We start from the raw sequence: 71221 nt of genomic DNA, 5'->3' as shown, positions 1-71221 counted from the left end.
AATTATTTTGATACAGATACATAATTAGATGAATAAATATCTCAGTTATATTTACCTATATGGCGCAAGCATGTTTACATGTTATTTCTATCTCAGCCTGTCCTCTAAATAGCAGAGAGGTGAGTAAGAAATCCACTTTAACGCATCATGTGACAGCAAAGTGACATTAACAAACAGAGCTGCTCTCTGATCTCATTACATGAACAGGAAGGCTAACAGGGGCTCATCCTGGAGAGTTCAGCTTTCTAGGGTCACATTAGCTAATGTCATGTCATGTTTTGGCAGACTTACAAAGTGTAATCTGCTCAATCAGTGGACTGGCAGACTACCTCCACCTCAGGGAAGTCAAGGTTTCCTCAGAACAAGCTAAGATAATACAATCCTGTAATAAGGGCAGCTCAAGGAGAAAGAACATTTCTAATACCGCGTGTGTTTATGCGGCCCACCCACTTGAGAAGCTGAATGAGCAGCCTGGCGTAGCACTGCATCATGTGGGGCTCCAGGTTGGGCAGGGTCACCAACTCGTACAGAAGCTTGATGAAGATAATGTGGTCCTCTTTAGTGAACCTTCGGCCATACAGTTTCAGAAAACTAAGAGAGACAGAGACAAAGAGGACTTATGATCAGTTATTTTTTATTGTATCTCACTCAAATTCTCAAGAAAGAACATACACCTTCCTGTGCCAATGTCTTCTCAGATCAATAAGACCACCTGACCCTTTCATTATAGGTGCAATATGTAAGAATGAAGTAAGATTGACATCCTGGGGTCAGATCTAGTTACTGCAGTCCATTTTCTTTAACAAAGAATCACTTTCTCACTGTCGTTCAGCGAGTTTTGTGGCTGTTGCCAATTATGGAAGATTTTAGATGACAACCTAAGACGAGTCACACACAGTAGGTTGATTAGTAGATAAATACATGATCATTTATGGTGTTAGCACTCTTGTGTGTTTTATGGTAGGGAGCACTTACTACATTTATTATGGTAATATTCTCCGGCATTAGTGGAAGTGTGGTTATCAGCTGTTAGCTTGCTGTTATAGTTCTGAACGACTCATTAAAGCAAGTAAAACACCACGAATGACTCATTAATCACTTTACATACATTTCACTGTAATATCGAGTTGTTGGTGATTGAAAAGATAGCTTGAGCTATTTTTAGAGCCAACTATTTGCTTCTTATTCACATCAGCATTGTAAACTCAATGTTAGCTCAATGTTAGCTTCTAGCCTGCTTCACCCCACTTTATTAGAGTAAAACAAAAAGATGCCGTGGCCTTTCAGGGGTACAGGAAATAACTTCTGGGTTGCTCCTGTTTACTGGCTTTAGTTTTTTAAACAACTCTGGAGCTCTTTGCCTGCCAGTGTCGAATTAAAGATGCCAGTGCTACAGTGTCATTTTGCCAGAGACAACAACCTCACAAATTCACTGATTGTAAGCAAAGACTACGTCCACCTTTAGTTTATTTTAACAGAGATATACTGACAACCCCCCAGCCGGCTGAGAATTACATCTGTTATTATGCAACCTTCCTTCCAACATGATTGACATATCAGACTTTTGTGATTGTTTCACAGTGGAATGCTCACATATTGCTCCTTTAAATACTCTTCCCAACCAGTATTTGAAAAGTCTTAAAGATTTAGTCCTTAGCAATGTCTGTTTACCTCTTTAATTACTAATTTCCATCTGCATTCTAATTCTGTTTTATTCCCCATTGGGCATTGTGTTAACACAGTTGGAATCTCCCATAAAGAGGCAGTTTATTGTTACATAACAGCACAAAGAATCATCAGTGACCCCATCCACAAGGAATTCCCATGATCCAACATTGCATCAACACTTACAAGAAAAGTTTCCTGGACCTGAACGCCACCCCAGGAAACAGCTCTCTAACGAGGACAGCTCTGCTGAGGTTGGCCTTGATGCCCTCCAGCAGACCCATGGCCTCCTGGTCCAAATGGTTGCAGTAAGGCAAAAGGCTGTTGTAAACAATCTCCTTCTGGGGGACGAACCAGGCCTCATCTCCATCCTCATTCATTTTCCCATCGTCGGTCATGTCACTTTCCTGTTGTGTTGTGGAAAGCTAAGAAGGGGAAACAGCGTGTCTAATGATTGCTGTGCCTTCTGGAAAGTGTGCTGCTGAAGTTAATCCTCTTTGTCCAGCGGCTGGATGGAACGTATGTCACGCTAATTGAGCTGGTCAAAACCCTGAGCGCAAAAGACTGGGCCTGTTCCGTTTTGTTCTGCAGTGTCAGAGCACCATGTCACCTCTCCTCTTACACACACATACGCATACAAGTACGCGCACATGCCCACACACACACACTCTCACACACAACCAACAATGGAGGTCGCAGGGTTGGTGCGCTCCACAGGGGGTCGTGGGAAATGAGTTGCCTGTAGGTTTTTGTTGGAAAGGGTGTGTTGCTGTTAAAGCTTTGATTTCAGAGTCACTGAGCCCAATAACAGGAGGGGGCTTTGATATAAGAAAACTTTCATCTTTGGCAATGGGCATGTAGGTTTCCTTTGAACATGGGGCCACTGAGAGACCAAGGGACCTTTTCCAGCATGCACTGATAGAGGAAATATTTGTATGTTGCCTAATGAGAAACACAAAATTCCCATTCAGACACATTGTAACTCATTTCTATATTTACTTTCAATACGTAACATCTTTTTATTTTATTTTCATGCTCTGCAATTTAGGAAAAGTCCTTTTCAGAGTATACGTGGCCCCTAAACCCAAAAGGAAAATCATGGATTTAAGGAGACATATTATGCTTAACTCAACTTTTTGCTAACTTATGTGCTATCATGTGGGTCTCTGCTGCCTCTACAGGTGCTCCAAATGTGAAAATAAAAACATGCGTTATCTGTCAGTGTTTGGTTTTAGGAATTATCTGTCTAAAACAAGCTGTTTTAAAAAGTCCTTGTTTGTGATGTCACAAATGCGGAAAACAGAATAGAACTACTTCTGTTCTGCAAGAGTGACTCTGCTCTGTTTTTGATGTGCTTCTAACTGTTCTGTTTATAATGCAAGAGCAAATCACTTAAGAAACCTAAACATTTGTGCAAAAAACATTTTTCCTAATCATGGAGGCCCAGACTTCCCTACCCCCAGCCACTTGGGTCAGCTCCTCCGGGGAAATCCCAAGGTGTTCCCTGGCCAGCCGTGAAACATTGTCCCTCCAGCGTGTCCTCTCAATGTGGAGGAGCATCAAATCTACTCCAAGCCCCTCCCGGATGACCAAGCATCTCACCCTATCTTTAAGGGAAAGCCCAGCCACCCTGCGGAGAAAACACCTTTCGGCCGCTTGTATCCACGATCTCGTTCTTTCACACAAATGGGGCTAAATGCATAATAAAAATCTAATATTCGGTTATGACCTTTTCCCTCCATGATTTTTCCACTATTATTTTCCTGTCTATAAATTCTCTATCAATGTAAACATAAATGTCTTATATTTAAAGTATACGTCCTGGTCATTTTCAGCCAAGACAATTGTCTCTTTTCCTGCAGACATTTTTTTCTTACTGTGTAATATTTAGTAAGTCGCATCATTTTAATAAGTTACGATTAAACTGTGTAAATGACTGCAATAAATCCCAGAATGCACCTCTGTGGACTACAAATCACAGATGTATTGTGCAAAGCTAATCTGCAGAATATTAGGAGGATCTGTTAAATGGATTAAAGCACCTCTCTTGTGCTGCTGACCCACTAACCCACTGTCATTAAGACAAACTGAGCCCCCTGCTTGCCTGTTGCTACCTCACCATAAATAAATGACACTACTTTGTTCTGAAACTTCCATGCAGCCTTCTTTATTCATGCTTTATTGCACACAATTCTACACAAATCCTTTTACTTTAAGCTCATGTAATTCTCTGACCACTACATGCTTAGAGGTGTGTGGCAATTGCAGGATAAATGTTGCTGCTCTTGGAGACAGCTTAAAGAACAATGGAAAAGCCCTTTGAGTTCTTTTGGCGTTTTTAGATAAATGAGCCAAATGCTAGTTTTTTCTTAAGCTGCCTGATTGCATCAGGTTCTTGGATTCTCCTCCCTGCCACAATCTCATGAGAGGTCCTCTTACGACGTTTGCAGAATAACGGAGGGGTGGCTGTCTAAATTCCTTGCTACAGCTAAGGGAGCTGAAGATGAAGGGGAATTCAAAGCAACCAATGGATCATTGCTTTTAACATTTTAGACTAATTTGGTAAAATAATGTTGTTTAAAAAAAAACAAAGAAAAAAGAAACATAAACTCAACTTTGTTGGCCACACTGAGATGGAAAATTAGGATTTGTTTCTATTCTTTGGTTTGGGACAGCAGTAGCTCAGGAGGTAAAAGGGGTTGTCCAGTATTTGGAAGGTTGTTGGTTGGATCCCTGCTCTGACCAGAGAGTGCTGCTGTTGTGTCTTTGGGCAAGACACTTAGCCCGCTTTACGTTGGACTGGCAACCTGCTGGAGATAGGCACCAGCCCCCTGCATGGATAAGTAGGTATGGATGATGGGTGGGTGGATATAAAAACACCTACATAACCTCAATGGACTTTTTTAGAAATTACCCAGCCTGCATCTCTGTAAGTCCATATAACAGAAGAACATTACCAGATAAAAAATATTTTGAATGAAAAATTTGCTGAAAATATAGTTGTGTTAATGAAGCCCTCAGCCCATTACTTCATAGAAAATAACTTTTCTATTGTGATAAAAAAAACTTTACCTTCAGCACAGTTGATTAACTTGCTTTATTTTAAACCCCTATTCTCACTATCAAATGTGTAAGACAAAGTTGGAGGCTTTGAGTCCGAACCCAGAACAGTCTGTGCCTTCCCCGCTGCACATCAATCCAAAAATGTCATGCTAGAATTTTCCAAGTAATCTTGCCCACGTCTTTACCTTTTATGTCCCCTCAGATCTTATTATTTTGGGATTTTTTTCCTCCCGGAGCAGCAACAGCACCTGCTCTCAGAGTTTCATCTGTTGAACCATCTCCAAAAGAAACATGTTATCTGTTCCTCCCCCTGCTGAAATGTTTCTCGCTACCTGGAAGGAGACAATTTGTTGGATATTGCTTTGTGAGTGTGGGTTCGAGCGCATGCGTGTGCATGCGTGTGCATGCGCACACATGCGTGTGTGCACACAGCTGTGAGATTCATTATTCCACAAGTTGAGTCTACAAATGGAAAATATGATTCAGGACAGTGACTCAGCAGGGAAAAGGACCAAACGCGGAGCATGAGACAAATCCCGGCAAAGGGAGATGTTTCTAAAATCCATCAGTTAGCTCTTGTTTCTCCAACAATCCAAGCACACACACACACACACACACACACACACACACACACACACACACACACACACACACACACACACACACACACACACACACAGCTCAAATATAATTTTTCAAGTTTGCAAAAGATTTCTGTTAATGCCAGTGTTCTTGCTCTGGAAATATGGGAAAACGTCATGCCGCCAACTCTCTCTCTCTGTGTGTGTGTGTGTGTGTGTGTGTGTGTGTGTGTGTGTGTGTGTATGTGTGTGTGTGTGTGTGTGTGTGTGTGTGTGTGTGTGTGTGTGTGTGTGTGTGTGTGCTCAACACACTGACGCAGCTTCCTCCATCCAGCTGGGTTTCTCTGAGATTTCTTGGAGATAAGCAAGTCAGTTCACTGCCAGACAGACGAGTAAAATATGGACCCTGCTCGCGCCTCACACACACACACACACACACACACACACACACACACACACACACACACACACACACACACACAAACAAATGCATAACCCCAGAAGTTTTACAGAAGCTTCTACTGAGCAGCCTGCATGTTCTTCACTCACTTTTCAGCTGCTTGGATGCTTCTGAGAGAAATCACTAAAGAAGTTCTTCATTGGGACCCTGACAAGGAAATAAGGAGACAAGGGAGTGAGGATAAAGGAAAAAGGAGACATTCCATCAGAGCCCCTGCGGAGCTGAAGCACAGAGGAGTCTACCAGCTGTGATTTTTAATATCAGAGAAAGGCAGAACTGCGAGGAAGACGCAGGTATGCAAGGTTAATTCCCTCTTCACCTTCATCTTTCTACTTTATCTGGTCGGCAGCAGACACGCATGCTGTCTGCGGTGATGTATGCTCTCTGTATTTAACGGCGACTGCATATGTGATGCGTTTGTGAACAGGGATGTGGCCTCTCAGAGATTTGCCCTGGCTTTTAATTCCCCTGTGTGCAGCAGCTGTGTGTGCAGGTACCACACACGTGCACTTGCTCACAAAGACTCACACCTGCATTCAGACACTAATTCAGCTTCTCCACCTGTTTCCTTATTGTTTCTTTAGAGATTTAGAGATAAATCACAGTAAAACATGGCCTTTCTGCAGGTGCAAGTGGCACAAACGTCCACAATGTCTCTTCTGAAATGTGTCATCATCCATGTGAAGAGCTGGTGGATTTAATCACTGAGATCCACGGTCTGCGCATCGTTACAAATAACCTGCTTGAAGATCTGGAGAGAGTGGTAAGACTTCCAAATGTTCAAAGTGTTGTAGGAAGTATTAGAACAAATGGTGTTATTTACCGGAGAGAAGCCCTTTGCTGTGAAAATGTGTTTTCCATTCATTACATAAATGCCATTAAAATGGATATTGATGTTAAGTAGAATAATTTTTTTTTTAGAATGTAAGTCAAAGCTTGTTTACAAAAAGCTTTTATTTACACTATCTAAAGTCAGATGTGTGATTTTTGACCCCTTTAGCGCAATAATGTTTAGGCCAGGTCGAGTTTTGCGTCATGTGAGGTTCAGTTAAGAAGTTTGTAAAAGTAGTTTCTGCTTTCTAAGTAAACGAATACATTCGTGCTAAAAGCTGTTAGTTGTAGGTAACAGGTTTTTTTTTGAGAAAAAATTTAACAAGTCTGCCATGATTAATGCAAAATGATGTAGCAACCTGCCAAATATGATCAGATAAAAAAAATATGTTAATGTATAAAAAATGTGACAGTGCTAATAAAACTCAAAACAAAAAAATGTAGAGGTGTATTATTATTATTATTATTATTATTATTGCTGTTATTATTATTATTATTATTAACATGATTATTATTATTATTAACATGATTATTATTATTATTATTATTATTATTATAAGTTGCTCTAGTATTTTGAACCAAAAATTATAAAAATTTATTAGTTGGCATGTCTTCTGTCCTTTGAACCTACACGTGGTGAGTGCCAGTTATTTATTTTTCTGTTACTATGTAATTACACTGTTAAATTTAACCTAAAAACATTTGAATTAATAATTGTAGGATAGAAAAATATATTTTCTCACTATTAATTTAGTACCAGCACTCAAAAGGCCTAAAGATTTTCATCAACCAATTAAAGGTTTAAATTATATATAATTAGTTGGATTTTTTTAAATTAATGATCTCCATGGTTTAATGGTCTCAGCTGGCGTAACGAGTTTCTCATCCTAAAAAACTTAACTCTCTTTAAAGTTCTTAGTTTTTGATTCAGTGAAATGCTGTCAAGAATAAAAACGAGAGGCTCAAGAGTTTGGTGCAGTTCTCTGTTTCTTTTTTAAATGATTAGCTCTAAGCTGTCAAATTCTTTCCAAGAGCAGCATTGAACCTAACAGCTGTGTGTGACACTTTTAATACTTTTTTGTGAAATTTTTTGCAAAAACATCAGTAGAAAGAAACTTTTCTTCCAGCCCTATGGAAGAAATAATAGCATTTTTCTTCCAGCCAGAGACATTGTGGTTTGTGGTCAAACTTATGGGAGTTTGGAAAAAAAGCTAAATATCATCAGGATTAAAATGTCCTCTAATCACAGTAAAATGGTTCTTGTCTCTAGTTCATGACAGATGTTTTGTTGATGAAAATCAGATGTTGATAAATATCTTCTAATGTCTTAATGCATTTCATGTATACACTAGGGGTTGTATCAACTAGTCGACTAGTCAACTTCACTGCTCTGTAGTGACTTTTATGCCTTTCATCGACTAGTCGCTGTCACGTGATAATGACCGACAAGACGCAGTCCTCGGAAAAGACAGTAGGTGACGAGCCGCTGCGCGTTGGGAGCCGACGCGCTGTTCCAGAGCGTGATATATAAACGCCCACCGTAAAACGGACATTTGACCGAATTGTGACCTTTACCCTCTTACAATTTAACCTTCCCCTCACCCCCATCCCAACCTTAACCAGTGTGCACATGCAAAGCTCTGATCGTTGACTCGCTCCAGACATCTGCGTCCTGAGCACGGCCACAGTAACATTATCAAATTAGGAGTCGCCACCTCAAAAACAAATTTAACACGCGATCGTTCATGTTGGCTCATTTCCTTTTATGTTTTCTGTCTTTTATTTGTGCCTGATGCGTTTCGCTGCTGTGGAGCAGAGCGCATCACCTATTTTGTCCTCCGGTGACGCACCTCACTGGTGCGGCCGGCGAGCACTCCGCTGTTTTTGCAGTGGTTGATCTTTTAGAACTGCAGTTCAAAGGTAACTCATAAGGTGAATATATATGAAGCCAGGTAGCAGTTTTTCTTTAGGATTGAGAGGAGATGCAGGAAGATAATAAACAGGCAGGACAGAAAAATAGTCAAATAAAAACAAGTTTGTTTTTGTACCTGCTGGTTGCAACAAACAGACACCACTGAAGGTAATCAGAAGTGAGGAACAGAAAATGAAATAATCATTTTAATGTTTAGAGCAGCAGGAACTCTGAGAGGCTGCAGGTGCATCAGTGAGTTTGCGGCCGCTGCGCACGGGGAGGGGGGAGAGGGCTGAAGCAGAAACTATCGTTGTTAAAAGAGATGTGTCTAACTTAGAAAATGTAGCTGCAATTTTAATTGTCAAAAACTCCAGCGAACCAACCCCCCCACCCCCACCACCACCACCACCACCACCACCACCACCACCCAACACCCTGTGCGCTTCAGGTGTGTGACGTCATCCACAACTAGTCGAAGTCGACTCCATATTCATTACTTGACGGTCGACTTAAAAAAAATGAAGTCATGCAACCCCTAGTACACACACACACACACACACACATATATCTTTTTGTGTGTTGTCAGTCAAAGGAAAATGAGGAGATGCGGATCACTTTATCTGAGCTGGGCAGCAGCAACAGCGATGAAGGAGATGAGGATAACCATGGAGACAACAATGATCTTGACAGAGACAAAGACGGGGAGGTCTGGTGTGCTCAGGATGGACGAGTGTACGAGCAGGGGGAGGTCTGGGAGGTCGACAGCTGCACCTCCTGCTCCTGCCAGGTCAGCGCTGAATACATCTCTCGTCACAACAACCCAAGATATTAATACAGGCCTCTGACTGAGTGAGGGATGTGTCATAAGTATAGCTACCAGAAGGACTTATCCTTTTTGACATAAACGAAAGTGTCTTTTTTTATTCCGGAGCAGCCTGTCCCTTATGTGAAAAGTTAATTTACCCCTAAACCTAATTATCAGTTGTCACAGGCTTGTGCTGTGCATGGTGCAATCAAGTATTTTGATAACTAGCATACCATTGTTGTGGAGGAATTTTGCCCCATGAACTGTTTTTATTCATGTCATGTTGCATACTTTTCCAGCATCAATGGCCTCTTAAAGGTCAGACATTCTTCAACAGGAGTTTGTGATAAAGAGCAAAATCCCTGGTTCCATCCATTACAACAACAGTAAATCAATCCCAAGCCATCACACTGTCACTACCATGCTTGACTGTAGGTGTGATGTTGATTTTCTGAACTGCGGTGTACATAATGTATCGGGACGCGTATGTTTTATTTTTATGTTGTCGATACACCTAATGGCTTACAAGCGGTGTTTGGGTTTGTATTTGAATTTCATTGTGTTTATGTTGTTTTTCTTTCTTTTAGATACTTTATCCTATTTGATTATGTCACAAAAGTGACTCCTGCATGTTCAGGTCTAATAGGAATTAGGACTGAGTGTGGCCGGTGAACCTGAACTCAGCTTGCCAGATAATGTGATTAATCACAGTTCATCCATGATGTAGTGGTCAGTTACTATTTCACACAGGTCCAGGCTGACTTGAAAAGCTTGTTCCCCTTCATGAATGAAATCATGATTAGAAAACTGCATTGTGTATGTACTCAGATGATTTTTGTCTGATTTTGAACCTTGTGTGCTGATCTGAAACAGTTAAGAGACCGAAAAAAAACCCATAATGAATATGTGTAATCTGGGAGGGGTAAATTGTAAGATTTATATTAATTTTGTTTATACATTTTCCAAATTCTCCTTCTAAAGGTTTTACATTATAAAAAAATATATATGCATTAGTTTGCTTTCCTATTTTATACCTTCTTCATGTATTTGTAGAAATAATACCAATCTTCCTAATGAAACAGAGAGCAAACATCAAAACAGTCAAAACATCCCTTTTGATTGTGTCCATAGACATTTCACACGCTTCCAATGCGGTTTACCGGTAGTTTAATTCCAGAGCCACTGTTATATTTTCTTCTTGCTTGATCCCTGAGCCTGTTTCTCTTTAGAAAACATCATTAGTTTAGTCAAGAATGCGTTGAGGGAGTAGCCAGACGTTCTTCTGACAGGATATCATTCCTCTGGCATGGATCTAAACATCTGGAGCAAATAATACGACATTTTCTCACAATCTAAGTTTATCACAACGGTTTGTCCAGGACGGGAAGGTGGTGTGTCAGCAGGTGCTGTGTCCCCCAGTGTCCTGCCTCAATCCGTCATTTGTTGATGGAAAATGCTGCCTTGTTTGTCTCGGTGAGCGTGATGTCAAATGTCCATCTGAAAACTAAAATGTCAACGTAGATCAACATGTTTTACAATTGCATGTTTTATTTCTGTGAAGACAATGAAGATGGTTGGTCCCCCTGGTCTGAATGGACCCACTGCTCGGTCACCTGTGGACGAGGGGGTCAGCAACGGGGTCGGTCCTGCAATGGTATCATGCCCTCCTGCTCTGGACCTTCACTTCAGACTCGCAGCTGCATACTAATGAAGTGTGACCGTAAAAGTAAGACCTCAGTCTGCACATCTGTTCTGTCAAGTGTTTTTGTTAAATGTTCTTCTTGAAACTGGAAGAATTTCCATCAACCCATCTCAGTTTTGAAATGCTTTTTAACATCCAGCGCGTGTTGATGGGAACTGGGGCCTTTGGTCTCCTTGGTCTGCATGCACCACCACATGTGGAGAAGGCAACACCACACGGGTCCGTCTGTGCAACAGTCCCTCCCCTCACAAGGGAGGCAGAGGGTGCAAGGGTAGCGGCAGGGAGACACAGTCATGCAACAACACAGTGTGCCCCGGTGAGCGCTGATGCACATTTTACATGGAGCTGAACCACATGTCAGTGTTGTGTTTTTGGGTTTAGTTTCAGGAGGGTGGACAGCCTGGAGCGAGTGGTCGCAGTGCTCCACGTCATGTGGTGGAGGCCTTGTGAGCCGCCACCGCGACTGTTCGAACCCCGCCCCTCAGAATGGTGGGAAGTCTTGTGCTGGAGATGCAGTGGACTACGATGCGTGTAACAAACAACCATGTCCTATTGGTAAACCAAACCTCTAGCTGTATGTTCATCCTAATTTCAAAAGCAAATATTCTTCTATAAGCAGTGTAATCCGAAAATCCACAAATAAATCCTCCTTATTTTTTTTTTTTTGCATTTGGGAAAACATTATTTTCAAACAATGCTGGATTAAATTAAATCCTTCAGAGTTTATTTAGCCTTTATTTAGTAATGAGGCTTAAGACTTAATGGGAAAACAATTAAAACTCAGAAAAACATACATTCTTGTAACCCCTGGTGTTGCGTCTAAGTGTTAATGATTCACCCAGTGTGTTTTCTGTTTCAGATCACTGCTTGCTTTCAAATCCATGTTTTCCCGGGGTAGGATGCACATCAAAAAGTGATGGATCTTGGGAATGTGGACAATGTCCGTTGGGTTTTAGAGGAAACGGTACAAACTGTGAAGATGAGAATGAGGTAGTAAAATCTACATGAAAGTTACTTTTGCTTCAACCTAAACAGGAATAAAAGTAGACAGGGAGGCTTCGTAGCATTTGCTTAGGCCCCTTGCAGCCAAAAAACTAAAGAAAACCAAAAAGCCTTTCCAGATCTTGGCAGCGTTTTATGCTTTGCTCTTCTGAGGTCTGGAATCTACAGATGCTTAGATCAGGGGATGCTGACAGCCATGGGAAAACCTTTTCCTTGCTCTTTCTGTGATGATATACTGTGGTTTTTGAGGTGTGTCATTTTCCTCTTGTAGAAGCCATCCTTGTTTAACCTTCAGCATGTCAAATGTCTGTGCAAGTGAAATGTTCCCTGAAGACCTAGCTCCTGGCTGCAACACAAACCCAAAGCATGACTGATCTGCCTCGCTGCAGCTCTACTCTTCATTAAATCCTGCTCTCTTTTAACCGGAGACACAACAACTCACTCAAAGTTCCATTCCAGACTGTTTACTACATTTGTTTCCAGCATGTTGGTGTAGGTGTATTTGCACTAAAATTCTGCTAAAAAATTCCCAAAAGTCAATAAATCTATTAACAAAGCTCGACCTTAACTGAACTCATGCTTGTTTCTACTACTTACTGCTATTTTCTGATTATTTCCTAAAGAACCAACCACATGATAAAAGTTTTTCATTGTTTTTCTGCCTCCTCCTGCTGTGTGGACATCAATTAGTTTGAATTATAGAAGGCTTTTCTTGTGGAAGTTTGAGGAGTATTTATAGAGCTTTAAAATTTGCATCATCTGACTTTTATAGCAGTGATTATAAACAGCACCAGCAGGTTAATTAAAGTCTGAGGCTCTGGTGAATGTCGACAGAGAGATGAAGTCTCTTGCGGCAACAAAATGTGTCCGAGATTTGATCACATTCATGCTATTTTTAAAGTTTTTATTGGTCTATTGTAAATTTTGTTTGAATCTCATAGCCAGCCATGTTAAAGACTCCTCTGGGGGGAAAAGGACGATTCTCATTTACAAAAACTTCTGTTAACTCCATCTCAGTGTGAAGTGGATGGAGTGTGTTTTACAACCTGTGTGAACACAGATCCTGGGTTCTACTGTCTCCCCTGTCCTCCTCGCTACAAAGGCACCCAGCCATTTGGCATTGGACTGAAGGAAGCCTCCAAAACTAGGCAGGCATGTGTTTTACTCTCAAAGTAAACACATTTTACAAGAATTTAAGTAAAACGCACAAAATGATGAAAAAATGTTTGATTTTTTCTGGGGTCTGTTGTTGTATTGTTTTAGGTGTGTGAGCCATACAATCCTTGCAAAGACAACACACACACCTGCCACCAGTTTGCTGACTGTATATACCTGGGCCTGGCGTCTGAGGCTCTGTTTAAGTGTGTGTGTGCTGTTGGGTTTGCTGGTGATGGGGTTCTATGTGGTGAGGACCCAGATCTGGATGGATGGCCTAATGAAAAGTTACCATGCAGGCAGAATGCCACCTATCACTGTGAAAAGGTAAAAAAATCTGAATGTGCAGACTTATAACTGTTAAATTAACCCTTTACTAGCCAAAGTTGCTATATTGCATTTAACGAGCCACAGCTGCAAATATAATCCCTCATGAAGTTATTACTTTACACCAGAAGATGGTGGAGATGTGTAACTTCAATCTGAGCAACACTTTTGGGTGTTTCTATTGAAATGTTCAGAGTTTTTAGTGGTTGAAAACTTCTCCCCGTCGGAGACTCCCGACACAGCAGAGGAGGAGAGGAGACGAGCAGAGTACACAGAGGGTGAATATTATTGTATATTAGAGAGGAGAAAGTTACAATGCTGACAAAGCTCTATGGTTATGTCTGACTCTGATTCTGAAAAGCAATATTCAGCCTCTGATGAAGATATTCACTCGTCCAGTGAGAATAAAGTGATGCTGCAGCTGCACAGCAGCAACAGTCTGTGTGCCACACGAGAGTAAACTCGCTTCACACACGATCCAAAGCTTATTTCACTGTGTTCAGGACATGGTGGGTGTTTTTGGTGCATCCCTATAAGAAAAGATACCGTCATATGATGAATCATGAATGTTCTGATCAGATGACATTAAGTGAAGCTGTGCTCTGATTGGCTGCAGGATAATTGCCCCATGGTGCCAAACTCCGGACAGGAAGACTTGGACAAAGACGGACAGGGGGATGCTTGCGATCCTGATGACGACAACGACAACATTAGTGATGAAAGGGTGAGACTGACTGTGGTGTTTTCGGATTTTTATAGATTGTACATTTAATTTTAACTCACCTTCTTTATTTTCTTAATGTTAGTTTTCTTCTCAGCCATTTTTAAATTAGAACGTTTTCAAGCTGTTCGTTTTTTGCCTGTTCTGTATAAATTGTGTCACTTCTTTGATGACCTCTTGAACTGTTCCTCTACTGTGAAGATGTTTGATGTTTCTTAACTGATAAATAACGTTATAGTTTTACTTGATTTACTCCACTCTACTACCTGCTTCTCTATCATCATCACACAGAACACATGAGGATGATTTAAATTAGATGGGAAATATTGCCTTTTCTGAATGAGTGCGTCTGGTTGTTCTTGTTTTGAGCAGGACAACTGCCCACTGATGTACAACCCTCGTCAGTTTGACTCTGACAGGGACGGGGTGGGAGATAGTTGTGACAACTGCCCGTTTGAAAGCAATCCACACCAAACAGACACTGATGACAACGGAGAAGGAGACGCCTGCAGCATTGACATCGATGGGGATGGTAGGAGCCTCAAACGTACAGTTCTTAAAGCAAATTTTAACATGTATTTAACAATATTTTGCCTATTTTAAAAATAGGAACCAGGAAAGAGATTTTAGTCTAAAGTTGAGTTTAAGGTTACATTTTCCCTTTGTAGGGCTGTGAGTAAATAATGAGGGTATGCTTCTAGGTTTAAAATTAATATCAGAGCTTATCAAGTTAACTGCCAATTGGAATGCCAACAGCATAATTTAAAATAAAGGAAATGACCAGAAGAGCTGAGACTTTTAGAAGTCAAATTATACAAAAAGCATTTAAAGCTGATCAAATATTTTTAAAGAGCTACACTTCATTTCTGATTATACACAATTTTATTTGAAGTTATATCATTTAGAAAATTAAAAAGAAGCAATACTGATATTGGTCCATTTACTGCAATTAATCAGGAATGTGAACGCAGAACAAAATAAACTAAAAGAAACGTGATAGGACCTCATAAGGCAGTCTGAGGTGAAGAAATAGCTCAGCATATGACCCGATGATTACAAAGTGTCAGCTCTCTCCAGAAAAGTTTTGAAAATCAGTCCACAAGGTCTTTCTTGTATCTGCAGGACAATGCCAAAACCTAGCTGATCTTGGTTTCTAACGTGTTTTTGTCGTATAAAGGAGTCCAGATCTTTCACGCACTGAAAGAGTGAATCATGAAAAGAAGAAAGCAAAACAGCCTTGAATTGTTGAGCAACTGGAATCACGTCAGCAAGGCTGAGCTGAGATTTGGTTTTCCTGTTATAGGTCTTCTCACTGAACAAAAGGAAACATAATGATGACAAACATGTTTTTATCTAACGTTTCACATCTTTGAGTCTCAATTTTTAATTACAATTTTATTCACAGTGGACAACTTTGTTCTAAATAAAGAGATAATGTAAAAACGATTGCCTCACTAATCCTAAAGTCCTGAAAGGACAGGTTTACTAGATGCAGTTCCTTTTGAAAAATAATCATTTAGAGCAACAGTTCTGATGAAAAATAGGTTTAGATGAGATAACTGGTTGGAAAAGATGCAGCAGTGTTTTCACAACAGCAGCTGCAGCTGTTGACTATGATAGAAAAACTCCAGACAGCAATCTGGTTTAATTTGTAGATTTAGAAAATTGCTACAGAGGCTATTTACTGAGTCTGTCTTGAATTATATTGATTGGCATGTTTTATGCGACGCAGAAAAAGTAATATATCCACCAGGAATGTGCTTATCCCTCATTCTTTTAGAGATTCTGAATGAGAACGACAATTGTCCTCATGTGTATAACACCGACCAAAGGGACACTGACCTGGACGGAGTTGGAGACCAGTGTGACAACTGTCCTCTTCTTCACAACCCACAGCAGGTCCCTGAAAATTTCACAATATTCAGAGAAAACATGAAAGTCGTAGCTAAACTAACGGATCAAATTCGGTGTCTGTTTGCAGCTCGACACTGACAGTGACCTGGTGGGGGACATGTGTGACAACAACGAGGACATAGATGAGGATGGACACCAAAATTCCCTGGACAACTGTCCCTACATTGCCAATAGCAACCAGGCTGATCACGACAAGGATGGAAAGGGAGATGTTTGTGACCATGATGATGACAATGATGGTATCCCTGACAACCGGGACAACTGCAGACTGGTCCCTAACAAAGACCAGCAGGACTCAGACGGTCAGTTTTGTTTGCAAAGATCCAGTTTATGGCTTACTGTACATCTTAGACTTGAAGATTATTGAAGCTATCACAGAGGTCAACAATTCTGCCTTCTGTTGTGAGGGAAAAAATCCATTGGATCATGTTACATGAGCTCTCTTCATTCCATCAACTCCCAGGTGATGGCAGTGGAGATGCATGCGTTGATGACTTTGACAACGACAGCATCCCGGATGCGCTGGATCCTTGTCCTCTAAACCAGGACATTGGGTCTACAGACTTCAAGAAATTCCAAGGTGTTTTGTTGGATCCTAAAGGCACCACACAGTCGGACCCGCTCTGGGTGATCCGCAGTCAGGGGACGGAGCTGCTGCAGACAGCCAACTCAGACCCTGGGATAGCTTTAGGTAAAATTTTAACAAGCAAACACACACACACACACACACACACACACACACACACACACACACACACACACACACACACACGCACACACACACGCACACACACACACACACGCACACACACACACACACACGCACACACACACACACTGTATGTACTGAATGAAATGTAATTTTCACTTAAAGCAGCATATCTTCATTCAAACAGGTTATGACAAGTTCAGCTCTGTAGATTTCAGCGTGACATTTTACGTCAACACCAACCGAGATGATGATTATGCGGGTATTGTGTTTGCTTATCAGTCCAGTCGACGCTTCTACGTTGTCATGTGGAAACAGGTGAGGCTTATAGAAAGACTTTAACCATGAAAAGCCTTTTATGATAACAGCATTCCAAAAAAATGTCTTGGCCATGAAATCTTGAGTTAAAAGCTGATATCTACAATATATCCAGATATCCTTAAAGGTAGGGATGTCTGATATTTTCCGTCTAATATTAACATCTGTCAAAATTTGCTTTAAAATGTAATATAGGAAAATATCTGTATAGGGCTTGGGATCATGTGCTGCATTCTGGGATGTGGCAGCCATGTTGATGGCCTCAGGAGTGTAAACAAACAGTGTAAACAAAAAGTATATCTTTGAGAAGAAGCAGATTTGTGAGAAAGAAAGTAATAAACAACATGTTAAAATCCCAAAAAATATACATACACATATACTGAATATACATGGATACAATAAGGAGGGAAGCCAGGGACCGGTTTACGGAAAAAAATCAGCATTAAAATGGTTTGGATCCATGTGAAAGACCCATGAGTGGAGTACCGATGACAGCTTTTGCCACCTCAGTTCTGGATAACTGAGATTTTTGGCTATCTTCTTGGTGGTATGAGTGAATGTGAACATCCGCATGAGAGGTATTTCGTTTGCTGTTTTTTCTAGTCAAACAATCAAAATTGTCATCCCACAGAAGAGGTGTAGCAGGAGAAGGTGTGTTTAACTGTGTTTCAGTGCGCCCGCATTAGCCTTTAACCTACTTGTATGTGTGTGTTTCCTGCCTATGTGTTGGTATGCATGTCGCGGAGGGAAGGAAAGAAACTATAACAAAGGTATACCATCTGTAACTGACTAGAATGAAAATACAGAGAATACACTCTCATCAAGATCGGGACACTGGAAGGGAATGTTTGTCATCTTAAAGCTGTAATCCAAGCGAGCTGACAAGACTCTGTTATGTTTAGATACTTGGTCACCATGGTTATGCCTCCAAGCAATTTGGTACAACTTGTTAAGTAAAAATTTGCCCTGTGGGGAACTTAAGTTCTGCTTACAGCATGTAGCTATGTTTAGCTAGCTAGCAAACGACTAAAACAAACATGGGCCCCAACCCCAGGCCTGGCTCCAGGGTGGGACCCCGGTAGTGGTGTGCATCTCCACCTGCCTCACGATTCGATCCAATTCCGATTCCGATTATCTGCCTAACGATTCGATTTGAGTCTGAAATGCATCACGATTCTTCACACAAAAATTTTCATTACTTAATAAAAGCAGTAGAATAGTTTTCAATTTCTTTTTGATTTCGAAATCCCTGAAAAACAGAACATTCATCTATTCACTATAGTGAGCAATATTGTTTAAAGTGTGCTGCCTATAATTACTTAAACAATATAAGAAATAATGTTTTCGGTAGAGCAGCTTTAAGATAGAATATTACTGAACTTAAAAATAGTAAACAAATACTGTGTTAAGTGATTCTTTCACATCCAGGATCCCAAAACAGAAATTAGCCCAGACATCTGATTTAAATGTAACGGGTACATCTTTGATTACTGGTAATGTTGGCCCTGTATCCCTGTCCAATTGCTTCTAGGACAACGCAGTGCACATGTCATTGCAACTCTGCCCCCAGAAGTAATTGTAAAACCTCAAATTTTTATTGTCCTGCATAGACATAGATCAGGGGTCGGCAACCTGTTCCCATCAAAGAGCCATTATTACCCATTTCCCACAGTAAAGAAAACACCGCAGCAGCCGCAGCATTGTGGGCGGGGCCTAGCCTCAGACAGCAGCCGGTACCGGTCGCTCGTGTACGTCAAAGTTGTCTTTCATAAGAAGATAATCAATAAAACGATTTATATAAAGTGGATCCAGAAGTTGTAGCCCGTCTCTGCCTACAATATTTTGATATTTTTCACCCTGTTGGTGGTTTTACTGAGCAAGTGCCACTTTTGTCATACGTTTCTTTTAAAACATGTTTAGACTGTTCAGAATACAAATCCAGGCTCTGTCACATTTGATTGTTGTAATTAAACTTTGTAGGTGGGGAAGGTCAGAAAAGGATCCGATCATTTTGTTTTTCCCTCATTTACAGTGACGGAGACAACGGTGCAGTGCGCCTGGCTCTGGTGTTAGTCAAGTTTAATGTTATCTATTTTCACAAGAAAACAAAACAGTTAAAAGCAGGGCTTGTGTTGTGTTGACCGGATAGTTCCCGTTTTTGACTATTTATTTTGATGGAGAAAGAAAAGACCCCGACGCATGCAGACGAACTGACACTTTATTCGTTTCGCACATCGCAGATGTAGCTAAATCACTTGATTCCAGTGGTGGGCGGTGCGTTCCACCCCTGGGCCTTCAGTGATTTCCTATTCAGTCCAATCTAATTTAATACACCTTAAAATACCATCAATAGGACATCACAGCTGGAGAAACCTCACACACACACACACACACACACACACACACACACACACACACACACACACACACACCAGTGGCTGGTCAAGACACATAATTTCCAGAGTCTTTAAAATCAAACTCGCATTCCCAGTTGAGAGTAGGAAGCTGACCACGGATACTGTCAAATCTCAGAAATGAAAGACGGGTTTAAGAGATGAGACAATAAAATAAATAAGTAAAGCAAACACATTATTTGCATTTGTTTTGGAGAAAATTGTACCGCGAAACAATTGAACATGTTGGCGCAGCTGCACACACCACGTTATACACAATATAAATTGCATAGAAACAGAACACAGAATAATTTCATTTTGCCATTTTATTTTGTTACCATTTATTGATTATTAACAAAATAAAATGACAAAACATTAAAAAAATACTAATAAAATGTTTCTACTCACCAACATAAATGTCCAGCATGGATCTCCTCCTCTCCTACTCATTAGAAAATAAAATCCATCCTTCTTTCTTTCCTCAGGAAAACCTCAGTGGCTCTGTACAGTTTATCCGTGCACTTCAGGTCCATGAGTGGATCCTTTTCTACGGACATGGAGGCTGAAAGACGTGTCTGTCCGGTCGTGTTTCTGGCGTACGTTTTAACGCGCTTTAATGCTACCAAATCCATCTGATGCGAGCAACAGGCATTCCCAGCAGAATAACCTGCAGCGGTTCTCTGAAGCTGTTAGCCGTGGGTACCGTTCATAGTTGCTTGCCTGAAAATGACGAACAAATCCATTCCCCTGCTGGGACAAGCCATCTAGCGTTGGAGTCAGACGACCTGTTCTCACAAGATCCATTTTTTCTTGAAAGGTCCGTCTTGAAAATGGTGTGACAAGTTAATCTGCAACCAAGTCTGTCTCTTCTCCTCTTTCAGTCATCATGTGTTCAAAAATACACCGATAGCTGCCTATAGATACAGATCTCTGTGTTTAGTTTTGATATTTTGCTTCATGCCGCTAGAAAAGTTCTAACTACTGCTCATCCAATCACAGGATGCGTTCATGTCAACTTTTGCGTGAGGCCAGCTAGCTGGCCCGGGCCAAGCTGACTCGTGAGCTGATTGGCTATCGCAACTAGATCGTCTCTGTTCACTTACAGCGGACAGTGGGCTTCTCGATTGATTCTGAAGGCCTAGAGCAGACTTAATCTGCCTGAAAACACAAGCTAGCTTAAATCTGATTGGATAACACCCAGCCTTGGTATTTTAACACTGGAAGCAGCACAGCCAAGTGGGTATAATAGGATATAAAGAAAATAGACCAGTAAACATTTTTTTTATTTAAAAATAATTACCAAAGGAAAAAAAATACATTTATGCTTTTGAGTATGTTTAGGCCAGCAGAGAAGGCTTTGCTGGCCCTGACTGCCCACCACTGCTTGATTCCCATCTGAGCTGGACACGGAGCTCAGCGCAGCTCGCTGTCAGCGTGTACTACATAAGGCGCACAGTGAGCTGAAGATGTGGAGAGGGGCTTGGAGCACGTCGCAGAACCAGGGCGCATGCAGATTCCTCTGACTGAAGCGAGACTTGTCACTTAGAAAATGTTCCCTGATTATGAAACTTTGGCTGAATAGCGCTTGTTCCTGTCTCCAATGTGGCGACGCATCCAGGAGCCGTCTGAGGAGAATCCCAGAATCTCACATCCTCGTCAGCTCAGAACACGCATATGATTACGCACAAGCGTGACGCGTCTACCCGGTCTCACAGTAAGACTGGGTTGGAACTGTTCAGGTTTACGCAGACAATCTTTACATTTAGAATTGGCTTACAGATGTAAAATTAATGCAGTAAAATATAAAGCATTTTATTTAAATATCTATTAATTATTTTACAAGCACAGAGAGCCGCATCAGATGGATGGAAGAGCCGTATGCGGCTCCAGAGCATCGGTTGCCGACCCCCGACATAGACATAGGGAGAGAATCTCATTATGTCACGTTGCTGCATCGATGCGGAATCATGCACGGCTGAATCGCGATGCATCTTAGAATCGATCATTTTTCCCACCTCTAGATCCCGGTAACCCTCCGGGCCGGGTACTCCGACTCCTTGATTGTACCTCCATGAAAGATCCTCTGAACCGTTCTTTGTCTCACCCTTCACCTAAGACCAAATTGTCATGGGAGACCCTACCAGTGGCACAAAGTGCCCCAGACAACATAGCTCCTAGGCTCATTAGGACACTGAAACTCCTCCACCATGATAAGGTGATGGTTCAAGGAGGAGTGGTGTAGTTGTCATTTTGTACAAATTATGTTTACAGGTTAAGTGTGCATGATAAGAGATATGTGATGTTAGCATCCTAAAATGATTTAGTTTTTCTTTTTTTTTTTAAGATGGGGGGAGGGGCATATTTCGGTATTGGTTTATATTGGTATCACAAATTAGGACTGGGACAATTTCAGACACCAGATATTGGTAAAAAGCCAATATAGAGCACCCCAGCTTACAATTACCTGTTTGTCTTTTTATAATATGAATATTTTTACTTAGTGAAAAAAATGGTTCTCTAAATTTCCCTAAAAGGCTGAGCGAACTTTGAGTAAATGTATACTTCTCGTTGCTTTTCATTACAGAATTTGACACTATAATCAAGATTTTGTTGAGAAAAGATGGAATTCTAACCATTTTTATCAAATTTCGATAATAGCATCAAGGGAAGAATATAACCAAGATTTAGTGCAGTCTGTATGGGACTGTGTGTGTGTGTGTGTGTGTGTGTGTGTGTGTGTGTGTGTGTGTGTGTGTGTGTGTGTGTGTGTGTGTGTGTGTGTGTGTGTGTGTGTGTGTGTGTGTGTGTGTGTGCATGCGTGTGCGTGTGTGCGTGTGTGTGTGTGTGTGCGTGCGTGTGTGTGCGCGCGTGTGTGTGTGTGTGTGTGTGTGTGTGTGTGTGTGTGTGTGTGTGTGTGTGTGTGTAGCTGACTTAGTTAAAGCATTCCTTGTGTTTGCTGAGATTGCCTAGCTGTGGCAGCAGACCTGAACTGGACTGACTGCAGAAGGGAAGTAAATGATGAACATCTAATTTCAGAAAGTCCCATTAATTACCATCAAGTGGTTTTTGATACTTTGATGAGACAGACATGGTTGACCCCAACAGTTAGTGGATTTGGAGATGACTTGACTGTTATGACACCAGATTTAAGTCCAGTATCTGTAAAACTGATAGAAGTTGTAGTTGCGTTTGTGTTTTATAAGGTCAGTTGGCTGTGGCCGCTGTGTAGGATTATGGTGACTCCAAAGGTTAATCCTAAAATTACTTTCTGGAAGTTTCATTAAAATCCATCCCATAGTTCATGAGGTATTTTTCTAACAGATGTGCTTGACTCTAGTGGCAAATGGAAAATATTCAAACAACAGTCTCACTCAATCAGTTTTCACTCAAATGATGTGGTAAACATGACCCCCAACAACTACCTCATGAAAATCCAGCATCATGTCTGTAAATATGACGGAGTTATCACCATCGTTGTGTTTGTTAAAGTCGATGAGTTATAGTGATTATCATGAAACAGGATGGTTTTTCATGACTCATCTGTCTCTTCTGGTCTTTTGTGAGAGCAGGTGTCTCAAGCCTACTGGGAGAAACGGCCATCTAAAGCTTTTGCCACTGCAGGGCTTTCGATCAAGCTGGTTCACTCCAGTACAGGACCAGGGGAATATCTACGGAACGCTCTGTGGCACACTGGAAACACCAGAAACCAGGTACAGAACAATATCATTAGCATTGTTTAGTTTTAAAAGAAAGATCACCTATTATTTCTTTTTTGATTTATCTGATACTGTCTATTGTGTTTATTGGTTCTAGGTCAAAACCTTATGGCATGACCCTAATGAAATTGGATGGAAAGACTACACAGCGTACCGCATGCATCTTATACACCGGCCCAAAACCGGGTTCATCAGGTACAGCAATAATCATTTTAAATGTTTATTGATATTTGAATTTATAACCAGAGGAATGCAGCCAAATGTTTTTAAAACTATTATTTATTTTTCTTATGCTACTTTATTATTTAAGAAAACATTGAAAAAAATCTTCTTCACTGAGATGCTTGAAATTTTTTTTAATCATTGATTTTATTAATGTCTAACATAATAAAAATGTTTAATAAATAAATAAACATTGTGGCAGTTGCCACCACTTATATTTTGAGATGGCAGAAGATGTGTAGCCTTCAAGACTTATTACTGCAGTTTGAGAAGAGTTAATCATGTTGCATACTGATTAAAGTTAACCCTTTGATACATAATGGTCACTACAGTGGACAGGTACTCAAAATTGTTATTTATTTATTTTTGCTATTAAGCACAGCTGCTGAAGACTTTATTGCATTTGAGCCCCTCCATTTGGACTTCAGTAAGCCAAGCCAACATATTTCATGCTCAGAAAGCATGCTGTCCACCAAGGTGGACATGTAATAAATTATTTGTAAGTTATAAGATTTTACAAAAAATATTTGTTGAAATTTGTTTCATTCACACCTAAAGATGAATGAAAAAACTTGTTAAAAAAATCATGGTTGAAGATTTCATAATTCATGGATCAAAGGGTTAATAATGTTTCTATTAATCAGAAGCATTATTTAACACAAAGTGTGTTGTATTTAATAAACCTATCTATAAATAACTGTGGCCAGAGCCACCGAGGGCTGGAGTTTTAGATGTGTTGACAAGAAGAATTATATTGCCTGGCTGCTCTTCCTCCTCCTAATCCAAACTTACATTTTCATGGTATGCCGTCATAAACCACAGCTGGACTGCGCTCATGGAAGTCAGAAACATTGAGAATTTGGAAAACAGAGATCCACTTGTTTTTTTTATTTCCGATGGAAAAGGCTTCCTCTAGTCAGGACCTTGAACTGGAATACATATTTATTTAATTTTTTAAACAAATATACCCTCTTTGATTGCTTCATACTTAACTCTTCTCTTCAAATTTACCCCCTTTTTTTACATGAAATGTGAGGCTCTGCTCGTTTTTTGGTCCGGTTCTTGTTGGTATAAGTAAAGAAAAACAACACCCAGTCCTTTGCTCTCATCTCCAAAAGTTACTTCAACATAACAGAGTAATTCACTGCCTTTGGTGTTTTCATCGTCACAACCTGCAACATCTTCTTCAGTTTAGTCCTTCTACTAATAACCCTTGAAAATATATAAAAACACAAATTAAAAACCACCCCATGAAATCAGTTATTTGTGCTGAACGTTGTTTGTGTGCAGATGGCAAAAACATCAAAAAAAAAAAAAAAGGTTTGATTTGAAAAAAAGATAAATGAAAAGAAAGATGTTTGGAACAAGTGCAGTTGTTCAGAATACACAACTTTCTTTGAAGATACAATTAACGTCCATGATGCATTATGGGTAGTAGATGATAGTACTTGAGAATTCCTGTAAAAAGTGAGGTTTTTGGTTTTTCTTGTGTGAGATTTCTCTGTGGTTGTGAATGACAGACATTCACTGATACATTTTAATAAATTCTCCAAGGCTTCATCACTTTCTTTTCAAATGCCTGTTAAAATGCTCAAACTATCTATTATAAAAAATTCTACTTTAAACCACAAAATATTTTATTCTTATTATTTCTATTTCCAGTTGTAGTAGAAAATGTGTTTCTGTGATGTTTACAGTTGTGTTAGAATTTATATCATAATTATAAATAAATGTTAGCAAGCAAAAAATTCAATTACCAGTACTCGTGGCATGAATAAAGTTAATTGCTAAATCGTCTTGATTAGTGATTGTATTTGTGGTTCCCTTGCAGGGTGGTGGTGTACGAGGGCAGGAAGATTCTGTCTGACTCAGGAGCTGTTTATGACCACACCCTAGCTGGAGGCAGACTGGGGTTGTTTGTCTTCTCTCAGGAACATGTCATCTTCTCAGACCTTAGATATGAGTGCAGAGGTAAGACACCCAACCAAACATTTGTTCTTTCTGCTGAACAATGGTGGAAAATGTACTAAAGCAAAAAATTCTTGCCAGATGTGAGGCTGAATGCACAAGAAGTGCTTCATTTTGCTGATGACAATGATATTTGCTCTTGCAAATAATCACAGTATTACATGTAAATTGTCAAGAAATGTAAAACAGATGTTTGTGTGGAGCTTCATGAAGTACCTTTTGCATTTACTGCTGCCACGGTGGACACTTTAATCATGGTTTGGCTTAGAGCAGCTCTTGGCTCCTTATTCCAAGTTAGTAACCATCTGTAACTCAAACAAGGAAACACATTTTAAAATGGTAAAAATAAAAATCCCTTTGAAGGAATATTCCACCTCTAAGTGAAAATGTGTCTGCTACTACATGCCCCAGAGTTAAAGTTAGAAAATGGAACATTTTAATAAAAAGCTTTGTCAAAAAAGATAAATAACCAAAATTTTATTCTGTCGGACACAACACTGTTTATGTTTACGTCTACCAGCCACTAGATGACACCGTATCGTTAAAAAGTCCGCTCAGCAAGGCGAGGTTGGGACTGTGTAAAATGGCTGACTTGACAAGTCAAGCAGCTGATTCTGAGCACAAAAGATGTTCTAACAGTAAATACTGTTGTAAAGTAAACTTATCAGTAGACATGAGTCCTTATCCTGTTCAGTTTGTCTCTGAACACGGTGCTGGAACGCGCCAGTAGTGAACAAACATCCCAAAAGCTGGAAAATTAGTCCTGTTGTTGCAATACCACATCTGAACACCAGAGTTTGCCAGAGTGTCCATGTTCCATATTCAACCTTTAAAAATGTGTGTGTGTGTGTGTGTGTGTGTGTGTGTGGGGGGGGGGGGGGGGGGGGGGGAGCATTTTGTAACCAGCCCAGTCATTCTCCTAATCTGGCTATTTGCCATTAGCTTTAGCATTAACAATGTCAGTGAACAGTAACAGCTAGCATTTTGTGTGGAAAAAGTCAATAATAAGTAAGAGAATTACTCAATAATGATCCTAACTCTTCTTTGTGAGCTCAATTATCCTATTTAGTGCAAATGAAAATAATAAATGACCTGGAGAAATTACAGGAGTCGATTTACACAAAGCAATGCTGCAAAGCACAAGGACATGGCGCCGCTGCCCCAAAACTCAACATTTCACTGCAATGACATTAGGGTGAAATGTTGTAAATGTCAACAGAATACGGCAGTCCAGTCCATTTTTTGTACACAGACAGAACAAAGTGCATCATCAATGTCAGTAATTTGTGTTGTTTTTACACTAATTCCTTGGGTGTAGCTGGGCTATTATGAAATACTGTAATTTTGACATCAGGCATACATTGTCACTTCCACGTTTATTGTACAACATTTGCAAAATTTCACCCTAATGATAGTAAACTGCAAGTTCTGGGGCTGCTATGTCATGCAGCAATGGCTTACAGTGGTGTTTTGTCGTAACGTAGTCCCAAGTCTAAATCTGCTCTTGTAATTCCTTAGTGCTACTTATCATTTTCATGTGCAGTCAATATAATTATTGAGGTCACCATGAAGATTCAGAATCCTTATTGAGTAACTTTCATGACTTTTTCACACAAAATGCTAGCTGTTACCATTCACTTACATTGTTTATGCTAAGCTAAAGAAATACTGCCAATGTAGGAAAATAACTGGGCTGGTTACAAAATGCTTTTTCTCTCTGAGGAATGTGGCAACAGACTAAATTTCACTTAGGGGTGGAATATACCTCTAAGCAGGATATAAAATGAGACTTCTATTTTAGAAAGCTTCTATGAATGTACTCAAAAATTAAAAGATGAATTCCTTTTTAAGGAACATCTGTCTTGCTTTTTGCTCACTCAACAAATTCACCTGTTAAGTAAAGAATACATATTTTTCTTTGCAATATGAAGTTAAACTTTCATGGAGCATGAAATGGAAATATTACTCCTATGTAGCACTCTCCACCACTACTGCCACACATCAGTGTTTCTTTCAAGTCATTGATTTGCTGCTTTTCTATCTTTTTCTCAGATAACTGACATATTTTGGGATGTTCAGGATGCTCCACAGCTAACAGCCTGAGATCCAGGTTAAACACCGTATTCAGCACAGCTGAGAGGGGGAGAGGGCAGAGAGCAAGCACCAGACACGGGCCTTTATCCAGGAAAGGCTATCAATTAGTGACCATCATCTATCTATCTGTCAGCTTTTTATGCAACATTATCGATTCCAGGCTGTCTCGTTCGCTGTATATTACCTCTCTGCCACCGTGTCTAATGACACTTCTTGTTGCTTTTCATCTGCGCCTTCCTAATGGTTGTAAATAATTATTTATTGTGAGAGGCTAGATATAGGAGAGGAAAATGATGACTGATTGAGCTGAGCTGATGTCTGGTTCAAACTTATCAATAAAAAGTGTTTTTTATTCAACTGCCTCTTTCTGTTATTTTTTTGTTGTTGTTTTTTTGGTTTTTTTAGAAGGGCCTGACACACAGTTGTAGAGATGTGGTCTATTCCACCCTCTGGTGGTGACAAGTAATTATGCTGCACATTTAGAGTGTGACTGTGGGCATTCAATGGTGTTGTCAGTCCTGACGATAAATGCAGGTGAATCTCTAAACATTTGAATATGGTTCAAACTTCATTTATGTCAGTAATTAAACTTAAAAGGTGAAAATAGTCTATGAGATAGACTCATTTTTTGCAAAGCCAGATAATTCACACCTTGATTTGTTAAAATTGTGATGATCATCGCTTACAGCTTATGAACACCCCACATTCAAAATCTCAGAACATTGTGAAAAGGTTTAAGCTGAATTGCTGAAAAAAAGAACTTTTCCATGATTTTTTTTTTTTCATTTTTCAAGTTTCACCTGAAATATAGAAATACCAGATTATTATAGCCTAATCATTACAAAATATAGCACACATAAGGCAGGTGCGTTTGACATGTAAACATTGGGAAGAGAATGAGGCAGTTAAGCCAAATAGCAATTTTATGAAGTACTAACATTTTCATGAGTAATATGATGGCATTAAAGTGTTATTAATTTGTTAATATTATTGTTTTTGCTGTTGTTATAGATGAGTTTAATTTAACTGCAAAAACACTTTATAACAGGTCTTGCACAGGCTACACAGTACATCAGCTGCTTTAGCAGAACTAATCTCCACTTTCCAAGCTGATCTAATCACCATGTACAAAAAGTAAAATGCTAGTTACGCATACATTTGATTGAACACAATTCAAAAGGACTGACTCTGTCCTTTCATCATAACAAATGCAGCTGTGTTTGTTGTTAGCCTCAAGGACAACCTGCTGGCTTTATTGTCACCTGCTCGTCCCTTTGGACAAAAGCTTCTGTTAAATACAGAAACATAAACATCAGATTTGAAAACTTCTATATTAATACTTTCTTCTGGTGAAGAATTAGGAGTGTACGTGTTGTTTTTTTAAATAAAAATTTCTAATTTATTTAACTGCTACAGAATTACACAATAAATTATCAAAATAAGTTGTGTTTTATACTAAAATTAGCCCACACAATGTCAATGTAGGATAAGAAGAACTGAACAAGCTAGTTAACAAAGCTAACTTGTTTCTGGGCTGCCAACTAGCTTGTGTGAGATGTGTGAAAGGAGGATGCTGGTGAAGCTGAAACCCCTCCCACCCACTGCGTTCCACTGTGGCGACCATGGACAACTCCTTCAGTGGCAGACTGAGACATCCCAAATAGAACGCTACCGTAGGTCATTTATCCCCCTGCAGTAAGAGTGTATAACTCCTCAGTTTAACTGGTACTGGCATTATCCTGGTACACAATAACGTCAATGCAATATTCAGTGTAAATGTACTATTGTATGGCTGTGTCCTTTATGTTGTATCTTTTTGAAAACTCCATGATGATTGCTGAAGGTTATAATAATAGCTTACTGCCGTTGTATATTTACCTGTACAGTGATCCCTCGTTTATCGCGGTAGATGCGTTCCAGACCTGGCCGCGATAGGTGAAAATCCGCGAAGTAGGGACACCATATTTACAGTATTTATTTAACAGGTACGTATTCAGTATTCAGACTTTTAAAACCCTCCCTTTACATAGTACTGTATTTTTACTTGGTTTTTTTATAGTTTTATTACAAAAAGTGCATTTTATGATGAAATTGATTAAAGAAAACAGGAATTTCTTTATATTTCGCATAGAAAAACTGCGAATCGGTGAAAAATACCGCGAATCGGCGAATTTCCCTTAAATAAGGCTCCAAAGAAAAAATCCGCGAAGTCGTGAATCCGCGATAAACAAACCGCAAAGTAGCGAGGGATCACTGTATTTTTTTCCCATTCTCTAAGTCTATTGGCTGTTTTAACAAGGGAATTTCCACACTGTGAGGTCGATAAAGTATATTTTATTCTATCTCCTAATTTAATATTAATATTCCATGTTGAGCATTTAAGGATTATATTATTTTGAAGCGAAGACCAGAGGGAGCAACATCCTTGTTTTAGAAAACAATAAGAACTTTGAGCTGAAAATATATCTTTTATAATTTTTGTGAACATTTGTTAAGGAACTGGGTTGATAAATGTTGAGCTGAACAACAGTTTTATTGAAACAATGTGAAATAACCACACAGTTAAGCAACCAGTCGTAACCATAACAAACTAAGTTTTTGTACATTTCAGTAAAGATTATGAAGTATACAAGTAAATAATCCTATCATTTGGTATGCTATTATTCTAGGTGCTCTTTAAAATGAACCAGTAGGTCCAGTAGAGCTGCTTCTTTACCGGACTGACAGAGCTGAAACATAAAACCAGACCAGCCGGTTCAAGATGGACGTGTCAAGCAGTCTACCTGGTCAGGTGAGTTAGTGATGTCAAAGCACCGACTTCCAATGAGAAGTGAAGAATGAGGAAGCGTCCAGCCCCTGGGACGACAGAAGTTGTTACTAAACATAGAGAGAGAGGAGAGCCCTCCGTCTGGTTAGATGAAACGGAGGGAAATTAGAGGAGGAACCGTGAGTTGTGCGTGATGGCGCTCGGAGGAGGAAGCTTCATGGAGCGACGCCAGGCAGGGATAAACTTTGCGCTGCTGCTCGTCGCCTACATCTTATACCTGCTCCTCGGCGCTGGGATATTCTCGGCCATCGAGCTGCCATATGAGCACGAGCTCCGGGGGGAGGTGCAGGCGGTCAGACGGGACTTCCTGAGCAACAACACCTGCGTGTCAGACGCGCGCCTTGAGGAGCTCCTGGCTCTCGCGCTGGAGGCCAGTAACTATGGCGTGTCCATCCTTGGTAACAACAGCAGCCGCAACTGGGACTTCATATCATCCCTGTTCTTCACCAGCACCGTGCTGACGACAACAGGTGAGCGACCGATGTTCAAACCGTATATTCAGCTTGTTTGGAAGCATCAGATATTTTGGATCTGGTTGAATTAAGCAAACTACCCGGATATTGTGGTGTGTGAGATCATATGTTTGTCTCCTGGCTGGGAGATCTAACTTTGTCTTGAATATAGACCAGTTTGAATCATGTATTGTACACGTAATAGACTACATGTATTATTTTATTGTCTTTAAGTCAATAAGAGCCAAATGTCCAAAGTATGAAGACTCACTAATAGTTTACTAGGCTACCTGTTCATCTATGGTAATAACACAGTCTTACATGTTTTTGTTAGTTTTATGTCTGTTTTATGTCCTCTAGGATTTCCTTACTTTAAATGTTTATGTTTATGTTTATGTATTTAGCAGACGCTTTTGTCCAAAGCGACTTACAAGTGATAATCGGCATTTTGCCCTTGAGGCTAACAACAATAGTAACAACAACAAATTGACATCAGTCATGGAGAGGAGGGAACAAGGAGTGGACAGTAGAGAGGAGGGACGGGTGCAGACAAGGTGCTAGATGCTCTCTGAAGAGCAGGGTCTTCAGGAGTTTCTTGAAAATAGAAAAGGAAGCCGCAGTTCTGGTAGTGTTAGGAAGGTCATTCCACATTTGTGGAACGATGCATGAGAAAAGGGGAGATAATCTGCACAATTTACCTTTTGCTTCATGTGCTGCCATGTGGGTCTCACGCCGCCTCTATAAACACTCCACACATGAGAAAAACCTGTCCATCTGTTTTCTGTCAGTGTTTGGTTTTAGGAATTAAGTGCCTAAAACAAGTCATTTCAAATGTCTCTGTTTGTGACATCACTAATGAGGAAATTAGTACAGAACCACCACTGGAGTGCACTCAGAGCCCCTCCCGGATATCTGAGTTTCTCAGATGTTGTATCGGCCATACTGTTATAACTAAAGAACAATAAGTTTAACTTTAAAAAACTGATGCCGCGTTGCGCAAACAATTTTAGACAAAGTACTGGAGCAATGGTGCCTTGTTCCTTTCACTTCTTATTTCCACAACCAGTATGGTGTAAATACCATACAACCACACTGGGGTTGTATATTTTTAGGAAAATTTGATTATCTCTAAATATTGTAACAACACCCGTTTCAATTGCAAAAATCCCTGATGTTCATCTATTTACTGATGTCCTCCCATTGGACATCTGAACATCAAACACATAATACAAATACAAATTATGCTATAGTGAATAAAAGTGCCAGATGCACAGTTTCTACCCCTTGAGGCCGCCACTCCTTTCCCACCAGCAAAATGTATGGAAAAAATATACGGGCACCCCTTGATCTGCTCCACAGTGTGAAAATCTGCTCTTGCACCTAAACACTGCCTCTGCCTAGCTTTGTCAGTCTTTAGCTCGGTCCGTTTCCCTTTCTAGCTGTTTCATGTTATCATGGACCATACCCGGCTTTAGAAAAGGATAAAAGATGGTGTCCATCTGGGTATCTAGAGTCTGACTAGCACCTCCTACAACATTCATAGGAAACATTTTATTAATTGGCATAATGAATTGAACTCAATTGGAATGTTTACTTTGTGAAGTGCCTTCAGATGACTCATCGTGATTTGGTGATAAACTAAATTTAATTGATCAGTGGTGCTTAGTTCCCATTTGATCATATTAAGGAGATGAAAATACAGCTTTGAGAGGAGCGACTCAGACCCATAAGGCACCCATGCAAAATATACACTTGTTGTCTAGGGCTACATCCCACAATACATTGCGACATTACATCAAGATTTATTTTTAGCTATAGTAGAATATGCCATTATCTGATCCTATGATTAACACAGTACTGCATGTTTTGTTCTGTTGCAGGTTATGGCCACACTGTTCCCCTCTCTGATGGAGGGAAGCTATTCTGCATCTTCTACTCCCTCTTAGGCATCCCCATCACCCTCTTCTTCCTCTCCACTGTGGTGGAGAGGCTTATGGTCTTGGTGACCCGACGGCCAGTCTCCTACTTCCATCGGCGATGGGCGATTTCTCGGCCCAAACTGGCTGCGATGCATGCCACATTCCTCAGCATCATCATGGCTTTGCTCTTCCTCATCATCCCTGCATGTATCTTTTTAGCTCTGGAGGAGGACTGGAACTTTTTAGAGTCTTTGTATTTTTGCTTTATCTCACTGACGACTATTGGACTTGGGGATTATGTTCCTGGAGAAACTTCTAATAAAGAGGCCAACCCTCACCCACATCTGTACCGGCTGGCCATTACAGGTGAGTACATACACTGCCTTCAAAACAGAGACGAACACAATGGTTTCCAAGTTGTTTTAAACGTATATTTATTTTAAAGTAGAACTGTATTAAATGTTTGCACTTGAAACATCCTTTGCATCTTAACTGATTATTTATAAGATTTAGAATAAAAACAACAACCTACTGAGTCTGAGTTTCACTAACAGGAAGACAATTCAAAATCCATTTTTTGTTCTTTTCTTACACAGTTTTATTAAAAAATAGTGTTTTACCTGACATGTTTCAGTTGGTATCTCTAGCCGTCATCAGAGATCCCCGGTATTGGTGGCGTCACTTCCTTTTATCCACGGGCAGCAGAGGACGATGTCGCCCTTTACTGCCCGCGTCCTTGCTGATGACACAGTCCCATGTGTGATCCACTGTGAATACTCCGTCATCTTTGTTCATGGTTTTGTGCCCATGTCTCCTTATTTCTATCGCTACCTTAATCCATCTTTTGTATTTTTGTTGTTCTGTGTTTATGATCTATGTTTTGTTCCATTTGGGATTTTAAAAGATGGCAAAACTTGATTCGGAAAAGGGTAGAATGCCTTCTCCGGGTCAGGGATGAGGTTCTGCCTCAAGTGGAGGAGTTTAAGTATCTCGGGGTTTTGTTCACGAGTGAGGGAAAACTGGAGTGTGAGATCGATATGCGGATTGGTGCTGCATCTGCAGTGATGCGGGCGTTGTACCGGTCTGTCATGGTGAAGAGAGAGCTGAGTCAGAAGGCGAAGCTCTCGATTTACCGGTCCATCTACGTTCCTACCCTCACCTATGGTCATGAGCTTTGGGTAGTGACCGAAAGAAAGAGATTGCGGATACAAGCGGCCGAAATGAGTTTTCTCCGAAGAGTGGCTGGGGTCTCCCTTAGAGATAGGATGAGAAGCTTGGTCATTCGGGAGGGGCTCGGAGTAGACCCGCTGCTCCTCCACATCGAGAGGAGCCATTTGAGGTGGCTCGGGCATCTGGTCAGGATGCCTCCTGGACGCCTCCCTGGTGAGGTTTTCCGGGCACGTCCAACAAGTAGGAGACCTAAAGGTAGACCCAGGACACGTTGGAGGGACTATGTCTCTCACCTGGCCAGGGAATGCCTTGGGATTCCCCCGGAGGAGCTGGCCCAAGTGGCTGGGGGAGCGGGAAGTCTGGGCCTCTCGCCTTAGGCTACTGCCCCTGCGACCCGACTCTGGATAAGCGGATGAAAATGGATGGAAAGATGGCAAAACACTCAGCAACATCCCAAAAGAGGGAAGAGCAGCCATAACATCACCAACCAAAAATGAACACATCATCATTTTACCAGCAGATAAAGGAAGAAACACATTAATAATGGACAAAGAAAAATACAAACAGATGGAACAGATGCTAGAAAACAGAAGCACATACAAAACGTTTAAAAAAGATAATGAAAAACTGAAAAGGATTGTTGAAACCACTGCAGAAAAAAGGCTAAAGAACAGAAAAAATGTAGAAACAACGGATTCCAACAGAAAACATAATTTCAAGAATTTACAGAACCCTGAAAATACATAAACAGAATTCTCCACTGAGACCAATAGTAGACAGTATGGGAACACCAACATATAATAAGGCAAAAGAAATATGCTGAATCATCAGCCCACTATTAGGCAACACAGATCAACACTAAAAACAGCACAGAACTAGCAAAGAACTGAAAAAGGTTACAATAGAAGACAATGACACGCTGATTTCACATGATGTTACATCGCATTTCACGAAAACACTAACCCAGACAACCATCAATATAGTAGCTGACAGGATCAGACAAGACAAAGCTTTACATAAAAGCACAAACCTCACAGCAGACGCCATAGCACGATTCATAGAACTGGTAGCCAACTCCATTTACTTCATGTATAACAGAATCATATACAATCAACTAGAAGGCTTCGTCATGGGAAACCCATTACACCCACACTTTACGAATTCTTCATGGAAGACCTGGAACAGAAAGCCATAGCCACTGCTCACCCCCCCTACCCAATACAGCCAAACGGAGACACTAACAAAACACCTGAACAGCATCGACGTCACAGGCCTAAAGTTTACATATGAAGAAGGAAAAGACAACAGTAAAACGTTCATGGACATAAGAATAAGAAAGGACAGGGAGACGTTGACGTGATTGAAATGATTTTTGCCTATTTTTGTTTTGAACAGGACAAAATGTTTACCAACTTACACTTGGTAAACTAGCCTTTAGTTCTGAACATGCTATATTGCTATCTTTTTTTATGCAGTGCTTTTTGTCACATTTTTCCGAGATGTCAAAGTATTCACATTTATTACTCAGGTAGAAATATAGATACTAGGGTTTAAAAGACTTCTGTAAAAGTTAAGTATCAATTGAAGCTTTTTACTTGAGTAAAAGTAAAAATAAAGTACTGTTTTCAAACATAAGGTACACTAGTAAAACTGTAAGTAATGTTCGTAGAAAAAAGCTATTGAAGAAAAGCATAATCTGCCACAGCACCACCAAACCTCCCCAAAAGGCTTTATTTTTACTATAATTTTGGTTCAAATGTTAATGTTGAAAGTTTTCGGATACAATAGATGCCTGTTCCATTTCATGTGTGCCCATTGAAAATCAAAGCATTTTAGTGTAAAGACATTAAAGAATCATGTGATTATTATCCAACTGCATTCTAATTCACTCTCTGGGTGGTGCAAAGACAAGCTGAAATAAAAGAAGACTAACAAGGCTATTTTTTAAATTTAAGAAGTAGACGGGCGGTTTCCAGATTTTAATACCGTCTAGCTTCCTCCACATTACACCAAGGTGTACGGTATTACTGGGACTAATTTAAAAATGATGACGTAAGCCTCAAGTGGCATTACCAAGCTGTCAGTTTGGACCTTCACCATTTAGAAACTGAGTAACAAACACTATTACTAAAACAATAACAACATAAGATACATAATATTAACAATTTAAAAAAAAAACCAGTTTATAATAAGATTTTTCGCCAGAAAAACCAGCATGTTTACGTCAACCTCTGACTTCTGAAAACCCGATTCAATGAGCTTGTGGCACCAACATTGGTGCTAGTCGCGACATCTGTGGAAGGCTGGCAGCTTATTTTTCACCAGAAAAGTGCGTTGTTGTCTGTTAAAAACAGAGAGACAGAAAGGTGCTATTTCAGCTACAGTTCACTCCTCTGCGGTACAAGCGGAGCCGTGCATTTTTCGCTGTCATCTTTTGTTTGCACAAACTACCTCATCAGTGTTTGGCGGCTCTCCTTTTAAGTTTGTTTCGAACCAGCAGAACACTCCCAAACTGCAGAGGTTGTGTTGTTTTGAAACTTTTTGGCAAGTCTCCAAAAGTCGGACAAAACATTTTAAACTATTTAAGTAAAACAGAAAATTCAACCACACTTCTGTTTTATGACATTACTTTTAGTTATCTTTTTTTTTACATACATTTTTGCTTTTATTTTTTAACCCTGCTCTCCTACGTGCACTGTTTTATTCGTGACGGTATTGGAACTGACACCGTTGCTATTATATATCACTGCCCATGTACAGTTATACCATAACACCGCCCAAGCCGATTAAGGAGTAGAAAGTACAGATAGTTGTGTAAAAAATACCATTCATCCACCCATCCATCTACTCATCCATTCATTGCCTTCAACCTATCTGGGGCCAGGTTGCTGGGGCAACAGCCTAAGCAGAGAGGCCCAGACTTTCCTCTACCCAGCCACTTGGGTCAACTCCTCCAGGAGGGGATGTGAAAAGGCATGAAAAGTGAAGTGGTAGCTGTAAAAAGTCAGCTAGATAACCAAAACTTCTACTTGAATTAAGTAACAAAGCATGTGTACTTTGTTACATGACACCAGTTGAGTCTTTCTAAACCAGCTAGTTGATGCATTTTATTTAACATTGGTTGAAAAATCTTGCCGTAATGGTTCCTGAACAGCTAAAATATGCTGCCTAAAGACTACTCCATATCTCTCTTACACTTTGCACAAGTTAAACATAAAAAGTCTTTGTAATAACAAAAGTTTCATGAAGAAATGTATGGTCTGCCAAGGTTAAAAGGCAAATAATGATATTTTACTCCACCTTCTGTTAACAAAACCTAACCCAAATTTGATTAAGCCTAATTTATACTTCTTTGTCAGCTCCACACAGGAGAGACATGCACGCGTGGATGGAGATGTTTTGCTCTCTGACTTCTCCGTCTCCTGGGGAGTGTTGCAAAGCAATTCCCCACCAGGAAAAAAGAGGGCGTAGCACTGTTCTGTGGTATCCTGTCATGTATCCGGTCCAAGGTGGTACATTTATTATTGTGCTTTTTCTATTTAAGAGACTTTTTAACATGGACAAATTAGTCTCTCATTCTCCTCCACCTCATCATGCGCTTGCCACCTCTAAACCCATGTTTCCCATCATTTCCGTCCACGAATAAAACTCTTGCTGCGTGTCTTTTCACTCCTCCAGTCACGGGTTAATAAAACCTTCATAGTTTTAGAGTTTTTCCACGAGGTATTCTTCAAGCCGCTCCATGTCTGCCGGTAGATACCCCCGGATCTCTTTATGTTTTTGAGGGCACTGTTGAGGACAGCGCCGTCCTGGCCAATCACAAGCTTGCATTCTCCTTTACGTCGGACGGATGTTTTGAAAAGAGAGCTCGACTCCGTCCGTCCTTGTGAGGGCACGGATAATGGCGTTGCGTGTGTTTGTCCGGACGCAGACGGAGAAGTATAAATTAGGCTTAAGTCATGTACCACTGGTCTTGGTTTTAACATGCCCACTGTGTGTGTGTGTGTGTGTGTGTGTGTGTGTGTGTGTGTGTGTGTGTGTGTGTGTGTGTGTGTGTGTGTGTGTGTGTGTGTGTGTGTGTGTGTGTGTGTGTGTGTGTGTGTTTGGTTTCCCAGTATATTTGCTGCTAGGTTTGGTGTGTGTCCTGGTTGTCATGGAGACATTCTTTGAGCTTCCCCAAATGAGACAACTAAGACAGAAGTTCCTCCAAGAAAACATTCGAGAACTGGACTCAGAATCCACCAACATCATTGATCACGATCACCTGAGTGGCCAGGCGACTGACCCGACGTATCAGATGACATCTTCAGTTCAGCCGCCGGTAATCCCTTCAGTGTCAGAACAGGCAGAGACCATGAGGCAGAACAACACAACAGTTCCTTACGCCCCCGTTGCAGTATCCGCTGTTAATGGAAACCTGAGATAACAGCTGTCTGGGATTTTAGGGGGGTGTTATGTACAAATAGTTTTTAAGGGACTGACTCGTGAACTTTTCCTTATGAACATAAGTGTGTGTACATACAGTATACACTTTGGCTGCAGAGTCTTTAAAAGCTGATATCTGTCTGCCAACACCAACATTGATATGTGGCGTTAAAACAGAAACCACCCACATAACATCACTATGGTATTGTATTCTCTATTGCTGCTTTGCTGCTTGCAGATAGAAATCTGAGGAAGGGCTTGGCCCAACAAACAGAGGGACAGCCTTTGACTTTTCATTTCCAGACAGAGTGTTGATGTTGGAACTTGGAAACACACACTTTTAGCACACTCTCTCTCAGATGGGATTTGCATATGCCATTTGCCTTCTTGGCATCAGTAAAGCCAACAGAGCAACTGAAGAACTTGGTAAATTGTCTGTTGGTCAAGAGTAAACCTTGTGCAAGTATTCCATGAAGATGGTGGCAGGGAATAAACATTTTTCTTCCTGGTTTCTAACAGATGGTAATTTTTGGCTTTTAGTTCCTGATGGACTACAGCATGTCACAGAGCTGCCAACTTTCACGCACTGAGCGTGAGACACACGCATCTGACCCTTTTCACACGCTCTCACGCCACACCTCCAATCTCTCACGCTAAACCAGCACCTGCGCTCCCCAAATGTGCATCATGCACAGTGTGTAGGGCTTCTGAAAATCAAAACAGATGATATTAATTATAGCATTAGCTACTGAACAACAAGCACATAAACAACACTTACGTAATACTTTAACTGGCATTAGTTCACACACAGAATCCCATCTGTATAATCCAAGCCAGTGTGCTTTTTTTCCCACTCTGGTTGTGAGATGGGCGGAGCGGTGAGCTCCACCTGCTGTTGATGGGACGGGCATGCCCGGTTCTCCCAGAACCGTGAGCTGCAGCTGCGAGCGCCGCCAAAATGACATGCTTTATTTAGAAATGCAGCCGCGTCGCTAGCCGGTGTTGACGGAGTTTCAGTCCCGGATGTTTCTCTTTTGTTTTCACTCATCAGCCACAGATCCTTACTCACAGCAAGCTGGTCTTTCTACCATGGTGACTCACTTACATGTTCCCTCTCCTACATTAGTTGGTGATGCGGTGAATTAAATGTTTGAATTCACCACTTCACCAGTGTGTTTTTCCTGTTTGTGAGACTAACCCCTCCTCCATAACCAGGTTACTGGTACGAAAGCCTGGAAGGGCCAAAACTCCTCAAACTTTTCTTCTACTGCTGACATGAATTACATAAGATAGAACAGAGTAAATTTTATGAGTCCCACAGAGAGGACATTAACTCACAGCAGCACACACACTTAGAGAATCAGATTACAGGTCAAACTGATTCCAGCCATGTTTGCTTTGATATCTTCATGCTGATGACCCACATGAACATAGTCCTCTGTTTAGTGGATGCAATTACATCATGAAGTTAGCTTAACATGACAGATTTAGTTTTCTTGGCAGCAAATAATTACTGGTAATATTATGAATGACATGAAATTGCCGAACCCCAGATGGAAATTTAAAAAATGTACATTAATTATAATTCAAAGTTCCTGTGTGACATTTGTGACACGTAGCTGTAACTCTTTACTGCTGATAGATAGATGATAGATAGATAGATAGATAGATAGATAGATAGATAGATAGATAGATAGATAGATAGATAGATAGATAGATAGATAGATAGATGATAGATATATAGATATATAGATAGATAGATAGATAGATAGATAGATAGATAGATAGATAGATAGATAGATAGATAGATGATAGATAGATAGATAGATAGATAGATAGATAGATAGATAGATAGATAGATGATAGATAGATAGATAGATAGATAGATAGATAGATAGATAGATAGATAGATAGATAGATAGATAGATAGATAGATAGATAGATAGATAGATAGATAGATAGATAGATAGATAGATAGATAGATAGATAATGTGAAGGAGTTCAGGAGAGTTGGATGTTAAATTTTCCTCACAAAAAGAAAAATTGTAGTAAACAAAGGTCAGTTCCCTCTGTAAAGTCAGAGGTACAGAAGAGGATTAGGGCCACTGAAAAGGAAAAGAGAAAAGAAACACAATTGTGTCTTTTTCCCCAGAATTCCCTGTCAGAATTCTGAGATTAAAAGTCAGAATTCTGAGACAAAAGAAAGAATTCTCTTTCTTTTTTTTTTCTTGTCAATGGCTCTAATCCTCTTCGGTACAGAGTAGTCGCAACCCCCCCCCCCCCCCCCCCCCCCCACACACACACACACACACACACCACCCCCGCTATAAACGGTCGGCGAATTGTCTGCTCCCAACCCCAAGACCCCGTCTCACTCTTTGAAATGTGCAAAAGTTGGCAGCCCTGGAATGATGTCACCAAGCTGCAGTGTAATCGGATTTCCACTAGAGGGAAGCACTTTTATCTGTAACGGAAGGGGTCCTTTTGAAGGCAACGTTTTTGTCAAAAATCACCCAATGTGTTGCCTGTCTGAAGTAACCACGTGCATTATGTCCGCTGTCACAAAAATCTGAAAGTTGCAATAAACTACGGATAGTTTTACATTCATTGTTGTTGTGCTGGTTGTAAGGGTTTTAATAAAATGTGTAACTTTTAAATTGTGTTTTCTTTTATAACTTTCTTAATTTTATTTTTGAAGAACATGTCAAGAACTAAACTACACACTTTATATAAACATGTTTTATTTTTACTGTTACATAATTATAAACACATACATGTGGATTCACACACATACACACACACTCAGGCATTCACACACTGAAGTTCAAGCACACACACATACATACATTCAAAAATCCTTCAACCAGAGATGCTGGTCTCACTCTCCACTGAGTAAAGGTGTTTATTCTTTAGCTTGAACTGACCTTTGACCTATACACAAATGGGGAGAGAACACCATGTTGACACACACAAACAGAGCCGTGTCCAGGACTTTTAAAATGGGGTGGCCCATTTGGGGCACTTGTTTCTTCATGGATGGCACCAATGGTTATGCTTATTTATTTATTTATTTACTTTCTAGTGAATTTTTGAGTTTCACATTGCACAATCACCATTTTTTTCTACTTCTACTTTTGTGGTGGTTAGCAAGTCACTTCTTGTTGCATGACTGCCAGCAACTGGAGTTGAGTGGGACTCTAAATACTATTTATGTGAATATGAAAAAAATATTAAATAATATTAATACTACATGCCTGGGCTAGAAAGCAAGGTGAAAGGTGCACGCAACCGCACTCTATTTTGGAGTTTACAACCCAAGACTTTTGTCGACAATGTAAAGTCAATTTAAACTGGAACTTAGTGGGGTGGCACCTGGGGTGGCCAATCAGATTCTAAGGGTGGCATGTGCTACCCCAGGCCACTCCCTGGACACGCCCCTGCACACAAACCTTCACAGACACAACCTCCTTCACACACGAGTCAAATATAGAGATATCTGTTTATACGATCTGTGGTTGCTTGCTGGAACTGGGCCGGAAACGGCAGAGGAAGATGATGAAGAGGGTGAAGATTAGCAATGCAATGACAGTAACTATAGAAACATAGCCAGCGTGTGGCAGAGGGGGTGAGTCCGGAGCTTCTGCAGGAATCATGTTGGTCAAGTTCAACATGTAGCCCAGCGTCCAGCCTGCATCGCTGCCTTTTATCTGGAAACAGCACAGGAAGACAGCGTTGGCTCTTTTTGCTCTTTGACATCGTCACAGAACATTTCTTGCCAACAAGGCATGAAGAAATCTAAGATTTCATGTAAATTGAACAAACATGCAACCCTTTTTTATTCATAATACACCAGCTCATTTAAATATGCATTTCACAGCATTTGAATAAATGTAAAGATTGAAGATGTGAGTAAAGTATTTCTTTAGTCATTACCAGAATAGCTACATGTTTTGCTTCATTGGTCAGAGAATGAAGCATTATATCCTTTATTTTATCTTCAGTAACAAGTACTTCAGCACTAATAGGAATCTCTTCACTGCAATAACAAGAAATGGTGAAAGGAAACATTCAAGTTCCAAAGTTCAGCAGCTGATAATTCTGTTCATGTTGCTAACTTTCAGTTTCTTTATTGCAGAGATGGGAAGTAACTAATTACATTTACTTAAATTATTGTAATCAAGTAGTATAAGGGTTAAAGTTAGTTAATACTGTTGCACTATTTTACCGGGTGAAAAAAATAACAAAAAACAAATCCTGAGCTGGAAACGAATGGGCAGAACAAACACAAATCCCAAGATGGAGACATCCACCTGGACAGCTTTGTAGTAAAGCTCCTCATACCTGCTCTGATCAAACTGATTTCAAAATAAACACAGCAATGTCTTAGGGCCTCTGGCCATCTGTAAAGCAGGCTCTAAACACCAGTAAAGCTTCAGCATTAGCAGCTTCACATCAAACTGTGCAAGCACATGCAGGTTGGTTTAAATTACAGATTTACATTTTTACCATTTGCAGCAAAGTAAAATGTTTGAGAAAACCAGTCAAAATACTGTCAACTGCTCTCCTTGATGATACTGACCTTTATTTTGTTGGATCAAAACATTATAAGAAATTAGCTACCGTGCCAGTAAAAAGAAATAATTTGTATTGTTCGTTGTATTTTAAACATCAGCCTGCATAATGCTAAATATCAATTATATGAATAGAATTTATCTTGATTTGAGTAGAAAACAAATTTCTGTCTTTAGTTTGGGCTACTAGTGTACACATTTTCTCATAAGTCACTTTACTTCAGGTGTTTAGCTTTTAGCTGTCTATTTAAAATTGTTTTGGAAAATGACCCAATAAAATTAGTTCTTGATGTATTTAATCGTTTGTTGTCCTACATCATATCAACAACAATTTTGGAACCTCAGCAGATTGCATGGTGTCACTGACTTGTTGAGTCAGTGTTTTTTCAGCAATCCTCATACTAAACAAGCATGTAGCGACAGTGGGGAGGAAAACTTTTTAACAGGAAGAAACCTCCAGAGGATCCTGGCTCAGTATAAGGAGCCATCCGCCACCACTGATTTTGGGTTTGAGAGCACAGAGCAGATCTAATATTGTTACACAAGTAACTTTAGTGGAATCCAAGTAAAAATCCATCATAAATGTATTTTTACTTGAGTAGATTATTTAAGTACTCTCCACCTTTGCTTCTTTGCTGCCTGATTGAGTCCTTTTTATTTTCATTTATGTTTTGAAATCATTTTCAACACAGTACTGGTTGAAGTGTGGCCTTAACTCAAATAAAAACCAGACACTGTTTTACTTTAGTAAATGAATCCACAACGTCCTGTCTGTGTGTTGCCATGATGGCTTTTTGGAGTCAGAGTCTGCACAGTAGGGGGCTGACAGTGACGTCTAGTTACTCAAGCAATAATGGTGTTTTAAAACATGAATAACTACTAACAGCTAAATATATTTTATGTATGTTTTCTAATGAGCATGCAGCAGGAAATGAATACATGTGTGATTCAACAAGAGATAACTTCTGGAAAAATAATTATGAGGGTTATTTTTGTTTTTCAGCCTTAATTGTTTGAATGAGGGGAAACTTTTACTACAGCCAGGATACTAGGGAATGCATCAACGGCTTTAAATGTTGCATTGTGTTACTACATCTTGTTCTTTCATGTCTGGGTTGGCTCCCACATCACTGAATTCAGCTGTGTCTTAATTAGAAACATCCTCAAGTGATTTGGCTGTCTCCAGTATTCCTGCAGCATATGGGATGAATTGGATGTTGTCATGAATTTTCCTGTGGTGAGGTGATTTGTGTTTGTTTCCAACTCATTGTTGTGGTTGTCTGGCATATGTTTTCTTGAGTGATTTCATGTGATAATTGCTCCTGTGGCATTTTGCTGGGCAGACGGGGCTTCTTTAGCTCCTCAAAATGTCTAAATAAACTAAAGATGAGTGGAATTGGATTCCTGAATTCATTCAAAATATTCCAACAAAAGGACATGCTGGTGGGACACAGTCGGCCATTTGTGGTCTTTTTGTAGTTTTTAGTCAGTAGTTTCTGCATAAGAGACCTTTAGCTTCAAAAGTGTTGGGACTTGTTCAGCAATAATCACATGTGATAAGAATGTGAAACACCAATAAACGATATTTAAAAGCAACCATATTTACTAATAAAGCTTGGGGGTGGTGGTAGAAATTAGCTTTTTTGAATATATCACAATGCAAACATCATTTGTTCTGAATTGATATTCAAATCTATGAAATCCACCATTGTTACAGTAATAATACAATCCAAAGAAAGGTGCAACTGCAAAATGAAGTTGTTCAGTCTCTTTACTGTTTATGATAAGAAAGTTCTGTCATGGAGTCTGATTCACGACCGAAGAATGAGTGCACTGTTAGTGAACAAGTGAAAATTTGAATGACCGGCATTGTGTCAAAAACACGCAAATCAGTCTGTCCAAGATTATATGAACAGCTGCTTTTTGTTTCATTTTTAAACCGTTTTCAAAAACTCTGCCTTTGAGAATTAGTTCGCAGTGTTGTTGGGGCAATGGCGTCCTCCTTGGACCTGTTGCACCTAGGTGTGTCCTTACCAGTTTATCAAAGCACTTCATGATAATAGGTGTCAATGCTACTGGAGAGAAGTCATTTAGGCTGCTTATGATGGACATTTTTGGGAGTAGAATGATGGCTGATGACATGAGGTATGGAGGGACAGCAGCCTGAGACAATGACTGGTTGAAGATGATGGTAAAAACCCCGGCCAGTTGATCTGCGCAGTCTCGTAGCACCAATCCTGCGATGCCTCAAAAAAGTGGTTCAGCTCCTCAGTGAGGTGTCACTAGCTTCAGCTGAGGTATTGGATCTATAGTTGGTAATATGCCTAGAGTTATGACTCTGGAAACAGTCCAAGTCGTCTTTTTATAAACGGCCTTTGTCTCTTTGATGCCTCTCTTCAGGTTGGCCCTGGCGATGCTGTACAACACCCCATCACCAGACCTGAAGGCAATGTTCCTCGCCCTGAGCAAGCACTGCACTTTTTTAGTCATCCACGGCTTCCTGTCTGGATAAATACAAATGCATTTATCCACAGGGACATTGTCCATGCAAAAGTTGCTTTTACCAGAGTCCTTGGCCCTGTCGTGACAGTGTACCGTCCGGCCCGCTAACTCGATAGCCAAATTCAATTCATCCATCTTGTTCACCAGGGATTTTGCGTTGGTAAGGAAAACACTCGGGAGCGGCTGCTTTTGTGGTTGCTTCCTCATCCTCACCAGTATTCCAACTCTGCAGCCCCACTTTTGCCTCCTTTCCCAGCGCCACTCCCTTTGCCTCTCTTCTGGGCTGGTAATCCACGAAGAGCCGGGGCGAATGCCATGTGAGCAGAGAAATTTGGTTGTAATAGCCCGCTCGCTGCATAAGCCTATTTCTAGGAGACTGCGTCGGCTGTGGATGTTGTTAGCTGAGCAGGATGAACACAATGTTGCAAAGAGTAACGTTTGACACACAAGCACCCACAGCATCCAAACAAAACACCAAAGAGAGACCACTGAGCCACTGTGCCTGTGCATGTGCGCCACCATCTTGGAATGTCACCAAGTGGCACCTGTGTTCAGCAGTGAGCCCCAGGGCAGCTGTGGCTACATTGTAGGTCATCACCACCAGGCTGTGAATGTATGCATGAGTGAGTGACTGGTGTGATGTAAATTCATTGATAATCATTCTAAATGACAACCCTCTGAATGGCAGTGAAATTGTCAAGTGCTTAATAAAAGCCACGTGAACCTCAAGGGATAAACCATCAATCCTGCTCAATGGTCAACTTTGCTCGCGGGGTCACCCATGAAGACAGTGGGAGGGTCAATCTAGGAGTTCTTGGATTCATGTGAAAAATTCTGATCTGTCTTATTTACAAAACACAGTGTGCTGCTAGAGGGAGCTATGCAGGCCGTGTGTGCTACAAGCAAAGAGACGGGAGACATGGACACCCAGCAATGCAATGCTTCAACCATCAAACAAATAGTTATGGCATACGCATGGAAATATTTTGGCCACAGGAAGAAGGATATTAAGCCAAAACTGATCCTTTGATAGCTTTGCTAGTTATTGTTAAACCATGTGGCAGCTAGCTAGCTGTTGAGATCTTTTATTTGGCTCTACAAAGATTTGTACAATGCAGTATTTCCTAGATTTATTGGTAAAATATCACTTTGTCTCTGCAATAGTACAATAGTGAGTGAATGAAATATCCTTTCCAGATTTGTTTGTAGAGTAGTTGTCCCAGCACACATGAGATCTGGTGTCTTGGTGACTGAAAATCACTTAAAAGTTAAAAACAAGATGATTGATGCTCAAGTCGTAAAAAAAATATTTAAATAATCACTTGAATCGTTTGTTATTATTTGAGTTCAAATTCAAAGTCACTGCTACATTTATAATTATCTCCAGAGAAACCAGATTCTTTTTGTTTTATTATATTTAACTGAAGATGTTTACAATAGCAATCCAAGTTGTTTATTTTCATTATTTGCTGAACATTTCTTGTGATTTAACTGAAGGAATATGAAGCCCCTTTGGAACTGTTTGATAGCTGCTAAAATGTTTAACTGGTGACTACTTTTACTCATTCTTGTTTTAAATGAAAGAATAAAACAAAATCTGCATGAGAACTCATTTATAGAACAATCACTAACTGTAAGATTTTTATTATCCATTCAAAGCCTGAAACATCTTCACGGATCTTCTCCATTGTCCTATTTGCACGTTAGGTCACTTGGAGGTAAAAACTCCTTGAACAAGTAAAAGAAAAGAAGAACGCTGATCCTGCTCACCTTCTTGATGAATTTAATGCTGGAGTAGCTCTCTGAGGTGAAGTTGTATCCTTCTGTCAGCAACGTGAGAATGTACGCTCCAGAGAAGCAATACTCAGCCAGATATTTCACATGTATCTCTGGATGCTGTTGTATTATCTGTTCAAGCAGTAAAATTGCGTAGATCTCATCAGTGACATTGATAAGATATGGAAATGAAGGAAGGCTGCAGAGCATCGTGTGTGTCTGTGCGATAGACAGATGGTCCAACCTGGTTCCAAGGAGTAGCACAGTGCTTTGCTAGCTTGTCCTTCACAGTTGTTAAAGGGACGGATGTATCTGTGAGGTTGAGGAAGTCCATCACATAGTAGTAAGCAGAGAAAGCCTGCAGTGAGAGGAATACATGAGGAAAACGAGTCTGGCTGATGTCTATGAAGCAACCTGGAATCAAAACTTAAGTATCCTAATATGATTCACAATCATCATTATGTTTGGTTTGCATTTGGTAACAAAACAAACAGTTTAAAAGTTTAGTGAAAGTGCTTTTTTTTTTTTTTTTGATTTTCTGATGCATTTTTGTCAGTTTACCTTTAGAAAATAGGGTCAGTTTCTAATACTTTTGTACACATGGTTCTTTTTTAAAAACAAGTAATTAGACCTGGATTTGCTCTATAGGTGGCAAACGTGTTTTATGTCTTATAAAAGTGTACAGAAGGTATGGATCAGTTATAGATTAGCCCAGCAGCACTTAGCCTAACAAGTGAGGCAGCCTGCTAAAATAAAGTTGCATCTTTACCCCAAATTGTCCGTGCAGAGGTGGCTGGAAGACTCCGTTGAAAGAGCATCTGCTGTATTTGCAGGAAGTAAAGTTAAAGACATTTTTTACAACTTCCTGGCATTGTTGGAAGTTTCCTTCCCCTTTGTGATGGAAGGTCACAGGAGCACCCTGTGGTTTCCTATCAGACACACAGGGACTGTCATAGAGGACTGAGTAGTTCTTGGACTCTGAGTAGCCCGGGTGGAAACATGGATCTGCTATTTCTCCTGGACCTGACTAAGATAAAGAGTGCAACAGAAGCAAAGAGAGAAAGCATTTTGAAGTTAATGTTTTGTTCCATTGTAAATTTTAGCCACATGTCTCAGAAATAGCCATATCTAATCAGTCAGAAACTTTAGGGTTTACCTTAGTCTGGTGTGCTAGTGCCAGTCGTAGCACTTGGTCCTTCCCATAGCACAGGAAGCTGTGAGTATACAAGTTATAGTCATTTCCATAGAGTCTGAAGGTCACAGAGTTGCTGGGTGACTCTGAAATGATGTAATTTTTAGGTACAAAGCTAATTTGGGTTGAAGCTCCACCAAGGTCAAGGGCACCCGTTGTTTCTAGACCCTTTAGGAAAAACAAAAGGGACTGACGTCAGCGTGCAGTAGGAGGGCTCTGACACAAAAACCTTCAAGTGGACAAATGTGCACAGACTTGTGTTTAGATTATTCACACTGACCTGTTTGAGGCGATCGTCCAAGTAGTTGACCGTGACCCAGCCAAAGGCGCCTTCCTCCTGCCCGCTGAGCATTCTTGCTCCCTGATAGGAAAAGGGGAATTTTTGCAGGGATTTCTCCACAGCCTGGAAAACCTTGTCTGATGCCACACTGTTCTCCATACTAAACACACACATAAAGTAGTGCCAAGTTAGTAGAGTGAGTCTCATTCATAATTCAAGTCAGAACATCAGACCATAAATAATTAACAGACTGTATCGTTTAAAGTGAATTTGATGGCATAATAATAATAATAATAATAATAATGCATTGTACTTATTGTCCTGGTACTAAAGTGTGCATATACATAACTCACATTTAGAAACATCAAAGGCACATGGCCGTACTATGATCTGGCTGTAATGGCAGAACTATTTTGATTGTTTATTGTTTTTTACTTTTTAGAAGTTGCAACAGAGGACTAATGACTTTGAGTATGGAGTGTTTGTGGATGAGGATAGTTTACCCTAGAGGAGGATTAAAGAGCAAGTCACCCCCAAATCAACTTTTTTTTTGGATAAACTATATAAATGTGTGTCTGATCATGCTGCAGACATGTGTAGTCAATAGTTTAGCACTTTCGTGCATTTTAGTTAAAATTTTCATTTTCTGCCTAAAACTGTCAGTGTTGTGTTGTTGTCAGGTAAAAACTCTGCACTGCAGCTGAATTTAAATCTGCCATCGCTATTGGCTAAGAGGTACCCTATAACGTTAGCTGGTACAGTATGATGTCACAATGTCATTGTGAGTTTGTGTGTGTGTATTTGTTAGCGGCTCCGTCCTCTCGGTCTGCTAGGCAAAAGCATTTGTCACATCATTTTTCAAACAGGAAGTGGGAGTGGAGTAATACTCTGGTAGGGGGTGACTTGCGCTTTAAGTCATTCTGTGCACACCAACCCATGGGCCCTGGTGTCAGGCAGGAAGGATTAAATATTGATACCACCACAAAGGCATCTGTTTAGGTTTCATGACTCATCTGTAAAGAGAAGTTTGTTTCATCTAGCAAATGTCAAAGATTTAGATCAAAGATATAGTCTGTGTGATGAACAGACTAGTAATTCAATATATGTTGGTTTATTGAGAGGCAAACATCAATCTCAAGAACCGTAATCCGGTGCCCTTGGAAAATTGGCCAAAAATAGTCTAAAAGATGACCTGAATAACTGAAGAAACCCAATTTTTTCAGTTGTCATAATGATAAAGTGTTAAAACTTGAAGGTTCCAGTATGAAAAACAGTTCAAATGCAAAACTGATGCTGCAGTGGTGGGTTTAATTCTGTGCCTTGTGCATGAATGTAAACCAGGTGTTATCAGTGATTAGAAAGCCGTTCCACTGTGGGAGGAACTTCCCCTAAGGTGGTACTTTGGCAGGTGATGATATCTTTGGCTGGCTGTGGATGACATAACAGTGGTGACTCAATAGTGCTGTGTACCTGTCATCACACGAGTGTTAAGTAATCACTGTTTACTTCTGTTAGTAGGATGAGTGTGTGTGGAGCATACTGAAGCAATCTCATTCCAGCAGTGGCTCCCAGGTATAGAGGGGTCTCAAAGTGCCGTTTTGTAGGAACCTGCTTCACAGCATCTTCCATGCATTCTGTCAGAGACTCTCCTGCCTGCCAGGGTGTCTCTGCATAGCTGGAAATACCTTTACCTGAACGACGAACACAAAATCAAAATTAATGAAACTGGATTCAGTCTATATGGAACTAGCATAGATCAGACAACTGCCTTCACGCTGAACATCATTCTTTTTCTTGACAGAATTTAATCATAAATGATTTTCTATGTGGCTGAAAACAGACAGCTACAATAAAGACAAACCCTGATGACCAAAGTTTCAGTCTAAAAAGCACCAGAATGCACAACTTCATACCTTATTATTCTAAGATTTCCGAGCGAGCATGCAAACATTTGATGTGTTTTTTAGTCATTGTTTACTATGGCGGTGCTTGCCACCTTGTTTTACAGCTTGTTAGACTTTGAATTCAGGTCCCCTCCCAGAAGGGATGCTTAAGATAAAAGCAAGTTTCTGAAAATGTATTGTGTTCATCGTAATTTCCATTTCAGGAAAGGAAGGGAGAAAATCAATAGATTAACAGTGGAAATCAGATTTGATGTAATTTTTAAAGCTATTCACCCAGCCCCAATTATAATAGATCTGACAACCATGTTGGCGATTCTGTGGAATGATTTTTTCTCTTTTTATCAACCTCGTCTAGGTTTTGTTACCACAAGAAATGCATAGAAATTTGTAGGCAAATGCAGATACGTTTGTTGATATATGAAATGTTTCTGTGTGAAAGAGAATCAACGTGAAGTTGAAGGATCATAAAGGATGTGTGTATGCAAGTAAATGTGTAGTGAAACAATTCTACTGCAAAGGGGGAAGACTAAAGATTTTAAGTAGTGAACTGAAGTAGAACGCTCATGCTTCTGCTTCTAGTTTTTTGGAAAATGAAATTTTCTCTATTGGCTTTACCTTCAGGGGCTGTCATGTATATATATATATATATATATATATATATATATATATATATATATATATATATATATATATATATATATATATATATATATATATATATATATATATATATATATATATATATATATATATATATATATATATATATATATATATATATATGTACACATGACATATATGCTGATGTTGACGTTACTGTTTAAAGAAATCAATAATTAAATAATTTATTTTACTTGTATTTCAACATACTGGTGAAGGTTGTCAGTCGTGCAGGTCATGGTAATCCAAATGGGGTTCAGATAAAGGTAACTGGATTTCTTTGGTTTCTTGAAGACATTTTGCTTCTCATTTGAGGACCTTTGTCATTTCTGACTGGAATATGGGAGCGTCAGGTTTATAAACTATTGTTGTTGCTTAACGAGCTGAAACTACCTATGAATACCTCTCCTCCCTACCTCCTGATGAGTCGTTTGGGTTGTTAGCCTCTATTGTGAGGGAATAGCTGTGTTGATTTGATGCAGGAGGGTGTGTCCTAGAGTGAGACTGTTTAGGAATAGTATTCAAAGTTGCACTATAGGTGCTGGAAAAGTGAAATCTGAGACTTCCCCCTAAGTTTTTCCTGTTTAACATAGATCGCTTCCTTCACTCCTCTCTCAAACTATATATCTTCTCTGTCCAGAATGTGTACTTTGTCATCTTGTGTGTGTGTGTGTGTGTGTGTGTGTGTGTGTGTGTGTGTGTGTGTGTGTGTGTGTGTGTGTGTGTGTGTGTGTGTGTGTGTGTGTGTGTGTGTGTGTGTGTGTGTGTGTGTGTCTGCTCTGTCTTCTCGATCCCCAGTGAGTCGTGGTGGATGGCTGCTTATACTGAGCCAGGATTCTCTGGAGGTTTCTTCCTGTTAAAAGGGAGTTTTCCTCTCCACTGTCGCTATATGCTTGTTTAGTATGAGGATTGCTGTAAAGACACTGACAAAAGTCAGTGACTTGATGCAATTTGCTGGGTTCCTTATATAGGAAACATTATTTCTGATTGGCTTAATGAACTGACCTGAATTGGAATTTTTATTATGTGAAGTGCCTTGAGACGACTCTTGTCGTGATTTGGCGCTTTATAAATAAACTTGAATTGAATTGAATTGAATCTTCAAAAGTGTGTTCCTTACCCCTATTTCACACTGGAAACATCAGTGGCGTGGAATGTCACTGCTTCAGGTAAAAGTCATTATAATCTGTAAGGGTCTTTCCAGCCACGATGCGGCAATGTTCAGGTGCATGCCAGAAAGAAAATAAAAAGGATCGGGTTCTATTGTTTACGCAAGCTGCTTCTGGGACACGCTAATTTCCGCATAGGGCTAGACAGGAAATCACACACTGTTTCAGCATTAAACCCCCGGTAATATTCAAAATAAAAGATAATATGTAGATTACATCAATAAGGTGACCTAACCGCTTCCTTACGTCCAGCATCGTTCGAGAAGTGCAGCTGTGTGTTTTTCATGGCTTTAATCCTGGCAGTGGAGAGGAACAACCTCATATATGACATCAAACTGTGACATCAAATGTGATTTCCTTCTTTTTGGTTTGATGGCAGATTGCACAAACAAACTATGACTTCTGAAGTCTTGAGGGATTTAGTGATCTCGCGAGTTCAGCGAGGAGCAGGAATAGACAAGCCACTCCACAGCCAAGACTCTCTCAGTGTGGACTGGACCGCATTGAAGCTCATGAGTAAACCGTTTCACTGATGATACTTCCAGTGTTAAACAGGGGTTGCCCCTGAAGGACAAGGGACACACTTTGGAAGATAATAAAGTACACATTCTGGACAGAGAAGACTGATTTGAGAGAGGACTAAAGGATGTCGACCGGGAAAAACCTACATTAAATAGCGATCCTCATTCCAGTTCAAATCTAGGAATTGATCTTGAACTTGTCTTAAATCTCAGAGCACACTTGTATTCATTCTTCATTCTAAAATGAGATTTCTAGGAACACCATTTAAGTGAACTGGTGTATGTACTACTAACTACTATGTATGGTATCAAAACAGCTTCCAAACAAACTTGACAACCCAAAGGGTATCAACCAAACGTGCCCATTAGAGCATCCTGCTGTCATGAAGTTTTTCCTGATGAATCTCTCATCATTTTGACCCTTTCTTCTATCAGCCAAAATCCTTCTTATTACAGTTTGCTCACCTGGTTCTCTGAGTGCATACAGAAAGATCAAATTGCTTGCCTGTGGTACATTTTCCACTTTCCCATTGTTTGTTTTCCACAGACAGACTGCACGACTTACCCAGAAGCACTTGGGACGATTTGGTTCCATGACATATTTTAATTACTTAGCAATACCATGTTTAGATGCTGAACAACAAGTTACTGAATGCACAAACAAAATGTTCTTAAGCAATATCTAAAATAATAATTCACCCTCTCTCCCAACTGGCCTGGGCGACCTAGAGGTTGTCTACATGTGGTGAGTGAGTGATGGTGCTGTGGATTGGGTGGTGTTACGGTACATTACACTCTTAGTCCAATCCATCAAAATGATAAATGACTTTCAGAATTTTCTTGCTGTCAAGGTCTGTGATGAAAGGAGTTCATGTGACCTGTTTCCACATGATGTTAAACAAAATCAGACCCTGGGAGCATCCTCTTTCTTTGCTTCATATCCCGAACCGTGTGTCCATTTCAGACCAAGTCCCATGGTCAGTCTGACAGGACTACATCTGCAGAAGTCAGATACTGGTGTTGTTGGGTAAAATCAGCTCCCACTCCATGACCGAGCCTTTAGTTTACTTAGCCTTGTCACCAGCTCATGAATGTGGCTATTTCAGCCACTTTCCTGTAGCGACAAGTGTGTAGTGGTAACACTTCAGAATACTTGAGGGTTGGGAGAAGGTCTGACCCCATTATGACAGTATTTCCTTTTTATATAGTTTCTAAAATCGTCTTCAGTTCAATAAAACCTGTTTAGTTTATGACCCATTTCTCTAAAGGTTGAAATAAATGTTTATTTATTAAAGTTTAACTTTGCCTGCACTCTAAATATTTGCATTTTTCCTCACTTGGGCTTGAACACTTGAATATGAGATCATGTGAAACACGTCGTGGAGCCTTTACTTTACCTTTTACTTTGCAGGAATGTTCCTGTTCCACTCTTCCAGTGTTGTTATCCTTCTCTGCTGGCCATTTATAAATGTAAAGAGCTGTGTGAGAAGAGCCAGCATCCAGCACAATCCCATACTGGAGGCAAGACAAAACGAGGAATTCCTGATAAGCTCTTTGTGTCATTAACTTTCCCAAATTGCTTTTTCCATATGTGCCTTTCAAATGTGATGACAGCAGCACTCATGGACAATCACACCATAACTAGATCAGCTATATGTTCCTTTAGCTAAATGATATCTCAGTCAATGTTAGCACTTAGAATAAAAGCAGCATTTATCGTCTTTTCTGCTTCTATTGACCGTGTTTGCTGTGGGATTTCTAAACTCAATAGCATGAGTTGACAAGGTCACGTTGACTTTAGAGCCTATTCAACGTGTTGGTTCAAGACCTCACTGTGCTGTTAATACAGTTTGTTTCCTCATAGGCAACAATGCTTCAATAGTTTAGAAATTTCCTCTGGCATACCTTGTACTTTTGGGGGACAGGCTTGTTCTGCAAAACTGCAACCGTCACCAAGGCAACAATCGCTATGACACCAATCACAGTGATGCTGATGGTCACAGGCGTGTGCCAGGGGTTCTTCTCTTTCATCTCTGAGAGCGGGGGCGGAAAGACAGAAAGACAGCCAGCAGACAGACAGACAGGAAGGAGAGGCCAGAGGGTTGTCGGGGTAGAAAGGGGGAAATGGGGACGCAATGAAATTAAAACAGGTTATGGGGGATGGAGACATGCTTTAGCAGTCTTGCATCCAGATGTGAGTTATGTCACAGCATGTGGGAGTCTGCTGAAGGTTGCTTAGTGTGCTTAATTGTTTAGTTTTGTTTCTAAGGGCTGCAGATCAATGTCTTGATTTTGGCGTGTCTGATCTCCTGCCAGTCTTTTTTTTAATTCGGGGGGGGGGGGGGGGGGATTTTTGACACGGTACATTAGAAAGGATATACCACCAAAGTTTAGCAAATGCTAAAAGATCAGCAAGATTTCCAGTTTGGAACAAGATTAAAGACACACACACACACACACACACACACACACACACACACACACAGGAATACAGCCAGGATACAGTAAAAGACAACTTTGTATTCAGCGAATCCTGACTTTTAGCTGTAGACGTGTGTGTTTATCATTTTTTACTCTGGAGATAGTTGGCCACTCTCTCCTCTACTACTCTGTTTCCTTTTCCTCCACAAGTCATTTTGGTACTGTTTACTATTGGGAATTGAAACAGTGACGTCCACAGATTCTTACAGCGTTCTGTTTGTAAGGAGAACAGGCTGCTTCTGCTCGGTTATTGTAGCTGACGGACGGGACAGCACTTGGAAATCTAAAGCTCACACACCTGCATGCACGAAAAAGTATTCACTTTATTGTTCACTACCAGACACCATTCAGGTGCACATGACAGCTGTCAAAGTTCACCAGGACTCTTCTGAACCCTCTCAGGCTGAAAGTAAGTTTTGATAAAAGGACGAACAACTAAGTCCTTCAGGGGTACTTCTGAGTAAAAAAAAAAAAAAGCTCATGAAATACGTATGTGGAGTAGCCTGGTAGGTAGGTTTCAATGTTGTAAATCTGCAACGCCTGCCTCCAGTGGGTTAACCTGTTCTTACTGTATAGTACAGTGCATATTTAATGACAAGTGGATTTTTCCACTCCTCTGCATTGGCATGACCTGCGGTTCAGATTGTGAAAAAAATGCCTTGTGGGAAAACAGAGAAGCTCTGAACACCAAAGTACATAAAAGTAACAAACTACAGGAAAACCGAGAGAGAGCACTTACCTCTGCAGTCAGTCAGTGAGCCTGCCGCTGATGTTGAACAGAGGGAGGTGGATTCCAAGAGGGAAGGAGGGACAATGAGGGAGACGTGGGAGAGAAAGAGAGTGGAGGTGGGAAGTGAGAGGAAAATACGGTCAGGACAAGGAGAGGAGAGAAAGAACACAGGGAAATGGTCGAGTGAGTGATACGATAAGAGGTTATCCGGCTAGACAGCGAGTTACAGTAGAGCTGTGTGTGTGTGTGTGTGTGTGTGTGTGTGTGTGTGTGTGTGTGTGTGTGTGTGTGTGCGCGCGTGTAATTGCTTCTCGAAACAGCTCTTAAACACAGAGTTTGGCATTTCCTCCATTGCTGGGGCAGTAAAACTGGTCACTGTGGAGACCCTGCTAAAGTATGTTTGTGTGTGTGCATGCCTGCCTGCGTGTGTGTGTGTGTGTGTGTGTGTGTGTGTGTGTTCACGCATGCTCATGTGCACATGAACCCCATACAAGGAGTTCTCTCTGAACTAATGAGAGCCACATGCTTCTGCACTTCTCTCTGTTCTTTCTGAGACGTTTGGGAGAGAGGGGAAGCGGGGACTCCCTTCTTTGGCTCTACTTTATAACTTGCAGGCTGTGATGTCATTTCAGAGACCGATTGGAATCCCCTCCGTTTATCCTTGGCTGTGCGTGTGTCTGAGGATTTGTTAGAAGAATAAGTGTGTGTTTGTGCAGACCTAAAGCATGGCTTGCCTGCAGATGTGTTGATCCATTCACAGACGGGCCTGTTATTTAATTCCCTCTCTTGCTGCCGCACATTTACAAACATCCAGTCACATGGCTAAACACATGTGAGCGTCTCTGGAGTTTTGTTATTGTTGCTTGCAAGTAATTCTAATATTGTAAAAATGATTGTAAATCAAGGCTTTTATTTATCCTTACAAATCATGTAAACACGTGCTTCCTTTACAGTTACAGACTGGTACTTACGGGATAACTGGAGCTGGGTGTGATATATGTTTGCACTACAAATTTAAACCAGTCACAAAAATGTTATTTGCAAGCTCAGAGATTTTCGAACAGCTGCCAGTGTTGAGTTATTTTCTTACTGAGTTCTTAAGCCGTTCATTTTTTCAGTCATCCAAATACAGTCACCAGTTAAATAGGTCTGTGGTGCAAATTCTGTGTTTGACCAGTACCACCTTCAGATTAGACAAAAACCTTTGAGTGATTTATTCAACAAGGTGTTGGAAACCTTGCTCAAAGGATTTGCTCTAAAATGAGATGACTGCATCACAGATGCTGCCGGTTTGTCGACTACACATCCATGATGGGGGTTTCATGTTTCATAAAGGTTCTGGACTGGACTAGTGACCATGAACTCATCATCATGTTCTAGAAACCAGTGAGAGATGATCTGAGCTTTGTGACATGATGCAGTATCCTAATGGAAGTAGCCGTCAGAAGATGGGTCCATGTGGTCATACAGAGATGGACATGGTCAGCAACAATACTCAGGCAGGCTGTGTGTAACAACCAGGGCTGGAGGACCCGTGAAAGCACCAGACACAGTAAGACGCTTTAAAGTTTTTATTTGAGAACACACAGGGGAGTGTTACCAGTCTGTAGGAAGGGCAGTAGCAGAAGGCTTGGTCAGGAGGGGAAATCCAGAGGCAGAGTCCATGTAACAAATCCAAGGTCAGGAGTCCAGAAGATCAGAAACTGTGAGATAATCCAGTCAGGGAGCAGGCAGGTGGCAAGGTCGAGGTTCAGAAACAAGGTCAGGAACTTGAGGTTTAGGCAGGGTTTTAGAATGCTGGATAATCTACTAACAAATGCTTTCAAAAATCTGGCACTGGCTTGGTGTTTCTCCTGATGTTATATAGAGGTGGTTGCAGGTGGAGCTGATGAGTTAATGTGAGACAGGTGGTTTGAATCAGGTAGATGATGAGCTGGTTGTGGTTGCTGGGGAAACCGGGCCTGGCTGGAGTGGTGGCATGACAGAATCCCCCCCACAAGGGCCGGCACCGGACGGCCCACCCGGCCGGCCAGGACGGGAGCGGCGGGAGTCCCGGAGGAGAGAGAGGTCGACGAAGCGGCGAGCGGGAACCCAGGACCGCTCCTCAGGACCAAAACCAGCCCAGTCCACCAGGTATTGAAGCCCACGGCCCCAGCGCCGGGAACGGAGGACCCGCCGCACAGCCCAGACCGGACCACCAGGAAGGAGCCGGGCGGGCGGAGGGGGCCCGGAGGAGGGCACGAGAGACGAGGACACCACAGGTTTCACCTTTGACACATGGAAAGAGGGGTGGACCCTAAGGGCCCTGGGAAGGCGGAGGCGAACAGCAGCAGGGTTGATGACCTTGGAAATGGGGAAGGGACCAATGAAACGGGGAGCCAACTTCCTGCAGTCCACCCTGAGCGGGATATCGGCCGTCGACAGCCAGACCTTCTGACCCACCCTATATGCGGGAGCCGGAATGCGCCGCCTGTTGGCCGAGCGGGCATATACTGCAGAGGCTTGGAGGAGACGGCGCCTAGCGGACCACCAGGCACGGCGACATCTGAGGGCGGCGGCATAGGCAGAGGGGACGTGGGCCAGGGTCTCTTGAATGGAAAACACAGGGGGTTGATAACCAAAAACAGTGAAAAAGGGAGACACACCTGTCGCAGTAGTGGGTAGAGAGTTCATAGCGTGTTCCACCCAAGGCAGGTTCTGGGACCAGGTTGTGGCGTCGTCCTGGCACAAGAGGCGTAGCTTGGTTTCCATTTCTTGGTTGTGTCTCTCCGTCTGTCCGTCGGTCTGTGGATGAAACCCAGAGGAGAGGCTCACCTGAATCCCCAACCGGGCACAAAAAGCTTTCCAGAACCTGGACACGAACTGGGGTCCTCTGTCCGAGACGATGTCTTGTGGAAGACCATGGAGGCGGAAGACCTCACGTGCCAAGATATCAGCCATGTCAGATGCGGTGGGGAGTTTCTTGAGGGGGACCAGATGGACCATCTTGGAAAAACGGTCCACGACTGTGAGGATAACTCTAAAGGAGTTAGATGGAGGTAAGCCTGTGACGAAATCCATGCTCAGATGAGACCAGGGCCGGTGTGGGACGGGCAAAGGTCGTAGAAGACCGGCAGGGGGTCTACGAGAGGCCTTTGCTTTGGCACAGTCGGGGCAGGCCCTGACAAACTCCCGGGAGTCCTTGGCCAACGCCGGCCACCAGAATCTGCTTCTGACCACGTTTATAGTCCTGGTAATGCCTGGGTGACAAAAAAGGCGAGAACTGTGACAGAATAACAATACCTCTGTCCGTAGGTGGTCAGGAACGTAGATCCGACCAGGCGGGCACTGAGGAGGTGCTGGGTAGAGATGTTCTGTCTCCTTGAGTTTGTTCTCCAGAGCTAGGCGGGAGACGCCCAGCAGGACCCCCTTGGGGAGGACTGTAGAGTCCGTGGAGGCGTTGGGTTCAGGTACCTGGTGTTCCATGATCCGAGATAGAGCATCTGGCTTGGTATTCTTGGTGCCAGGTCTGTAAGACAAGTGGAAGTTGAAACGGCTAAAAAACAAGGCCCACCTGGCTTGACGGGGGTTGAGACGCTTGGCTGTCTGTAGATACTCCAGGTTTTTATGGTCAGTCCAGACCAGAAAAGGTGTGATAGCCCCCTCAAGCCAATGCCTCCACTCCTCCAGGGCGAGCTTAACCGCCAACAGTTCCCGGTCACCCACGTCGTAGTTTCGTTCAGCTGGAGATAGGGTCTTAGAAAAGAAAGCACATGGGTGAACCTTGTTATCAGAGCTGCGCTGGCTCAAAACGGCGCCTACACCAACAGCTGAGGCATCCACCTCTACAATGAACTGGCGTGCAGGATCCGGGGAGTGGAGAACTGGAGCGGTTGTAAACAGTTCTTTGAGTTTGAGAAATGCCCGGTTAGCATAATCAGTCCACACATAACTGACCTTGTTAGAGGTGAGGGCATGGAGAGGTGCAGCGATCCTGCTGTAACCTTTGATGAACCGCCGGTAGAAATTAGCAAACCCCAGGAAGCGTTGGAGCTGCTTTCTGTCTGTCGGAGGGGGCCAGTCAACCACAGCGGTCACCTTGGTGGGGTCCATGGAGATCTGATTGGGGGAGAGTATGAATCCCAGGAAGGACATGGAGGCCTTGTGAAACTCACATTTTTCTGCTTTTATAAAGAGGTTGTTTTGCAGCAACCTGAGAATGACTGCTCTGACGTGTCTTCTGTGGGTGTCCAGATCGGGAGAGAACACAAGGACATCATCTAGGTAAACAAACACAAACCTCCCCACCATATCACGTAAAACATCATTGACGAGGGCCTGGAAAACAGCAGGGGCGTTGGTGAGGCCAAAGGGCATGACCAGGTATTCATAATGTCCATTTGGGGTGTTAAAAGCAGTCTTCCACTCATCCCCTTCTCGAATGCGCACCAGATGGTAAGCGTTGCGCAAATCAAGCTTGGTAAAAACCTGGGAACCTCGAAGGGAGTCGAAAGCAGAGTTGATAAGAGGGAGAGGATAGCGGTTCTTTACCGTAATGTTGTTAAGTCCTCTGTAGTCGATACAGGGTCGTAAAGAACCATCCTTCTTCCCCACGAAGAAAAATCCAGCACCAGCCGGAGAAGAGGAGGGGCGGATGATTCCTGATTGTAGGGACTCGTGGATGTATTTCCTCATGGCTTCCTGCTCTGTAAGAGAAAGGGAAAACAGACGCCCTCTAGGGGGTGAAGTTCCAGGCAATAAATCAATGGCACAATCATAGAGGCGATGAGGAGGTAACCTGGTAGCACGATGCTTGTTAAAAGCCTCCTTGAGGTTATGGTACTCAATAGGGACTTTTGAGAGGTCCGGGTAGGTTTCCGATGAGTCAGGTGTACGTAGGAGACTAGGAGAGGCATTAGTCAAACATTGGGACATACACTGGTCAGACCATCCCAAAATCTCCCCCTTACGCCAATCCAGCTGTGGATTGTGAGTGCGCAACCAGGTGATTCCCAAGATGACAGAGATGTTAGGAGAGGGGATGGCCAGGAAATTTAGGGTTTCGACATGGTTCCCCCCAAGCCTCATGGTGATTGGGTCAGTTTCATGGGTGGCTTGGTAAATGATGTGTCCATCAATAGCCTGCACTTCTTGAGTCCGGGCGATGGGGTGCAGGGGCAGGCCAATAGACTCAGCAAAAGAAATGTCCATAAAGTTTGTGTCAGCTCCAGAGTCAATAAACACAGGACAGCTGTGCTCCTGTTTGGCATAAAAAAACGTAGCAGAGGCAAAAGGTCGTACGGGGGGTTTTGGAACCAAACGACCCAATAGAGCCCTCCCCTTCTCTATTGAGCATGCCCTTTTAACGTGCAGTTACGTACGCTGTGATCTGAGCCCCCACAATAAAAACACAGGTTGAGTAACCGACGTCTAGATCTCTCTTTTTCTGTGAGCTTGGTCTTCCCGATTTGCATGGGTTCATCATGGGAGGACTGTGGTGTGTTGTAGTTACTCACAGTTGCGTTTCCAGGTGAAGTTGCCGGACCTATGGGCGCAGAGCGGGGACTGACAGGTGGCATGGGTCTCCTGGACCTGTCTCTCCGCCTCTCCAACAGTCGGAGGTCGATGCGGGTGGCGAGATTCTCGAGGTCCTCCAGGCTTCTAGGAAACTCTCGAGTTGCCAATTCATCCTTGATCCGGTCCGAGAGACCCTGATAGAACATGTCCATGAGGGCTGCCTCATTCCAGTCGCTCCCTGCAGCCACAGCATGGAAGTCGATGATATAGTCGTTAACCCTCCGGGTTCCTTGTTCCAAAATCAATAATCCTCGGGTGGCCTCCCTACTTGGTAAAACAGGGTTAAAAATCCGAATGAGTTCATTCGAGAAAGCACGGTAATTAAAACAGATAGGAGAGTCCTTAGCCCATTCAGCGGTGCCCCAAACCTTGGCTTGGTCCGACAATAACGAGATCACATAAGCCACGCGAGAGCGTTCGGTTGGAAATGATGAAGGCTGTAGTTCAAAGTGAATCTCGCATTGGGTGAGGAAGGGGCGGCATTGTTTGGGCTCACCTTTAAAAACTTCCGGTGGAACAAGACGAGGTTCGTGGACAGGGGAGACCCGGAACTGGACCGGGGATGCGGAAGCCATCGGGACGTCGGTCACATGACGAGATGAGTCACCGGTTCGGAGCAGATCCAGGAGTTCGTTTACTTTGTCTTCCAGACCAGAAATGGAGCGTTCCACACCGAGCTGCCATTCCTGTGTCGGTGCTGGGTCCATGGTGGCCAGATTTTTCTGTAACAACCAGGGCTGGAGGACCCGTGAAAGCACCAGACACAGTAAGACGCTTTAAAGTTTTTATTTGAGAACACACAGGGGAGTGTTACCAGTCTGTAGGAAGGGCAGTAGCAGAAGGCTTGGTCAGGAGGGGAAATCCAGAGGCAGAGTCCATGTAACAAATCCAAGGTCAGGAGTCCAGAAGATCAGAAACTGTGAGATAATCCAGTCAGGGAGCAGGCAGGTGGCAAGGTCGAGGTTCAGAAACAAGGTCAGGAACTTGAGGTTTAGGCAGGGTTTTAGAATGCTGGATAATCTACTAACAAATGCTTTCGAAAATCTGGCACTGGCTTGGTGTTTCTCCTGATGTTATATAGAGGTGGTTGCAGGTGGAGCTGATGAGTTAATGTGAGACAGGTGGTTTGAATCAGGTAGATGATGAGCTGGTTGTGGTTGCTGGGGAAACCGGGCCTGGCTGGAGTGGTGGCATGACACTGTGGTGTTTGAACCAGGCTCAGGTCCAAAGTGGGACAAGAGCATCTTAATCACACCAGCGGTAGCCTGAAGTGTTGATACAAGGTAGGATGGATCCGTGCTTTCATGTTGGTGACACCAGATTCTGACCCGATCATCCAAATGTTGCTGCTGAAATCCTGACTCATCAGACCAGGAAACCCTTTCTAGTCTCTTATGGTCCAGTTCTGGTGATCCTGTGTAGAAGATGTGTAAGACCTTCTATATACCCCACCGCAGGTTCTTTTGTTTCATGTTTAGAGTGGAATGGATTAAGTTTACTCTTCTAGTTTAAATCATCTTTTCTAAGATTATTTAAAATCTAAGTGTAAAAAGTGAGTCGTGATGTGCTAAGGTGTTGAAAACATTGGGGTAAAACATACAGGCTTGAGTCATTCAGACTAACTTATTAAGACACATTCATTTGTCCACACTGAGAAACTTGAATAAAGAGTTACAACAGCATCTGGTTTCCTTTTTGAATTCAACTTCAATAATGTGTATTGTTGAATGTCTAAATTCACTTGTTGACTATTCAATTATCCTGAAGGAAGTTCAGGTGTCGGGATTACCTGGCTTACTGGAAAATTAACGAGCTTTCAAGGAATATTGGCTCAATCCCGGAGCTCAGGGATGGAATGCATCGCGCTGTGAACGCACAAACTCATATAATTGTCGAGATGCGTCGTAAGCTTGGAACTTTGGCTGAGATTCAGGCTCTGGCACAGAAGGTGGATTCCATCAAGGAGCGAGTTGATGGATCAGCACGGATTGGGATAGATTAAGTATGCCATTATTGGATCTAGAGTGGTTGAAGACCAACAGAACCCTAAGGCAGAGAGGACATTATCTCTGCCTGTCCCCAAAACAATTCTTATCTGAATCTGGTGCCATTGGGGCCTGTGAGGCTGAAGAGTAGATTTGTGGTTCTAAATTATGATAAAACAATGCAAAACAGATAGATTAGGGCTGCAAAAGTGTGCAGTGACCATTTGGACAATTAACATGAAGTCTGAGCTACTAGCATCAATTTTGCATTTATTTTAAGATAGAAGTCTGCAAACACTTGGGGTTACCTGCAATCATCCACTAATGACGATTTTAGCAGCAGGCTGAACTTCTGCAGAAACAGTTACAGTAACACTTGTTTGGAGAGAGAACAGGGCTCACCCAAGCAGAGGTTTATAGGATGAGATCATAGATCAGGTCTCCAAACATCAGACGACTTTCAGGGAACACTCCTACATGTCCCTACAGCACACATCCGATCCAATCTCAGCTTTGATGATCAATTTTATTTCTACAGCTATTTGAGGAAGTGGCTACCATCCAAATTTAAAACAAATCTTACCACACACTCCTTAGCCAACACACATTTGCGCAAGCACGTTGCATGTTTTTCCATTTCTGGTATTAATAAATGAAAATGAAGTGTTAAGGTGTGGTTTATGCCTCATAAGAAGAGGCCAAATTGGGACAAAAAGAAGAAGAAATTCTCACAAAGTCATTTTGTTAAAAGACTAGTTAAAAATATTTGGGCAATTTTATGCACTATATAAAGATAGAAATGAAGAATTGTTTAGTTTTATTGGTATTTTTTTATGTTATTATTATTATGTTTATTTATTTGGCAGACACTTTTATCCAAAGCGACGTACAATTTTTTACTTGTAGGGCATGTTGTGATCTGTAGGGGAAACCGGAGAACCCGGAGGAAACCCACGCATGCATGGTGAGAACATGCAACTCCACGCAGAAAGGCCACAGCCGAGTATCGAACCTGCAACCTTCTTGCTGCGAGGCAACAGTGCTAACAACTGCGCCACCGTGCAGCCCACAAGACAAGAGTGGAGTGAAAAACGTGTCTATTTATGATTAAGATATGAGAAACATTTGGCACTAATCCATTTGGACTGAGTTGAGCAAACCTCATGATAACACTGTCTATCTGCACTAATCTCTAAATGATACTGTTTAAAACTGCATTAGGTCCTGATTCTAACCCACCAAACTTGTGTAAGACACAACTCCAGACAACATGACTTCACCTCACAATCTCCATTATCAAAGCTTGTTTTGTAGAAGTTGCATCACATTTAGGTTTCCATACAAACACATAGTTTGACTCACCAATGAAACCTCCTGTTTACAGTCCAAGCCACACACAAAGTACACATCCTGGCAGTTTGTTTACGTTACGTTCTGGAGTTTTCACATCTGCTGATCTGAAACTTTGAGTTCAAATTGCTTGAGATTACAAAACGTGTATGGTAGAGGCAGAAAGGGGGCATTTGAAATATTCTGATATTTCATAGCGATGAGTCAGTGGGTGACATGGCTGCAAGTCACTGGTGTGAGGTAGGTTCTAATTCTAAACATGTGCTGTTCTTTGGATTAAACCACATGTGAACAGAAGATCCATGCTGCATAATCAAAAAATACTGCAGCACAAGCATTGTTGTGTTCGCTTGACAGAAGTTGACATTTAACATGATGCAAGAATGTACAAAGTTTCTGCAATTATTTGGTGAACACATAGCACAAGTTATATTTAGTTTGGTGTCACGTACACGCTCCTGCTATGTTTTAAGATGTTATGATCAGTGAATGGGGAAAAACTAAATACATTGAGGTTTGTCAAATGGTTGTATTATCTTTGCCAAAGTTTCTGAAAACACATATGTATGTTTGTATTTACGTATGAATGTATGCATCTCTCTCTTTCTCTGTGTAAATGTAAAAATAAATAAATAGATAAATAAATAAATATGCCTTTGCCCCTGAAGGTGACAGATAAAGCGACGTTGATCCTGCATAACTTCTGCATCATGTGTTACAGCAGTGACTGTTTACCAGCCATGAACTCCAAAAATCAATGCAGCTCTTATCCTCGTGGATAAACAGATCGCTCATTCCCACACCCTGACTGCAGCCTTGAGTCTTCATCCAGCGTTAACTTTTTGGGCAGTCTGTCCTTTTACACCGTGTGCCCAGATTTTTCCTAAAAGGCACATATAGGACTAAAATGATTGATAAAATCCTTCAAATAATTTAGTAACAAAAATTCTCAAGGAAAAATCATTAGAGCTGAGCTTGTTTGAAAGATTTGGCTACTTGCTGCTCAGTGATCAAGTCTTTCACTGAGTTAGTTTGCCACAATGTCAACAACTTTTAACCCTCCCACTGTCTTTATGGGTGACCCCACGAGGAAAGTTGACCATTGAGTAGGGCTGATGGTTCATCCCTTGGGTCCATGTGGCAGGGGTGAGGAGTGAGCACCCCCTCACCCCTGACACATGTACCTAACGGGATAAACCATCAATCCTGCTCAACGGTCAACTTTCCTCGTGGGGTCACCCATTAGGACAGTGGGAGGGTTATACAAATTTCTGGTGTGTTTCTGATTAGAACTGTTGGCCTATTTCTTGTGGACACAGCCAGACTTTACTATGAGACCTGCAGGTTCTAGAGGTGAGCAAGCAAAAGTCAGAGATTTGCATCAATCTGCACTCAGCATAGACACCTCCAAGCTCTAGACTTTATCACCTTTTTACAATAAAGAGAAAACTGGTGAGTCGCATATGTGCAAAGTCTCATCACTGCTGTGTAAGATCCAGTGATGGATAGCTTTTATCAGTTATTGTCATACTTTAAAGTGTTTTCAACAAATAAAAAGGCAAAAAAATGAATGTGTTGGTCTTTAGCATCACCCTGTCATGCATGTGCACGAGAGCTCACAAGGGAGACAATGCTGACAATGGAGCAGCTTTTTTAGGAAAAATTGACAATGTCTGGTGTTGTAAATTCACATCCAAGTACTCAAGGAATTGATGAATTATTCAACAAAATACTTGATTGCTTCATTTTCCATAGCTGCAGCTCCAGTATTAATAGTCTACAGGATAATAGTGAAAATTTAAACGGGAACTTGTCGCAACATCATATGATGTAAACTAAGAGGAAGCATAACTAAGAGGAAGCATTTATGCTTACCAGAGGGAAATGGTTAGTCTCTTAAGGTCACACTGGACATGCTGTACTAACCCTAGATTGAACTAATCCAGGCTACATTTTATGATGGTTGTTATAGTTTAAAGCAATAAACTCATTAGATTAGGATTTAAACACAATTAAAATACAGGGTTTGGTTTATGTCAACAAAAACTAATCAAGCATGTTTGCCCTATAACACACACAAAACACAAAAGTCATCATGATAAGAACATGTGAGTTTTTTAGTCATGGCTTGTTTTTGGTTATTTCTGTCTGAATTTTGCTAGTTTAAGCTCACCACTGTGAGAATATATGAACTAAATCTAGATAAATTGGAAGAATTAACGATTTGCAACAAAAAACATAAATAAAAGGTCAAGGCTTCTAATTCACTGATAAATAAAATCACAAACAACTGTGGTTTCATCTGAATCAGTTGAGGTAAATGAAGTTTACTAAATGGGTAATGGGTCTATACCTAGAGTCATTAATGGAACCACACACAGTCTAAACTGAGCCAAAGGTCTTTACTAATATATCAACAAATGTCCCAGCTCATTCAGAGAAAGCACACTGTGTCACTGTGAGAACACCACTAAGCTAATAGCTTTATGGATCTTCAGGCAGTTAAACTACAAGCAACCTCCAGCAGAGACGTGATAAACCTCTGCTTATCTGCTGCTCATCCAGATCATCAAACATTTAACAATCCAAAACTGGAGCATGCGGCGGAAAAGTCGCTCACCTGCGCCGCATTGGTGCACATTTAATAGAGTTAAGCAAGTCAAACAGCTGGAAGAAAACAGCAGCTGCTTTGTTGTGCAGGCTGTTGCTCCATCCAACTACAAAGGCTGGCCAGGATTTCCTACTTTTCCTAGTGCATGCGTGTGTATGCGTGTGTGTGTGTGTGTGTGTGTGTGTGTGTGTGTGTGTGTGTGTGTGTGCGTGCGTGCGTGCGTGTGTGTGTGTGTGTGTGTGTGTGTGTGTGTGTGTGTGTGTACCAGTCATAGCAGTACACCTACCTCTTTGTGCAGACATGGGTTCTTTCTCAGCTGTAGCACAATGGTCTTTCTATCCAATGCCCCTTGCTGTCTCCCCCCTCTCTGACTCTTTCTGTCTAACCCTCTCTCCTCTTCCTCTTTCTCTGTGGTAACACAGCTCCCAGCTCGGTTTGTTTCCCTGCACCTTCTTTCAAATACACTTGCTTTATTAGGAGAAGCAGAGCTTCCCTCCTCCTCATGCTCAGCCCACCCCTCTGCTTCCAGGCGCCTTCGGTTTACCCCTTTCTCTTCATGTCCCTCCCTGCACCTTTGTCATTCTCTGCCACTATCACTAGCTCACAAAGCTATTGGCGCTTTCATATTCCTCTACTCTTCTCACCCTTTTTTAATATCCCTCTGTCCTAACTCTCTCCCACATGTGTCTTTTTTATCATTTGGATCATTTTTATTACTCTCTTTGTCGTCGTCTCTGTCTTGTAAAATTGGGTCAGCGTGAAAGCAGTGTTGGATTTGGGTGGAAGCTGCTATCGAACCTGGAGGGATGTTTGAGTTCATTCCATGAATGTATTCCATTCTTCTGCTTAAATCTTCAGAGAACAATAAAGATCACCAAAGAGGAGAGCACAATAGTCCCGGTGGCTCCCCTGTGGCCTGCAACAATAACTTGGAGGCGTTAGATTTCTTCATGTGAAACCTCTGGTGTGGACACCACTACCTATGTGTTTGCTGTCTTTTATCATGGGTTATGGTCATGTTAAATCCATTTGGACACACTCATACTACAAATTTTAAAGAGCAGGTTTACTGAGAAACCAGTTCTTACTAATTATTTTTGAAAATGATCGGCCACTTTTGAGTTTGATATGCACGCTGAATGTGACAAAAGTCTCCTACACCTATCTGCTCCACTAGCTTCTGATATAAAACAGACAGTGAAACTCCAGGATTTGAAAATCCTAACAGATCCACGTAACACTCACTGGACAATCATGGACTCACCTGTCTAGACTCACAATGGGGAAGGCCGTTGTTTGTTCAGCATCCAGGAAACAGCAGAGAACATCTCGGCTAGTAGAAGCTAACTGTTAGCATTAGCAACTCCACCACACAGCAGAACTCCTTCAGGCTTGTGTTATTTGTGGAGGTAAAACATCAACGTTGCAGAGGGAACAGAGTCAGTGGTAGAGTTGCGTTGCTGTTAGCCAATCAGAGGCAAGATGTCCAAATATCAGGAAATAAGACTCCAAATCCTGTCGTCTGCTGCCACCTTCTCCTCCAGCTACCTACTACCTCAGGAGCAACTGAGCTTTATTTCCCCACAAGGTTCCTACTAATGGCTTCTGCAAATGTATTAAAAATATGAGTACTGTCGACCTTTAACTACACATGATTAACCACCACCCACTTTTACTGCCACTCCTTGATAAGAACTCAGGCTGTTGTATAGCACGAGTGGTTTCAAGGGAGGGTTTTTTCATTATGACAACAGCAACTCTCATTTGCTAATATACTAAATGACAAGCAGAATACATGAGTCTGTCAGTTAACATTTAATAAAAAAGTATAAGTTAACTATAATGTAAATAGTGTTGGGATCGGTCACATATCTGTTTATTTTTTAAAGAAAAAGGTTGACAGCAGCTCCTCTGAGGTAGACAGCACAGCTGACAGAGAAACCATAATAAGAAAAAGCACATAAGGGGTTTGCAGGGAAGGCTTATTTGCCGGAGCACAAATTTAATCGGGAGGCACATAAACGTGACAATCAGTAAATCACAGCTTCATTTCTTTGGCCTCTTTAGCTGAATGCTGCTCAGAAGGTTTATGTTTAGCCAGCAGTTGTTTAATGGAATCCAGCTCTAACAGTGCTGTGGAAAAGCTTTCACGCCCATGCAGATTTCTCCAGATTTTCTTCACCTGATCCTGGAATTCATGTTCTGATCTGAAACATATATGTGTGACAAAATTACTGAAGAAATCTGTAGGATGCAAACACATTTTCACAACACTGATTATCACATTTAATATTTTCTGTTAACACGACTTTAAACGAGAAATGGTGTTTAATTTCCTGGCTGAAATGCCTGAAGGGTTGTCGTTATAAACCAAAGCGCTGTATCAAATATACTTTTGCAGGAAACACAGTGAAAATGGCGATGTTTGTTATTTATCAGAGAAAAGCTGGTGGAGATCGCAGTTTCTTACCAGGAAAAAGGAGGCCAACATGAACTCGCACATCAAAGTCTTAGGTGCTCTAGCTGGTTCAACGTGAACTCTGCTTGAGAGAGGAAAAACAGCTGGAAAGACCTGGCTGACAGTCCTGCTGTTTTCTATCATTGTTACACTTGATCAAAGACACCTGTTGACTCTCGTGACTGCATAATTATAGTGTGTGGATGTAAACCTCAGATGTTCTCCTAGACCTCCTATGAATGAGCACTGTAAGGGAATTCTTTCACCAGAAGTAGACAAGTTCAGTTTCTCTGACCCTAAAAGACAACATTTGTGTCTCATTTTTATAGGTTTCTGTGTCAAAATAAATTTCGAGGCTAATTTACATTGAGTTCCTTAAAATACAAACATGAGGGAAAACACATGGATACAGCTGATGTGGCAAAGTTAGACAGTCAGTTATATGATGCTGCAGCAGCCTTACCCATATAAATGTCTAAAAGGAAACGCAACAGCTTCACCACATTGTATTGCTGCAGCAGTAATTCTCACCCACTTGTTAAAATGATCTGTTGCGTGCTTGTAGGGCTGATGCTAATTGCAGTCCGCAACAATGAGGACGCTGGCTGTTTTGATCTTGTGAGTCAATCTGACGTTGAAGGAAAATATGCAAATGCTGACTTCTTTGCAAGAAGATGGTTTTGAGTATTATAACTCATTTTATGAAAATAGTCTTTGTTGAATTAAAAAAGCTGTACCTGTATGAAATGATGTCATACATGTTTACAGATGAGTGTTTGGGGATGAAACTAACGGGATTATTAACTCTACCTACAAAAAGAACCAGAAGTTGGTCATCGACATCATCAGTCTGGCAGTTTAGCTACGCCAGCTCTACAGGCTTGGCGAAGGAAAGAGAAGTAAGAACCAATCAGAGGGAGAGTTTTTGGATGAATCTAAAGCTAATCTTTCAAGTTGAGAAACTATTTCAATAATAAATCCTTCAAAGAGCAGAGAAACCCTGTATCTTTTAATTTTTCTGTCATCTGTAGCAGTGCCTCCACCACGCTCAGGACAATCCAGACTCTTCTCATGCATCGTTCCACAAATGTGGAATGACCTTCCAAGCACTACCAGAACAGGGG

General features: G+C 41.3%; 4 protein-coding genes across 10 annotated transcripts in view; 2 read left to right on the top strand and 2 right to left on the bottom strand.

Annotated features, from left to right (window-relative positions):
• Positions 1-2156, bottom strand: part of LOC107387526 (proteasome activator complex subunit 4B) — a 66640-nt gene extending 64484 nt beyond the window's left edge. Inside the window, 2 exon segments of the mRNA XM_070545703.1 lie at positions 451-591; positions 1852-2156. Coding sequence (XP_070401804.1) covers positions 451-591; positions 1852-2063 — 353 coding nt within the window. The 5' untranslated portion in view covers positions 2064-2156.
• A 3691-nt stretch (positions 2157-5847) lies between these two features.
• On the top strand, positions 5848-27742 carry LOC107387772 (thrombospondin-2). 2 transcript variants are annotated; one of them, XM_015962943.3, is made up of 21 exons: positions 5848-6062; positions 6197-6262; positions 6396-6532; positions 9099-9299; positions 10697-10790; positions 10879-11043; positions 11159-11335; positions 11401-11574; positions 11879-12009; positions 13039-13173; positions 13285-13503; positions 14120-14227; positions 14597-14756; positions 16005-16123; positions 16206-16440; positions 16602-16829; positions 17035-17165; positions 23128-23268; positions 23372-23469; positions 25328-25467; positions 27517-27742. In XM_015962943.3, the coding sequence occupies exons 2-21, from the start codon at positions 6199-6201 to the stop codon at positions 27522-27524; spliced, it is 2865 nt and encodes a 954-aa protein (XP_015818429.3). In that variant the 5' UTR covers positions 5848-6062; positions 6197-6198; the 3' UTR covers positions 27525-27742. The 2 variants fall into 2 exon arrangements, with proteins under 2 accessions (XP_015818429.3, XP_070401797.1); XM_070545696.1 differs by having other exon boundaries at positions 5934-6071.
• A 2687-nt stretch (positions 27743-30429) lies between these two features.
• LOC107387773 (potassium channel subfamily K member 1) lies at positions 30430-38482 on the top strand. The gene is made up of 3 exons (XM_015962945.3): positions 30430-30855; positions 32718-33122; positions 38042-38482. The coding sequence occupies exons 1-3, from the start codon at positions 30519-30521 to the stop codon at positions 38350-38352; spliced, it is 1053 nt and encodes a 350-aa protein (XP_015818431.1). The 5' UTR covers positions 30430-30518; the 3' UTR covers positions 38353-38482.
• Positions 38483-41075: 2593 nt separating this feature from the next.
• On the bottom strand, positions 41076-69000 carry entpd1 (ectonucleoside triphosphate diphosphohydrolase 1). 6 transcript variants are annotated; one of them, XM_054749270.2, is made up of 11 exons: positions 68904-69000; positions 56147-56173; positions 54832-54959; positions 54324-54441; positions 50213-50363; positions 48673-48832; positions 48357-48560; positions 47970-48227; positions 47445-47558; positions 47195-47332; positions 41076-42058 (listed from the first exon to the last, which is right to left on the bottom strand). In XM_054749270.2, the coding sequence occupies exons 3-11, from the start codon at positions 54955-54957 to the stop codon at positions 41852-41854; spliced, it is 1476 nt and encodes a 491-aa protein (XP_054605245.1). In that variant the 5' UTR covers positions 54958-54959; positions 56147-56173; positions 68904-69000; the 3' UTR covers positions 41076-41851. The 6 variants fall into 6 exon arrangements, with proteins under 6 accessions (XP_054605245.1, XP_015818432.1, XP_054605246.1 ...); XM_015962946.3 differs by lacking the exon at positions 68904-69000 and adding an exon at positions 67926-68083; XM_054749271.2 differs by lacking the exon at positions 56147-56173 and having other exon boundaries at positions 68904-68990.
• Positions 69001-71221: the final 2221 nt, after the last annotated feature.

This window comes from Nothobranchius furzeri, chromosome 16 (assembly GCF_043380555.1).
Source record: "Nothobranchius furzeri strain GRZ-AD chromosome 16, NfurGRZ-RIMD1, whole genome shotgun sequence".
Lineage (NCBI taxonomy): Eukaryota > Metazoa > Chordata > Actinopteri > Cyprinodontiformes > Nothobranchiidae > Nothobranchius > Nothobranchius furzeri.
This window is presented reverse-complemented; position numbering and strand designations above follow the sequence as displayed.

What these genes read in the sequence shown, in the direction of transcription:
- LOC107387772 (XM_070545696.1), top strand. An exon ending in TTGAAGATCTGGAGAGAGTG is followed by an intron (nt 6,533 to 9,098) that starts GTAAGACTTCCA and finishes GTGTGTTGTCAG; the next exon opens with TCAAAGGAAAATGAGGAGAT. An exon ending in AGACCCTGGGATAGCTTTAG is followed by an intron (nt 16,830 to 17,034) that starts GTAAAATTTTAA and finishes TCATTCAAACAG; the next exon opens with GTTATGACAAGTTCAGCTCT.
- LOC107387773 (XM_015962945.3), top strand. Translation starts at nt 30,519, where the DNA reads ATGGCGCTCGGAGGAGGAAGCTTCATGGAGCGACGCCAGGCAGGGATA. An exon ending in CACCGTGCTGACGACAACAG is followed by an intron (nt 30,856 to 32,717) that starts GTGAGCGACCGA and finishes GTTCTGTTGCAG; the next exon opens with GTTATGGCCACACTGTTCCC. An exon ending in GTACCGGCTGGCCATTACAG is followed by an intron (nt 33,123 to 38,041) that starts GTGAGTACATAC and finishes TTGGTTTCCCAG; the next exon opens with TATATTTGCTGCTAGGTTTG.
- entpd1 (XM_070545694.1), bottom strand. Translation starts at nt 61,032, where the DNA reads ATGCCTCTCCTAGTCTCCTACGTACACCTGACTCATCGGAAACCTACC. An exon ending in AACAAGCATCGTGCTACCAG is followed by an intron (nt 60,823 to 60,914) that starts GTTACCTCCTCA and finishes TTTCTCTTACAG; the next exon opens with AGCAGGAAGCCATGAGGAAA.